Raw genomic sequence first — 72089 nt, 5'->3', positions numbered from 1 at the left:
TTCTAATGATACTTCTTCTTTGATGAAACATAACCATTGTGTAATGATTCATATGAAGAAGCATTAGGAAATTAATGAATGAACAAGTACCATAAAAAGAAGCAAATTAATCAAAATGTTTTTGAATCAAAAATGCCACTCTCAAGCAAATTTAACGAATTTGAGGATTATAGTTGACACTAGTGATGAGATTTTGAGAGATAAAAAAGAAGCAGCTAGCAGAAATGGATTCAACCTTGGTTCAATCATTTGCTATTATAAAAATTAGATCCTGAAACGAGAAGACTTGGGTCTATTAAACTTCGGATGTAGAATTTCCTACGTGAGATTTCTTGGAGTTTTTAAATACCAGATGTACATCTCTCGAATTGATATAATTGTTATAATGAATTCTTCTAAATCTTATTTTTTTTCTTTTTTAAAATATACAAAGAAACAAAACTGATAAAAAATTATTTGAAATATCCAGGAATTCATACATTGTATAAGTGCATTAATTTTAAAATATAGATTTGAATGAGGGGAAGAATTTTGTAAAACGAAACTATATTTGATTTCTGTGTTTCAATTCATATACCAGATCTCCATCGTAACTAAAAGTTCAGAAAATATTATTATAATTCATTTCAGTAGAGGCAATTAATGATGATATAAAATTAAAAATTCCTTAGAATGATCTACCTGATTATTTCGGGGATTCTTAATCTATACTCTGACTAATGAAGAAAACGGTTACATTGTTTTAAATCTGAGATTGCCTGCCATTTTCTTATTTATAAATAAGAACTATCGTTTTTCTTTTAATGTTAAAATAGTTGATATTATTATGGAATCTTTTATGATTAGTAAATGACAGAATTTCAGATTAAGGAATAGATTCATTTTATTATTAAATTTGAATGATATTTTTATCTTGCTTTTTTGACCCATTATTTAATTTTTCTATATATAATCTCTACATATAATTTCTATATATAATTTTTCTCAATTATAAAATTTCATTTTATTACTATATTTTTTTATGAATTTCTTGATTTAATATCCCGTTATTTTTTCATTTTTCACTATGCATACTAACACTTATCTGATTTCCTTTATACTTTGCAGAATCAGTCAATATAGATGCAGTTAAACACAGCCAAATGATGACGATATAGGATTAAAAATTCCTGGGTAAAATTCTAGATGGGCGACTTATTTGAAATCTCGCCAAGTTGACTACTAATTGAATATTTGTTATTATTATTATTTTTCAATTAAAGAAAGATACTTGAAGGCCAGAAATAATAATAAATATAATAAAAAATAAATATAATAAATTAATATAATAAAAAATAAATAAAATAAAAAATTCGTCTAGGTTGATTATTTATTAATAAAATAAAATAATAAATAAATAAAAATTAGAAAAAAAAATAAATAAAATAAATATAATATAAAATTAAAAAAATCCTTCTAGGCTGCTACATTGGCGACGTTATCGCCACTCGTTTGTCCAGAATTCAAAAAGACGCCAATAGGTGGGCTGTGCTAGGATCCACCCAATTCCTGAAATCACATTATTTTTTTAATTAATCCATCGCTGTTTATTCGTCTCATAATTGATGAATTGTCGAGAGTATTTATCTGAGTTTTTATAATCTGAGATATCCTATCATTTTCTTATTAATAATTAAGAAAAAGTGTTATATTTTTTTGAAGAAACATTTGATAAGATTTTTTTTTCCACAAGAATTCCAGATGAAGGAATAGATTCATTTTATTATTTTATTTTTAATGACGGTTTTGTCACACTCTGTTTAACCTATATTTTTTTTTCTTTTATTTTTCACTATGCATATTCACACTTATCTGATTTCCTTCATAACTTAGTGCAAAATTAGTAAGGGTGAATATTAGCGCAGCCCACCTCTTGGCGTCTTTTTGAATTCTCGCCAAACGAGGGGTGATAACGTCGCCAATGTGGCAACCTAGACGGATTTTAATTTATTTTATTTATTATTATATTTATTTATTTATTATATTATTTTATTATTTTTTATTTATTTTATTTATTATTATTTCTGGCCTTCAAGTATCGTTTTTAACTGAAAAATAATAGTAACAAATATTCAATTAGTAGCCAACTTGTCAAGATTTCAAATAAGTCGTCAAGAGGTGGGCCCATCTATTATTTTATCATTAATAAATATGGTTGTAAATATAATCAGTTCTGGCAAGTAATGATGATATAAAATTAAAAATTCCAGATATGGATTTCCAAATAAAGCCGAGATTTTTTATCAGTGCCTAGACTAATGAAGAATACGAGTATTTACTCGATTCTTGATTTACGTGATTTTAGTAAAGAAATATCTTTTATCTTTATACGGTGAAATTATTATTGCCATTATGGAACCATTTATGTTTGGTTAATTACGGATATCCTTATGAAGTAATGGTTTCATTTTATTATTATAATTTTCATAATAGTCTGTATTGTTGTATTAATTCATTATTTTTTTCTTTGTTTTTCACGATGCGTACTCACACTTCTCCGATTTCCTTCGTAGCAAATATGTACTGAAAAATTTAGGTGGTTTAGTTGTCACCAGTGGTGATTCGAAATTCTACTTTCGTTTTGGAATCAGTTTATTTTTGCACAACACAAGACAGAGAATTTTCTGTGGCTATTTGCATAATTATGATAGAAACTGATCAATTATCGATGAAGTAGACTAAAATTGATCAAATGATCCGTACATCAAAAAGATGAATAACGCAACGTACAAAATTCTATCCTTAAAGCAAACACAGCATATTCTACTTGAATCAAAACCGGATTGCCAGATTACAAGCTGGAATAAGATTCAACGCATATTCTTAAATAAAATAACAGGAAATATAAAACAACAACTGGTTCTTATGGCCTGTTATTAAAAACAATCATACTTAAGTTGCCACCCGAAGATTTCTCTTGAATTTTATAGGGAAAGATAATCTAAACAAAATATTGAAATAATAATTCATAGAATTAATCAAGCAAAAATAGACTAATGAAGAGCCATTAAGTTGATTAGTAGTTCTAAGAGTAAGAAATATGGTGAGACAATCGAAAACGAGAATGCAGAGATAATAACGTCTTTAGTAAAAGTAAGCCAACTTCAACATTTAATACTTCCTTTAAGAAATAGTTTACTTTTGTAACACTTAAAAATTATCATGAATCATTGGAGTGCAAAGAAATATACTGGAAAATTAGCACGTAAAAACATTTGATTTATGTTATCGTTGTTTTAAAAGGCACGGGCAGTATTCTGTAGAACAAAAATCGAAGCTAGTGAAATTTGTCTAAATGCATCCCATTATAATTTTTTTTAAAGTAACATCGAAGTAACAAATTCTGTCATTGAAGTTAACGCGAACTCTAAGAAAAACGAAATTTTCATATCTATTACGCAATTGAATAACGAATACGCATTATTGCGAATTTGTTATCGCTCAAATTTTTTTTTAAAAAGTGAGGTTTCTCGTGCCTTGACAGATTCAGGTTCAGATTTGAATTATTTTTCCAAGAATGATTAGCTAGAGACTTAAATTTGTCCGAAAAGAATCGAAAAATAATAAATAACTACGAAGAAAAAGAATTCCCCAGTTGACTCTATGAATCTATAAAGTGCAAGCGATCCGTCAAGAAACATAATTATGGAGGTTTGCATATGGATAAAATATCGCATGATATTACTAGTTTCATTCAAGGTCAAATATCTCTTTTTGTTTGTAGAATTTATGAGAAAAGTAAACCTGATACTTGCAGACTATCCCTTAAATGAATGCAAGATAAGCATATTAATCGAGGTTAATTACTTTTGGAACATTCAATCCGGCTGTGTAACAAAAATACCCGAGGAGTTATATTTAGTTCAGAGGATGTTCAGAGAAAACGATTTGTGAGCAGACATCTTCAAATCAAAACATTTTGGTTATTAAATCATCTTACTTTTTGCTAGCAAAGTAGATGAGTCAGCTGTCTGTTTGATATTCAGTGTTTCTGCCGTTTAGAGGAGTTCTTTATGATAGTGATTCATTATTTCGGGAGGATTGCGCAATCATTAAATCATTCAAAAAAAAGTTGCTGTGGTTTGAAAATGGGAAAATATATCGTTGATATTGACAGAAAACAAATCGTAGCTTAAAGATAATTTTTTAATTGCTAAAAAGATGTTTTTTGAAGTTCGTCCTAACAAGGTGACATCCGCTGTGCGCATCGTTTATGACAGTCTTAAGGCAGTAATGCTGAACCTTTATAAAATTGCTGAATTCCGGGTCCCAACCTATATAGCGAATTATTAGACATCCATTGAAATTCAGGTTGCTGGAAATAGCTTTTGGTGCATATATATAAAAGGCCTGTCATTCTATTTTATTTGAGGAAGATACAAAAAATTATTTAAAAATCATAAAACTCATTTGTTTGGAAATGATAAAAATTCACAATTTTAAATATAGAAAATGCCGCTTGCCTTTTGTAATTTGTCAGTCATCTTTCACGCTTGCGGCAACTATTAAATATGTATTAAAATATAAAGAGGAACATAGTTATTGTGGAAATGTTAGAACCGTACATTCCTGTACGTAGATGATCGTCTCCATGGGGTGGAAAACAACAATAGAGCCTTTTCTTTGCCAGTTGACTGCTGTTGAGATTTTTAAGGATGCAAACATGCATATCCATAAAATGAAGAATAGTTCTATAGTTTAAAAAAATGTGGATTAAAAACGATATACATGTTGAAGAAAATAATTTAAATAAAAACTGCTTAAAAGTTCTAGGTTTGAACTGGGATGCAAGTCAGGAAAAATTCAAGTTTAGATGTTATACAATACGTGGAGTCGATTATTGAATACAAAATGACAAAAAAAAAACTTATTTCACAGACTGTAGCCAAAATTTATGGCACAATTGGATACGTTTCTGTTTATATAATTAGAGCTAAATTTATATTATAAGAATCTGAGTGCAGTTGGAATTGTGAGTATCCTATAAATTAATAAATAAATTTTTAATTTGATATTCTGAAATTGAGGAACATCCATATCTTTAGAACATATTTCTTGACTGGTCCAGCAAGTAAGACAGAAGACATAATTCTAATAGCTTCCGCTGACGTTAGTATCAAAAGATATGGTACTTTACTTTCTTATGGTACATACTTTCAAAATCCTTGACTTTGGAGATACCTTTTACTTTATCCAAAAGCAGAGTTTCTGCTCTAAAAAAATTAAGTCCTCCTCACTTAGAAAGAGTTGCCGCCAGCTAACATTGCTGAAAGAATAGCTGACTATGTGAAAATGCTTTTCAGAATCAAGGAATTGATATTTATTGTTATAGTGGCTCTCAAATAGCGCTACAATGGATAAAGAGCTCTGAAAATTATTAGAAACCTTCCGTGATAAATCGTGTTAGAGAGACACAGAATTTAATAGTTCCTTCTCAGTTGCAATTTTGAAAGGTAACTGAAAATAACCACAGATTTTGTGCCTCATAGTTGAAAACTGAAAGACCTCATGAACAATGAAATTTGGTTTCATTGGCTACCTTGGATAATGCATGGTAATTTGAATAATAATTGTGCTTATTTTAGATCTTAACTTTAGAGAAATCTCTAGAAGAATGAAAAACTGCAGTATGCACCTCATCTAATAATCAAACTGAATTTAACATCCTCGCAAAATTCTCCGCTTATTGACTTTGATCCTTAGACAGCTGGTTCCTTCCTTATTGGGACTGCGCTCACAGCCATTGCTGAACCTAATGCACTCGATGATAAATATCAACCTAGTGCACGTTATAAGCTGATTCAGCAAGTTTTAAAACGTTTTTGGAAACGGTTGTTCAGACTATCTTTCACAGTTAACAAAGGCATGTAAAGTGACAGAGGCAAACCAACTTGATGACCTAAGTTAAGTGAAAGATGATAATTTGCCACATTTAAAGAGGCGCTTAGGTAGAATGAATAAATTCTATCCAGTATATGATTGAATACTGCCTGTTTCAGACACAAAAGCTATGAACGTTGAACTCAAACGTTCCATTTGCAAAATTTCGTTACATTTTGTTAATATGATGATCAATGACTAAAACGTTTACATTATGTATAATATTACTAAACATTTTTGTATTTTGATGTGATTTTAGTTTCTTGAAAGTGTATGCTGTGTCTAGGTCCTTGTAAATCTATTAACAAATTTTATCTTTGAACTTTTTATCATTCTTGAGTACCCCTCGGGGGGGGGGCACCTCGAAATGAGGATGAGATGCTTCCGGCATGGTGGTTGGATCTCGCCACCCTGGAGGGTACACTAATAGGTGGGGGATCTGGCTCCCCCCATCGATGACGGGACGTACTTCCTTCGGGGAGGGTTGTACCGTGGCCGGTGACGGCCCTTAGGACTCAACCACAGTTCCCGCCAATTGCTGTTGCGGCGGTCCGGTCATTCAGTTTTATGGTTTAAATCCGTGTGCCTTAGGGCGGGGCGGAGAGTTAGAAGGTTGACTTATCATTCTTGAGGAATCTGAAATTTACATTTTTAATATTAATTTTGTAATGCATCGTTCAATGTTTGTTAAAAAATTGTTTTTATTAGTATTGATTATTATATAATTTTTTATTGTTAATTTAAAGCTTGTGATGAGCCATTGTTTATCACTGGCCAGTATGTTGCGAGTTACAATCAAATTGGTAGGTGACATAATTGCACAACAAATGTAATCAGAAACAATAGTACTCATGTAGAAGGCTTCTAAGGATATTAGCCTTCGCGCGTCAGATTCTATAAGTTTATCGTAAAATAAACTTTGATTATTTTTAAAAATTGCAAGCTTTCGGGGAAAATAGCAATATTATCAAGGCACCATTCTCTGAGATCATTCTTGATGTCAGTTGCAAAATCAATCAATATAGATGTAATAATTTAAAGTGCAGACAATTAATGAGAACATAAAATTAAAAATTCCAGAAATGTGGTTTTCCAAATTAGTCCGTAACTGTTTATCCATGTATTCATTAAGAACCCAAGTAATTTCTCTACTTTTTTTATATGAGGTTGCCTGTCATTTTCTGATTTATGATTAGGAAATTCTTTTTAGGATAAACTATTTGAAACAATTGTGGAACGTTTTATGACTGGTTAATAAGAAAATTCCAAATAAAGAAATAGTTCCATTTCATTATTATATTTTTATTGACTGTCTGTCTTGTTATTTAAAAAAAAAATTTCAATTTTCTTTGATTAGCTTTGTAGTGCTCACTTATCTGAGTTTTTCGTCATTCTCAGCGCAAAATCAGTCAATGTAGATATAATTATTTTCTGTGTAACCAATAAATGATGATTTAAAATTGAAAATTCCTGATATTGGACTTTCCTGATTAGTTTGACCGTATTGTCCTGAATCATGAAGAATCTGAGTATTTTCTATATTTTTAGTTTTTATCTGATATTGCCTGTCATTTTATTATCAATATCTCCTATACCTTTTATGATAAAATAGTTGATATTATTATGAAACTATTCGTGATCTGCACATTAGAGAATTCCAGATAAAGAAGCAGTTTCATTTTATTATTATATTTTTATTGACGGTCTGCCTTGCTATTTTAACCAAACAATTTTTCAGTTTTCGTTGATTCCCTATGCAGTTTATCACTTATCTCATTTTCTTCATAACTCTCATTGCAAACTCAATCAATATAAATGTAATTATTTTCTGTGCAGGCAATTAATGATGATTTAATATTGAAAATTGGACTATCCTGATTAGATTGACCACAGTTTCATGAAGAATCTGAGCATTTTCTCTGTTTTTAACTTTTATCTGAGATTGCCTGCCACTGTATTATTAATATTTTGTATACCTTTTCAAATAAAATAGTTGATATTATTATGAAACGATTCGTGATCTGCGCATTAGAGAATTCCGGATTAAGAAACAGTTTCATTTTGTTATTATATTTTAATTGACGGTCTGTCTTGCTATTTTAACCAAACAATTTTTCAGTTTTCGTTGATTCCCTATGCAGTTTATCACTTATTTCATTTTCTTCATAACTTTCAGTGCAAACTCAATCAATATAAATGTAATCATTTTCTGCGCCGGCAATTAATGATGATTTAATATTGAAAATTGGACTATCCTGATTAATTTGACCACAGTTTCATGAAGAATCTGAGTATTTTCTCTAATTTTAGTTTTTATCTGAGATTGCCTGTCATTTTATTATTAAAACAATACCTTATATATTTTTATGATAAATTAGTTCTTATTATTATAAAACGATTCTTGATTTACTCAGTAGAGAATTCCAGATTAAGAAATAGCTCCATTTTATTATATTTTTATCGACTGGCAGTCTTGCTATTTTAACCAATTACTTTTTCAATTTTTTTGATTCGCTTTGCATTTTTTCGCATCTAATTTTCTTCGTAATTCTCAGAGCAAAAGTGTGGAATTGAGACAGGTGCAACTGAGAACCTGGATTTAAATACAGTAAAACAGCTACAGGCTACAGGATATGCTTGTTTCTGGCTGTTAGATCAGAACTTACAAACAGCATATATCGCGATTCTGAAGTTTATATTTTTATAAATTTAATTGTTGATATTCATCAGAATATTCATTTCTTTTATTATGCATTAGAATGATATAACTGTATTTGCTATTAAAATTGCCTAGTATTTGTTAAATAGCCCATTATATCTGTTTGATGTTAGGAATGTTCATGAATTTTTACTAACATGCATTTTGGAGTGAAGTTAATCGATGATGATAAGAAGTTTCAAAACTGAACAATTTTTGAAACTTATAAACAGGGTACGATAATTAACGCTCCCTTGTTCAGAGCTGCCTTCAACCGTAACTATTCATCAGAAATATATAAAGCCTTGATGATATTAGTAAAAGAATGGTACATTTCCAATGAATAAAAAATATTTTGTTCCAAATACTGCCATCAAAAGTATATTATCGTAATTACTCAGTACGAGTGAAAAAAAAAAAAAACATTTCATTGTGACGCAGTAATTGTAAAATATAAAAACATTCCTGATTTATTTCAGATACTGGTGCTGGGCTGGAAATTCGGTGTTCCATCTTCCTTTATTTGAACAATAATCTTCCTTTACTCTCTCAGTATAGCTTATTGGTATTACATTGGTGCTGAGACCTCAAAGTTAGAAGTTCTATCCTGCTCTACTTGAATACTAATCTCTACTGTTTCTATGGAAACATGTTTTCGTTTCCTTTTTCAGAAGAACAGACAACAATCCTGTTTCTTCAAGCTTTGTATCATTTTTTTTCTGAAGCTTGTAATAGCGACTACTTACTCGAACTTCTGATTGAAAAGGCGATGTGGAATCGGCGATGAATACTAATGAATACAATTTAACCCATAGGATGTGATACCATAAATTCAAAACTGTTGTACAAGTACACGGAAAACCAGTTCTTCGCGTATGTTTATGGTTATGATACAATTACTACATCACTTTGACAACCATTTTAACATAAATTTCTTAAATTTAAACAATATTTTTTATTAGTTAAGCATTTTCATCCATTTACATAATTTATCATTATAATTAATTATTTAAATATGTGATATAAATTATCACATATTTCCTTCTTTTCAGTTATTGGCAACGCTGAATAGGGGAATCATAATTACGGAACCCTGTAAATCTGAGATTTCTTACAAAGTTTTTATTTGTAATTTAAAAGTGTTTTCTATGATTTTAACTTAGCGAGACTTTGAAAACTAATGGGACATGTTTTAACCCAAAAGAAGCAGAAATTTCATGACTTAAATTGTCATAAGCACCAAATAAGAAGGGTAAACTACATTCTTGTGCTGCATTAACTTAATCATGAAACTGCTGTTTTCGCATTCTTAGAAACTAAGTAGAAGATTTTATAAACTTCGCAATATGAAAAGTTCTAATATTTATATCTACCCATATTCATTAAAATATAAATAAAAATGTTTTTGATGTAACATGATCAGACAATTGGAATTTTTTTATGTACAATGTTAAATGTAATGTTATATATAAAATTTAATTTTAATTTATTTGTAAACTTTTACGTTAAGGCAGTCGATGATAATATAATGAAAAATTTCCTGGTTATAACATTCTAAAAAAACTAATAGATCTGAGGCTGCTTTCTGTGTGTGTCAGTGTGTCATTCTGGCCTCGCGATCTCCTTTGCTTACGTCAAACGTGGTCAGGCTTTTCAATCATTAAAGAAAAGCGACTCCATAATCTGCCTCCATTCTGAAATACTCCAATTTTTGTGCTCCTTGGCCACCTCCAATAAGTTTTTTCCACATTCCTTTCGCCTGTACTAGGTTTTTTATAGGTACTTGTGCCTTGTAACCAGCTTGACAGAGCCTCTTGCGCACTGTTCTGGGACTGTCAATGACAGACGTGGACTCATTCCATTTTCTTGCTAGTGTAGCAGAACTTGCCAATCAAATTTTAAGGCTAATTGTGTCAATGTAGCATCAGCATGTTTAGAAAATAACTTCATACGACCACTTCTAGGCCTTTTTATAGACGGTTCCTTCGGTTTTGAATTTTTTTTGTGAGGTGTGAAACAGTCGATTCATTGCAGTCGCACCGATGAGCAATTCTAACATTTGAAATATTTTCTTGATGCATTAAAATCACAGCCTGGCGCTTCTCACGAGTTAATCCACACATCTTAAAAATAAATAATCAGTTTAAATTGAAAAGCATTGCACAGCGAACACTCTTCGACAGCGCAACAAACGAAATGAAATCCTTCATAGTCGGAGAGATTTTATAATAAACTACCGGGATGACACAATCATAGTAGACGTTTACTTCAAAATGGATGGCACCAATAACTTGAAACTTCACCACCACATTTATACTAGAAAATATCACTTTAAATTAAAAAAAATATTACTTTTAAATTGGCTTATTAAAAAAAAAACGTGAAATTTCTCAAACTTGCAATGCTTTTGACCAGTAGTGTAATATATATATATATATATATATATATATATATATCACATCTAAAAAACCAATTACAATTTTGTCACTCGGTAATTATAAAATAGTCTTCAGATTTAACTATTCCTTATTAACTATAAAGATATTTAAAGTAAGCCATTTTCAAGTGTTCACCATTATTTTACCATACCTCCATACTAACTGTTTAATTTGATATCATTTTTTAAAATTTTAATTACTCTTAAATTTTATAAGGTTTCAGAAATTCAATTCTTTATATAAGAGCTTATATTTATATATATATATATATAATATATATATATATATATATATATATAAAGATTAATTACTTTTATATTTATGCTAAATTCTTACTAGATATTTCATATATATTACTAGTCTTTGCAATTAATATGTTTTCATTGCAGAAACAGCCATATTCATTTTTAAATGTACATAAGCCATTTAGTCTATTACTGTGAATCATATATGTGAAAACGTTATGACAACAAAGAATCATTTGATTTCGTTTTGTCATTTTGTTTGACGGCTTTTACCCTCCCGGATAAATAATAAAAGCCGTGGACGTCACAAATATTAAGAATTTTATCGCAGAATTTCACATGTAAACAATTCGTTCTTCGTAGTATAAAAAAAAACCAGAGTATGTATTTTAACATATTTTTTTATCGACCGTATGCTAAAAATTGAGATAGTTCCATTGTTTTATTTTAAAAAATCATTTGCTAATTTTCATTTATCTAAATTGTTGAGTTTTTGAGCTGTCACACTCACAGCCATGCAAATGAACAGAACACTGACAGCCAATAAATTAATAGATTTAGTTTAAAATTATACAGATCTGCATTTTGGAACTAAAATGATGCACTAGTTTTATTTATCTAGCTAAATAATCTATCTAGCATTTGCAATCGGATAGATCGACGAGTTTCCTGTGAACGAGTTTCATTGAAAATTTGATAGAAATCAATAAATATAATTTAAAAGCTACATAATTATTTTTATTCCTGATGAACGCAATCAATCATCAAGTGGTTTTCAAACTCGAGGAGGTTTAAAATAATGTGGACATCTATTAACATATCGCGGTCAGATTTTCAAATGATTATAACACTTTTCCTTCGGATACTAAAATAAAATGTACATTAATATTTACTGTATGTAACAAGAAAAAAAATTATTTTTAAACTTTTTTTCAATATTCCTTGCGTGCCGTCAAAAGCTTTAAATATACAAAATTAAAGAAATTTTGAATTTTTACTTTTATGGATATATATAAACTTTTATGCATAGATCAAGTAGTAAATATGTGCACATTCATGTGCTCCAATATGGCCAATACTTTTCTTTTATAATTTTTGGACATGGGAACTGTAACATAATTCTTCAACTTTCATGCAAGAAAAAAATTATTTTTGAATTTATGCAATTTGTTTATGTCTGTACCCTTAATCTCCATCTTAATAAAATGATAAGTTTATTGAAATGACAAAAATATGTTGCATTCTTATTTTCTTTCTGGTTCTTGTATCAATCGGACATTAGAATTGAAATAGCATTTTAAAATGTTATATCTAATATTTTCATAAATAAATCATGTTTTTATCAGTGATAAAATTTTTCCAACTGCAGAACACATTTTTGCTATATTGCTTAGTATTAACTTGATTAATCTTAATCTTGTTTTGTTAAAACAACAACAACAAAAAATACGGATTTATTAGTTTTTGTAATAATGATGTCTAATATCATTCCAAGTTTGTACATTAAAGTTCATATTTTAATTTTAATTTATAAGTGTGAGATGCATTTTTGTCACTATTAAAATTAATACTGTTGTATGTATTACAAATTTTGAAATTAAATACTAGAGATATGTATATAATTCCTTAAACATCTGTCTTTAACTTTATTATGACAATGTACGTTTGAGTTTTAGATTTAGAATAAATATAATTTACACTGTTGGAATTTTATTCCTTCTATGTTAGTTATTAGTGAATTATTTGAGAGATATTTGTTTATTATGAGCATTATTTTTTCATACATTACTTGAGAAATAGTTGTTTAAATGAAAATATTTATTTTTCAGTGATTCAGTTGGTCAAAACCGACATTGCTATGAATAAAGAACGGATTGAAAGAAGTTTGTCCGACGAGCTGCTTAGAAATAGCCTGTTTCAACTTCTGTTTAAAGAGGATGAAAAGATAAAAGGAACAAAGCTTGCTAATTCTAAACCGACTACATTCATTAAAATTGTAAATACATCAGATAAAATGCAGTCAGGAAAGAAGACCAGTACCCCAAATCCCATTTCAGAACTAGTAATGAGGGCATTTGCGAGAGAAAGAGATGACATTTGTCTAATTACGGAAGACCAAAAGAAAACCACGAAGAAAATAGAAAACCACCAACAAATGTCTTACAGAGGTTCTGTAAGTTTTATGAATTTTTTTATTCAGGTTTGATTATAATTTTTCAGTTAAGATTCAAAATCAATAAATCATCTTACATTGCATTAACAATAATTTTTTTACCCTGCATATATATTTATATATATATATAAGCAGGTGTATATAGAGTAATTACATTGCTGATACATATGAAAGATTTGAAAACATAAAAAAGGCATATTTTTGAAAGCTGAAAAGGCATATTTTTATTGTTCATTACTAAAACAAAAATGTTCAAATCTCTTAAATTATGCAAGATATCTTTGCATGGATTCATTATTATTAATATTCGATCTATTTAGCTTTTATCAATTTTTAGTTCGATGTTCAATAAAAGTTTCGATTAGTTAGATTTTCTCCGATTCTTATAATTATATTATAACCGATTATATATACGATTATCTCCGATTTTTATCCTACTTTTAATAATTATATTATTTTTATATCTTATTTGACATCAAATCTTCTTTCAATACAGAATTAATCTTATAGATTGGGTTAGTAATTACCAGAATATAGGAGAAAGATTGCTTATGAAAATCTGGTTAATTTTATTTTATAGAAATTAAAAGTATAAATTACAGTGAAAAGAAGCAATTTCAAAGATTTAAGCAAAGAAAATAAAAGAAAACATCATAAGATAGAATATATGGGAAAATATCAAAATGTATTAATTGATATTCAAACTTAGAACCATCATATTTTTAAAGTAGCTTATGCACATATTTCAATATACTGCTTCAAACATACATGTTGCCTGCAATTAAAATAAAAACTTGTACTTTCCTAGGATTAATGAATATGTTTTCTTCTTTCAAATGGAAGCAACCGGAGAAAAGCTCCGGTTGGATTCCATTTTGTACAATAATATACTGAATGATGATCGATGTATTTAGTTAGTTTTGATTGTCATTATATCTGAACTAAGGGATGAATTTCCTTTAGTAATATACGCTCTGTAGATCTTTGTCGTAGAATTCAGAAGGTCTGTCCTAATGTGACGAATTCGATCATATATCGGCAAACATTATTAAAAGAGTTAATATTTGTATAGATGTCTAAGGTGTCCGATTTGAACGTTTCTAACAACGTCAATTATTATTCGCTGATCTTTTATTTAAAAAAAAATTAATGAAAATCATTAAATATATTATTTTTTGATTCAGCCTTTTCAATACTTCTTCCGTGATATCGGCATTTTTGATAAAAATTACAAAGAATGTCTAGCTCAGAAACCGGCCAGAAATATGAAAAAGTATCCAAAAAAAGCCATCTATTTGGGTACCTTATTTGATGAAAAATTTCCTTTAGAAGAGCAGGGGTGTTTGTGCTCCGGGGAAACCCCGGAATTCCGGGGATTTTGAACTTCGATACCCGGAAATTCCGGGGATCGTCGTTCAAAAGGAAGTAGGAATAATAATGAATTATTTATTTTGATCTGGGTAATTTTGTTTGCTTTGAAAGCAGAAAACACAAAGTCAGTGTGTGTGGTGAAAACTTTTCCTTTCTTTCTCCAAAGGCAGTGATAATGCGTGAAAAGGGGGAAAAAACTTCTTTTTTGTTCTTTCCTTATTGCGAGTTATGACTCATTCCCCCGGTTCTCGGACATTCTCTTCTGGATTCTTTTCGGCAAGTAGGCGCGGCAGAAAAAAAAGGGAGAGACTTCGTTCGACCAGATGTGCGATCACGTGACCTGGGTTCAAAGGTCTTAATTTTGCAAAATTAATGGTTATTAATTTTGCAAAAAAAGTAATTCATTGAACTTTTATAATTAGTTCATTCAATACTTCATAATCGTAATTTTTCATTTCTCCCCCCCCCCTTCTTGAAACTCCAAAATGTCGGTAGTAAGTCCGTAAAAGTTTCAGGGGATTTTTTGGGGTCCCACAAACACCCCTGGAAGAGTATTTGATTGCAATTTTCATAGAAATAAACGCTTGTCCTATTTTTTGGTGCGTCCTGACTAGAAATGATTCCTTAGAATAGTTGTTTTATCAAAATCATATCTTTGAGCAATAGAAATACTCACTGAAATAAGTCTAACTCTCTTTTCTGTGTTTTTTTTATTAAATCTAATCTGAATTCATATTTTTAAAAGTCGATTTTATAATTTTAAAATAAATTATTTCAATGATGATAATAAATATTATAGGGTACAAACGGACGAGTAAGTGAAGATAATGAAATGTTCTCTGAAGTCGTTGATACTTTTAAGAGAAACAAAAAAGTCAATGAAACAGTTGATGAATCGAAAGAACGTGAAATGCTTGGTAAGATAAAATTCATCTTTTTACGTATTTTTATCATGTATATTTAATGAGTTATTGCAGATCAAAAGAAAAACCAATAAATAAAGAGAAATTTTTTCAAATAGTAAGTTTATACACCATAGGTTCCTAAAATAGATGTGAGGAATTCTAAATTTGGACTTCTATATATAGTTATGCTATTTCTAAGTAAAAATTAAGCATGTTTTCTTTAAAAAATTCGTTACACGTTCTTCAACAAATAATTGCAAACTACAACAATATTATTTAAATATTAATTCTGTAAAATCATATTCAAAACCGTTAATTACAATATGCAACTTATGTTGAATTTTCTACCTTCTTATGTTAAAAAGAAAGTCTTTGATTATCAACTGAATATGAGGGCGTTCACAGTTATGTTAGTTATATTAGAATATTGTGGTGTATCCGCCTTTCAATTTTAATGCTTCATTTCTGCAAAATCGATGGATATAACTTAAAATGAATGAAAAATAATACTCTAATTGGATTTCCTAAAATTATGCGTCCATATGTCATCAGTGTTTTTAAATTTAAATTAAGAATTGAATGTTATTTATTTAACATGCTTACTTTTAATACTAATGTAAAAAAAACACAGTCCAAATGTAGAATAAAGTGGCAGCAGCTATAAATTTAACTTGTTACACAGTATTATTATTATGTATTTAAATGGTGTGAAATTATTTCCTATACAATACAGGAACATTTGCCAAACATTTAACAAGTTCAGGAAGACTTATAAGGCGCAGAAAACAAGCTCCATTTGCTACAACAACTGGTATGTAATCTTTTATAATTTTATTTGTAATTATTTTTTAATTGTTTATATACTTAGAACGGCGAATATATATTTCATTAAATTTTTATTTTCATAATTTTAGCTTAATGTATCATTAAGTTGTTAAATGATTTTTTTTTTATTTTACTTGTGAATATGGAATCAATGTCATTTCAAATACCTTTAACTATCTTCACTTTTTAGATTTCGTTTCCAGTCATAGAATTAAAATGATCTTTTCCATTATATTTTCACTTTATATTAAAACTTTCACTAATCTTAATAAAGCTTAAAGAAAATGAAAATTATTTTATATTTTTTTTAAAATTTAGGTACAACATCTTCAAACAATTACTCATTAACAATTAATTAGGTTTTGAAATATTATTTTATAAATGAACAGAATCTACAATTAAAGCTGCATTTTTTCCCAAAATATACACTGTTTAAAAAAAACACGTTTAACTTATCTTTTATCATTCAGTTCCTACTATTAGTTCACACTCTCCCTATATATATTTAGATATCTTGTTCAAATTTTCAATCGTTAATAAAATGCTTTTTATTCATTCACTTAAGTTCAAATGCATTTTTTTAAACATGTAGTGGATGACACTTGATGTCAAAACAGTTTTTTCAAATATTAATTTTTAATACTTTAAATAGAGTTTTAGCAGTTTGTAATGAAAATTAAAATCAACAAGCAGTAGCTCAATCGGTGAAATGCAAGGATTTCAGTATATTCCACGTGAAGGTGAAGAATGCGAGTTCAATTCTTGTGAAAATCAATAATTTTTTTATACTTAATAATTTTTTGATAATTATTTAATAAAAAGTAACTATAATAAAAATTTTCTTAGTTGAATTAAGTAGGAATTGAATTAATTTTTTTATATATATTGCTTGTTTTCCTATATCACACCACCATATACAATTTTATCTATTTAAAATAATGTTGAGAATCATTGGTATATTGTTGAAAATTCAGCTGTCTTGTAGTGAAATAAAAAAATGTATATGTTTATAAACAACTTTTATTAATTTATAATATGAAAATATTTTTGACTTCTTAAATAATAACATGTATTTATCAGATTTCATGGCATTTACATTTCTTCAGAAGCTCGTTTTGAAAGCTTTTTTCAAAATGATTTTGACGTTGCTGCAATTCAGAGTGCAATATCGGAACTCTTGAAATACAGTGTTGATGTTTAAAAAGTTATTGCCCTAATTTCTTAATACATTGAAGAGGAATGTATCCATAACCAATTACTGTTCTTCTGTATGCGTTTTTGTACATTTAGACAATCTAGCATTTTTTTTCCTTTCCTCTTTCATCTCCATCTGGATTCCCAGAAGAACATATAGAGTAGCCACGGAGGGAATGGGTGGACCCACATAGATCACAGCAAACATAAGCATTTCCAATTTTTGTATGAAATTTCAGGAAAATTTGTATGTAGAATTTGTCAGAATTCGGTTAAAAGTTTCGGCATGCGAACATTCGGATTAGAAGCTCTTGCATTATTTTATTGCACATAAAATAAATTATTTCTAATTCAAATAGTTCGTCATTTGTTATAAATACTATAATGCAGTGTTTTGAATTCGACAATATGAAACTAAAAATTGCTAAATGATTTCCCCTCTTTATTTTGGTATCTACAAGAAAAGATAGTTTTGTGGAATTGGTATCCCAATGGACAGAACCCGCGACGTTAGGGTCCGTAGCGGCGTAACATAAACACTAGACAAAAGTGATTTGTGTAGAGGCTGTTAACTAACTTATGAAGCTACCACCACAGTTTTAAAGATCGATTATGCGATTTTTTGCAACAATGTAGCTGTACAAAAAAAAATTAAAGTTTTCTAATTGTCTAAATTTTTTATAGGGGGGTTGTATAAAAATTTGAAAAGTATAACTTTTGGAAAATTAACGAGAATTTTTTTTATTGACATGGTTTTATTTCGTACTTTATTTTTAATTATTTTGCAATTTACATGGACCACTTGTCTCTAATAAGTTTAAAGTGATAGGTCTATGGTTTAAAATTCGTTTAAAATTACTGTAATTAATTTGGTTTCATATTTTCACATTTTGAAGATTTTAATGTCTCATTTGGCATATCGTGTTTTTTCATGATTGTTATTTAGATTGAACACAAGCAATATTATTTTTTTTTTTCACTCGCAATTCATATTAATTTTCATTGAAGCTTTATATATTTCATCACGCAGGTTTCAATATCTGTCAAAAAATTATAAAAACTTGTGAATGAATACATTCAGCTCATTTGGACAAACTATAAAATTTGTACCTCTTTTTAATATAGTAATATCTAAAATGCAATCATTTTCTCCTGTTAACAATTACTGTTATATCATCGAGACTTGAAATTTCAATGCTGGATTCTGAATATTTGATTAAACAATAGCGATGATATGAATAAAACGGCTCTTAATGGATTTGGATATACAGTAAACTCCCGATTATCCGCAGAATTGGGTGGCGCGGCCACCGCGGATAACAAAACTCGCGGATAATCCGAAAAAAGCTAAAAACGGGTATAGCAAAAGAGAAAACAGTCATTCCAACTTTGAAAAATCGTTTTATGTACAATAAAACGTAAAATAAACAGCAGGAAATGTTTAACTAACGCTTAGTATATCACTCAAAACTAACCTAAAATGCATTTTGTTAATGAAAATCGAAAAGTGCTTTGTACTTACGAGAGGCGTCAAGGATACACAGAAAAATGAATATACACATGTGCTGTTTTAATACTGTAATGTATTATGTAATTACAAAAGCATAACTGTAAAATTACACCTTTTTGAAGAAATCAGTCATTTGTGTTTGCTTTGGAAGCATTTTCTCTTTGCTTGGAAGCAAAAAAAAAAAAAAAAAACTTAGTGCGGCAGGCGCGGATAATCGGCAGTCTACTATATATAGTTACAAAATTTGTATGAAACCAAAAATATTTCCATAATAAATAAATAATCAGTTGGAGTACTCTCCACATACTCTCTAAGAGTACTTACTATCCTTAATAAAGATTTTAAACATAAGATAGATGTTACAGTATAAAAATCATAAAAGCGTGAGTTTTGGATAAGGAAAGAACTACCCTGACTGACATTGGCTAATATTAACTGGTGTCTGGCGTGAATTTGATATTTTTACTAAATGTGTCGTGTGATCACTGGCGATGTTTTTGCGATTAATATCTGGAATTCGGTTGCTAGTGCTATAAAAACAAATTTATATTTCTGACGTGTTTTTTTTCAACCGACTGAAATCTAAATTTGACTGAGAACTAATATTGTAGTCGCAAAATCACATACCGAATTTCATATATTTAAATCACTGTGTTTTTGAGTTGTCGCTTTTATATGCTTACGAAATGTAAAGCGTCAGATGATCAACTCTCTGAAGAATTTGATTCCAAATTTGATAGGGTCTGTACTTTAAATGTTAAATCTGTGTACCAAATTTTATCTTTATAGGTCTTTTCATTTTGCATGTGCCGTGTTAACTTATATTCAGGTTGATAAATTTCCGCTGGATGGATTTGGTACAAAAGATTGATAGAATTTTACAAATTTGTTGTAAGACCATATACAAAATTTCATCCGTCTAGCTAAAAGCCTTTCTTAGTTATTGTATTTACAGATAGACACAATATAGATATAGTGAAAAAATGTGTGTTTATGAATTCAGAAATTTTTCGATATACTGAGTTTTTTAAATTCAAGTTACATCTTAAAACCGCATTCTGTGTCATTGTTTTTATCAAAATTCTTCTGTTACGAAAAATCAATTATTAATAATTGAAATTATAGGTAAAAGAAACTTTTTAGAAATGTAATTAACTAAATAAATTAATACCAAGTACAGTAGACTCCCGATTATCCGCGCCTGCCGCACTAAGTTTTTTTTTATTTTGCTTCCAAGCAAAGAGAAAATGCTTCCAAAGCAAGAAGCAAACACAAATGACTGATTTCTTCAAAAAGGTGTAGTTTTACAGTTATGCTTTTGTAATTATTAATTTTTCTGTGTATCCTTGACCCCTCTCGTAAGTACAAAGAACTTTTTTGTTTTCATTAACAAAATGCATTTTAGGTTCGTTTTGAGTGATATACTAAGCGTTAGTTAAACATTTCCTGCTGTTTATTTTACGTTTTATTGTACATAAAACGATTTTTCAAAGTTGGAATGACTGTTTTCTCTTTTGCTATACCCGTTTTTAGCACTTTTCAAATTATCCGCGATTTTTGTTATTCGCGGCGGCCGCGCCACCCAATTCCGCGGATAATCGGGAGTGTACTGTATTTATATTTTCTCAGATAGTCATTAACCCTCTCATTTCTGAAAACGTTCGAATTCAAGTATTCCGACAAACTGAGACGTCCTATACAAGATGAGCCAAATTATTTACCTTTTTAAAATCCCCGGTGGTAGTAATGTTCTTAAGGTGTTGATGTACGAAAAAGCTCCATTAGTTAATGATAAAGCAACTGCATGCTCGTACACCTTTTAAGAGACATATGATTTGTCAGAGATAACTAACGTCTGGAAATTCTCAACATAATTCTGAATATTTAACTTAAATTCTGACATCTCTAACGAAAAAAGCACTTGCCACGGATAAAACTCTGACATCTCTAACGAAAAAAGCACTTGCCACGGATAAAATTCTGACATCTCTAACGAAAAAAGCACTTGCCACGGATATTCAAACAATCACACTTAAATAAAGGAGACTTCGCAGTTGTATTCAGGAGTCTTAGATATCCTACATATTTTCGTTGAACAGTACTTGGGCCCTTTCAATATTGATAGAATACATATTCATTGGTCTTTCGCATAAAAATATGTTTGAAAGTTAATTTAATCCAGACTAAAGAATTTTACAGCAGTTATATTGATATTGTTGAAAATATAAATTTTTGGAATTTAAAACGGCTTAATAATCAATTTGTATGGAAATAATTTGTGTATGGAAAAAAATTTCAGAATTTTAGCGAAAAGACATCAAAATCTAGCTTATTTTTAATTAATTAAAATTTCGAAAAAATCGGTCCGAGATGCACAATTCCACTTTCCACGGTATATAAGTGACAAATTTTGTAGTTGTAGATCACAATCCAGCTTGTAGATCGCCAATACTTACACACACACAAATCTTTGTTATTAGTACATATTAACCAAACACTACATGCTAATTTTTAAAGGTTATTAGTGGACCATTCAAATATAACTTTTCCCATTTATTTGCAGGTAAGCAGTGCTACTAACGACATCTAATAAAAATGGGCGGAGTTATATTTAATCACCCAATAGTAACCATTGATTAAGAATTATGAGTAACCAGTCGATTTCTTCATCTTTAAATCTGAATAAATCTTTTGCTTCAAAACAGTTCTAATCCAAAATAATAATTTTAGATAGGATAGATAATTTGCCTTATGGTATCAAATACACTCAGATTTTTTAAAAAAGTACTGCTATGGTAATTTCATTTGCTTTTTAAATATGAAATATTTCTTTCAGTTCCCTCTGTTGTGCACTGGATAAGATACTCAGTGCACTATTTCTCAGCACAAAAATGTGCTAGTAGTTAAAGGCCGATATATTAGAAGCATTTAATAATAATAATAATAATGTATTTCAGTGAACAGACCAAACTTTGTTGTGCAAGTCGCCACAGTTATAAAAAACATCTGCAACAACAATGTTTGTCCGATTGGAATGAGCACATCGACAGGTAAGCGACAGGATTTTCTCTTTTTCTAAGTTGTCAGAAAAGTGTTCGAACCTCGAATTCCATAAGCTTGAATCTTCTAGATGCAAAATTAATTACTTGAAGTAGAATACTTTATGCAGTTCATTTGCAAAATCAAATGGGTCATTTACGAAAAATGTCCCGATTTCTTAGCAAATTAACCTCTAAACTGCTTTGCTTATCCAATTAGATTAGAATATGCTGGTTTGCTAACTGAGTTAGGAATTCATAGACAGCTTGAAGTGTTGCGGAATTGAATTATAGCGTCTTTGATTCATTTCATTTCAGCTTATATGTTTGAAAAAAAATGTAATTCGACCCTAGTGAGAGATACGAGAACAACATTAATTCATTCATGATTAACAGAAGATGTTGCTATTTCTTACAATACAATATAATTATAGTATTATGAATAATTATAATAAGAATAATAATAGTAAAATTTTATTTCTCATACAGTTGGTACTGGATCAACTGAAGCCACAAGTCTGACAGGTAAGTTGCAAAACAAAATAAGTATGGAAAATAATAACAAAGAATATGAAAATATAAACAATACACACATAATATGCTTATATATATGCTTCATTACACATGTTGTAGTGAAGCATAATAAATTTTCTAAAGCTATACTTTTTTTTGTTTGTTTATATATTCTGTTAACATTCTGGGGGGAAATATTTTTCGAATCATGTAGTAAAAATATATCGATTTTGGAGCAATGATCCTTTCAAGTGAATTAGGAAAATTGTATTTTCATACTTTTCTTTCCGCTATGCTCACATAAACTTATATAATTCCCAATTTTAAATTTAAGAAACGATGGTATATTTATAAAATTAAAACAGAATTATAAATTCTTACTGATCTATAATTGGCATATGTAGTCAATCAATAAGGATTAACAATGTTGACGGATTTTTAATTCTTAAGGTATCGGAACGACATAATTGAAAAATGTCTTCCTTACACATGCACTCTTGTTTCTACCCAGTAGAAAATAATATATATTGACACATTGAAACGTCGGAAGTCGATTCTCCATGACCGAATGGTCATAGCACTAGACTCACAATCAAGAGATCGCGAGTTCAAATCTCGCTACCAACAATGCGATGTACAGTTTGAGTAAATATGTTTCCTTTTTATATTATATTTTATGTTTCCTTTTATTTCATGTTCCAGAAGATTCTGGACCTTTCTTTAGTTTACCAGACAAGTGTTCTGGACTTTTCTTACTGTCTCCAGAAAAGTATTCTGGAACTTTCCCTGCTGGTACAAAAGCAGAAGATTTGTCAGTCACTGTATTCTCAGTTCAGTTAATAAATTGGTTTATCTCTACTTCTTGTGTGTGTTATTGAGTTCCCCTACTAAAGTATCTATGTGACAATATATATAATATATATATATATAATATTGTTACGAAATTTCCGGTGTTCGTTTGGATAGTGGAAGTTATATGGTGTGAAGAACGCTCAATCACTTCGGAAGTGGATATTTATTTTGGCAGCTTGTTGAGATTCTTCGAAAGCATTATATAAAACCATATGAATGAAAAATTTTTGAACGAAAGAAGATCGTATTTTCCTGAGAATTATTTTAATAACGTAAACGATTTCTATTGAATAATAACATAATAATATCCACAAGAATCTCATAATCAAAATGAAATTGCCAATTTGTGTTAAAATAACTACGTTGAAATTTAATTATTAAGTTCAAAACGTGACAGTTCAGAAACACACACTAAAATGAAAAGAAAAATTATTTTCTCTAAAATATTTTTATTGAATGATTCAAATACAAAACAATAGTTATATTACAGTATAATTATTTCTCTCATACAGTTGACACAGGATCTACGGAAGTAACAAGTCAGTCAGGTAAGTTGCATCAAATAATAACACGAAGAAAAAGAATAAAAATGTTTGAAAAATAAAAACAAAAATTTTGTTTAATAATAAAGAAAATATCAATAAATACTTTCTACAAAGATAAATTTATTCTTACTTCCCTGATTAGCAGTGCCTTCCAAAGAAACAGGAGGAACTTCCGAAACAGAAGAGACTACAGGTACCACAGGTAATATATAAATAACTTTCTGTATTTGTTAAACATAGTAGAGCCTGTTTTTTTTTCCCAGAATTTGAAACAATGGAACAGCGACTGCAGTGAATTTCTTCATAGGCAAACAGTTCATAATTTTTTCCGAAGTATATTTTATACACCCAAAAGGAACTCTTTTTGAGAGAAAATTTTAAATACAATAAATGTTTATACAAATTATAAGAAATCGCTTCGAAATGAATGACGTTCACAGCAAAATGCAGCTTCTGATTAAGTAGGCAGAATCTCAGAATCTGAATGACAATGAAACCCAACCTTAAGCAAAACCGGAAATTGCAACAGTAGGTTACCAGATAGATGAATCGAGTGTAAAAAAGACCTGCTTTATATTTGTCATTCATTCGTTGAAAAGACATTTTCATTTTTAGTCATTCAATATGAGTTGTTTGTGCATTTTTTTTTTCATGTGATATTTTTGGATGAAGATTTTACCACATTTTTGGCAATTTTGTTAAGTAAAATATACATTTAATATTTTGTCGCGACACACTAAAAATCGAGTCACAATCTACGCTTGTGGAATAGTTACAGTAGAACAGTTTTTTAAGATACAGAATATAATGACAGATAGTTTGAGCTACAATTAATTGAGTCAAACTACAATTAAAGAATCTGTTTTGTAATAAGCATGAGTCACAAATGCAAAGAAGATATTGTGATAGGAAGTCCTTTTTCAACAAAATAAGTAACAGAAAAGGATACATCATGTAAAATATACAAGGGGTGTTCAAAGGAAAAGGGACGAAACGTGGTAACAACGTAACCGTTAACACATTTGCCTCTGCCGCTATGGGAGAACGTAGCGAGACATCTAGGGATGTAATCGGAGTCTCCGGTGCGGAAAGGAGCATGCGCAGAAGAGAGCAGAGGCCCTTATAAAAAGCGCCAGCCAATTGACGTGGCATTTCTTACCACCAAAGATCATCGAAAGTCACTAACATTCATGTAACGCCAAGCTGCTTTCCCCAACTTGTCGCCATCTACAGGAGATAGCTTCCGAGTGAAGCAGGCTCTCCTTTAACCACCACCACTTCGACGTGGCATTTCTTGTGAAGACAGGATGGCGTTCACACTGCAAAATTCGACGATTGAAAAGCCACTCCGAAGACTACGCAGGATTATCAAGAACAAAAATCCGAGGTTACTCACGGAGGGTGTGGTTCTGTGTCATGATAACGTTCGTCCACACGTTTCCAGGGTTACACACGCGAATTGGACAAGTTCAAGTGGAAGCGACCATTCGCCCTACAGCCCAGACATGTTGCCCTGTGATTTTCATGTGTTTGGTCCCCTGACAAAACATCTGAAGGGGAAGCGCTTCAACTCGTACGGCGAACTCAAGAACGCTGTGAAGGACTGGGTCTCGTCACGGCCACAGGAATTCTGAGAACAAGGAATCCTTTGGCTCGTTAATCAATGAGATCTTTATGCTCAGGCCTATGGTGTATACGTTGACTAAAGTCTTCATTTATATCCACAGTGTCGTTTCGTAGCTTTTCATTTGAACATCCTTATGCAACATCTATTTAAAGGGATTCAATTTTAGAATAGTACTGAACTGCATGCATAAGAATATTGTAAATCTATGCAGCAAGGTACATTGGAAAATGACTTGTAGGAAGCATTTGGTGTACTTTTTCCTTTAAAGCGATTTTGTTTGTTGTTAATCATGTAAATAGAGAATCTGCATGAATAGCTATGCGATTGTGAATATACTTTCCATTAAATATATATTTACATTTCATCTGACCTATACTTTTCGTTTACTTAAATCTGAGAAATAGCTTTAGATAATAGAACCTCTTTGCATTTTCGGTCCCTTAGGGTACTGAAATAATGTCTTGGTTCCTTTTGCCTGAACTTATTTTAAAATTTGTAAGCAGTTTTTCGGACATTCTTTATAATATTTTAAAATTTGTAAGCAGTTTTTCGGACATTCTTTATAATATTTTAAAATTTGTAAGCAGTTTTTCGGACATTCTTTATAATATTTTAAAATTTGTAAGCAGTTTTTCGGACATTCTTTATAATATTTTAAAATTTGTAAGCAGTTTTTCGGACATTCTTTATAATATTTTAAAATTTGTAAGCAGTTTTTCGGACATTCTTTATAATATTTTAAAATTTGTAAGCAGTTTTTCGGACATTCTTTATAATAATATGTGTTTGATTTCTGTATTTTATATTTTAGAAATGACAGAAGAATCTGAAGTACCGTATCATATAAGTGAATCGTTAAATTAGAAATGGTTCTATCTAAAATGTCTATGAAAGCGTTTCTTTCATAAATAAATGAAATATGCTGAATATTCCAACAATATACTTGCCTAGAGATACCAACTCAAGCAATAGGAGAGTTGGGTGGTTCAATTGAAAGGTGCTGATGCATAATGCTGAACTTTATTGACATCATTTCATTTATTTAATTCCCAAAATTTTATTTACATAGGAGAGACAGGAAGCACGGGAACAGCAGACCAAACTAGTAAGTTAAATAATAAGTTGTGTTCTTTTACATAAAGTATGTTACATTCTCAAAAGGTTTCAACTGTTTCTTGATGGTTATTATTGAACGAATGAAAGTAAAAAAATTATTTTTGAAGCATTTTTAAAACGACTGAAAAATAATATTTTGAGGATAAGTGGTAATTTCAAATGCCACAAACTTTTGGAATTTCTCTGTGTCTGTAATTGATATTTATATGCACTTCCATTTTCTGTGGAAACATATTACGATTGCATAAAAACCTTTTACCTAATTTGTCAAGAGGGCGGACAATCAGTTGGATATTTTCTCCGGCTGATGCCACTACTAAACAGTTGAATCCCCTTGCGATGGAAGACGTTAGAATAAGTCCCAAGCTGTAAATTATATTTTATTCAAACCAATCTGTTTATTTATAGGTTATGATTATTTCTGTAGATCGTTATTTAGATTTGAAGAAGAAAACTCTCCATGAAATTCCAGGTCAATTTATAGTCATTGGCAAGAAAGTATCTGCAATGATATCGTGCAGAGTTTTTTATAATTAAGATATTTAGGAATATCAGTTGCGTGTGTTCATTTTTGGAGATAACCGAGAAAAATTCGATTATGTTGAACGAAACCAAATGCCTGTAGTTAGAGGGAAGCAGGAGAATGGAGGGTAGGTTTGGTGATTCATGTCAAGTTTGTATCTCGATTGTAAAAATCCTGATAATACCAATATTTGAAGTTGCTGAAAAAGACAGAAGAAAGTGGAATCGGCATACAATTTTTCTCTGAATACACATTGCAAAACTTCAAACATTTCATCAAAGAACTGGTGGTACTAAAATATATCGGAATCACTGATCCTTTCTAACCTCTTTCTGCAATAATGACGTTTCTGACTCGTGCATAAAATCATTGAATTTTTAATATTTAAATTTGAAATTATGTGAAAATAGTATGTCATTTTAAACATAAAAATCACTTGATAAAAGCTCATTATCTGAAGTGTCCTTTCTTATGAAAGCGACTGGAATAACAATAAATGTCTCCAATAGGATATATAATCTGATTAAGAGGTTAAATAAATTCAAAGATTAAGAGGTTTAGGTTGTATGCTTTACTCAAAAGTGGCGATTTCATTTTAATAAGTGGTAATGCCCGACTTTACTGACAGGCATCTATAGGATCAAGGTATAGAATCAATGGTACTGTCACTTTGAATAACGGTTCATAATATCGTGTATTTTCAGGTTTAAGTGGCTGTTATATTTATAAAAATATTTTATATGAGCTAGAAAATCTATTGCCTCGCATACAACGTTTCCTTTTGGACAAAGAAACGCAACGATAAGAATAAAGTTCAAGAGACTTATCCCTTATCGCAACTTATTTATATTATGATATTTTGAATACAATACCTTCTCTTACCCAAAAAAATTAATTTACAAAACAATCGGTTAGCAAACTGCTTAATCATATTATTCATAATAATTTAATTCATATACAATGTGCTCTATTTTGGTCAGACATGCAATATCTATATATGCAGAACATCTGCATATATAGATATTGCATATTTTGCAAACATTCCTTTGCAAACAGAAAACCAAACAAAAAATGAATTACGCCTTAATTTTTGAAATCCACATATTCACTTCCTCCCTAACAATGTACAGTAGTTATGGGATATCTATATTAATTTCGAAGAGATAATTCGATTGCATAATGAAGGAGTTTTCCATGAAACTGTTCAGAAGTGATTCAGGTCAGATGCATTAAAAAATGTTAAGATGTTCCTTTGCTATATTGTTATATGTACTAAATTTCTCAACTCTTCTTCTTTAGACGGGACAGAAGGCACACAAGGAACGACACAATTTGGTAAGCTGTATTAAGTGTGTTTCTTTGTAAAGAAAATTTATTGAATTCCCTTTGCTAGCCAGCAAGCGACTGTTGAATTGTTGTTGATATCTTTATTTAGGTAGTTCCAGAAGACAAGAAAATTAGATGAAATAAGCGAATCAAATCAAAAGCATTACATTTCATAGAATTTTTTTTTATTTAATGTTGCTACAACATAATTTAATTTTCCAATGTTTGTTTGCGTAGGAAAATTTGGACTTACATTTTCCCTATGCGAGTTAGAATGTATATTTATTCTTTTATAAAGTATCGTAGCCAAATCTTTTGCACAAATTCCGATATAATATTGATTAGATCGGAAAATTATTTCATTTTATCTTCTAAAAATAAGTTTATTTTAATGCAATAAGAATTTGAATTTTCACTCATATTTTTCGGAAATGGCAGTTGTTACTGAAAAAAGAATATGCATCAAAATTTAGTTTTCATAATGAATTTCTGTTCCAAAAGTATTTGAAATGGTGAAAAGTAGCTTCTAAAGGCGATTGCTTATCAAAAATAACATTCATTGATTACTATAAAAAGTTGAAAGATGGTTAAAGATTCTGTTGGGATGAAGCGAGCGGACTATTTTTCTCGCGTAGGAATATCTGTGTGACTACGCTACTGGCGCTTAGTTCCGGCACCATTCCTCCCGCGAACAAGATGCTGTTTGCGTAATTATCAATACCTGTGTTCTTTTCTTTTCGTTTTCTATGTCCAATAAATGTGCTGTCTTCAAAAACCATGCTGAGATTATTGAAAAGTAACAACAGATTCCATCCTAAATCATCGGAGAACTATTAATCATCAACTTCTATTAATGATCAAGATGACGAAAAGATAAAGAATTGGGGCTTGATTTTACAAGAACTTGGAATTTATTCCAAAAATGACAACATACTTACATGGTACTAGAGATGCTTTCTGAATGTGATTATTTTCTACGACGTATTATTACTGGCGATGAACTTTGTATATGTTCTATTGATACAAATGCATCTCGCCCATCAATGCTGCTTAAAAGGTGGAGCAATGCAAAGAGAAAAAAAATCACCTCAATTTCGCTTTAAAATAAAGGCGATGCTGGTTGTTTTCGTTAATTATCGCTGCTTTGTATATTATAAATTCCTACTAACTGTTAAGACAGGGAAAGGAGAAAAGTCAACCGCATCTTTTCGAAAGGTAGCATTTTTCTTCCTTGCTCAACACACAATGTTTATCATGGATCTTGACAATGTTTCTTGATCCCTCATTGAATAGATAGAGAGAAAAGGTTAGTGTATATATATATATATATATATATATAATATAATATACAGTAACTGTCAAGAATTGCCTAGTTCAATTTAGTTTAGTTTTTTTAACGTATTTCCTTCAGCATTAGCATAAACTATTTAAAGCTTCTGAATCGAAGTGAAGTGGCAATTCCACGTTTTTGGAAATACCTTAATCCAAATTATAAGTAAAAACAGTAATAATTAACAGTATTTCGAAAAATTCGAAATTTCTTCACCTTTAAAGTGGTGCCATTTTTATCTATCACTTCTATTTTAAGACATTTCTATATAAGCGTTTTGTTTAATTAAGCGCCCTCTATTTTTGCTGATAATCGACGTTTGCCGTGGCATTTTTGATTTGACAGCAAAAGTAATCCATAGTTAATAGAGCACGATCAATATCGGACTCAATTTGAGAAACGATTCAATATATCGAACTTCTTGAAGAGATCCGGGATTATGGCTGAAGACTCCTACGTCCGGACGTTCTCTTTGTATTTTCTACAGGACCTTCATACATCTTTGACCGGTAAATCTACTTGACGGATGTAAGTATTGCGTGGGAGATTTGTGATCCCCCCCACAAAAAAAAAACCTCTATTCCTTCTGCCAGGCGTAGGTTTCAAGCAGCTAGACTGAATAGAAGACACCTCGTCAAGAAACCGGTGATCTCACGAAAGCACCTTATATGCAAGACGCTTGTTGAATAAGCGAAGGTTCTCGTAGACTGCACCAAGAAAGAGTGGTAAGTTGTACTTTAGAGTGATAAAGTAAATATATGATGACTGGGATATAGTGGATTCATAATTTTCAAAACATTTGTTCGACTCTAAGTTCCCGATTCCGACAATAAAGCATGTGGATGGAAATGTCATGTTTGGAAATAGCGTTTCTTGTCTTGGCATGGTAATTCTGAAGCAGATGTAGGAAATCATGAATAAATTTCAATATGAAGACGTCCTTGGGGACTCCATGTGGTCGCATGCACGCAATTCTCTTGCTTTTAGCAGCATTTTACAGCAGGATTACGATCCAGAGCACCTTTCTCCCACCATCATATGATCTTCTTTGATCGACTAGGCCAATCCCCAAACCTTAACATTATCGAAATCGTATGGATCGAGCTGAAGTGACGTCTTATAAGGTAAAAAAAGCAGGGAATGCAGATAAAAAAAAAATTATCCTAACTTCAGAAAGAATGTATGATTTCCTCTCCTCCAGCCAAACATGTTTTGACTCTATGGATCGTAGATGCCATGCTGTTATGGATGCCAAAAAGTTCGCCATTAATAGAGGGTTTTTCTTGTTCATATTTTATCGATTCTGGCAATTTTGTATTCATTCAATAAACTTCAACTTGCTATTAAATTTTGCTTATTTTGAATTGAATATTGAAACTGTTAATTTCATTTAATCCTTTACTGTTTGATATATCATTGCTTTATGCATGAAACGAATTCTAAAAATGCACATTGTGTGATAAGTTTAAAGAAAAAAAAAGTTATTTTGGGGGGGAGTTAAAGGCAAAAAATATGAACTTTTTAACCGGTATTATATATATATATATATATATATATATATATATAATATGTAGTAAATAAATATTTGTAGATTTTAAATTTTGATTGAATTTATCGTAGTTACATTAGTTCTGCAACTATTATAAAAAATAATTGTCTCAAAAGCTTTTATTTTATATTTTATGTAATTATATTTTATATCATATTTTATATTATGTTATAAAATATTACTCCATTCCAAAATTATTTATGAATATATTATCTTCATTATAGTATTGACCTCGACATTTGGAACAACAAGTAAGTACCTTCATTTATAATTATTAATTTTCTTCTCGAAAATTAATATTTTATAAATATATTTAAATTAAGCCCGTAAGATGTATTTTGTGTTTAAAAAATGTAAACTAAATTAATGTAATAAAATAATAACTAATAAATTCTTTCTCAGAAATCTAAAATTATAGTATTTCTATTATAACTTGCTGCTTGTAACTTATGTTGCTGATATATAGATAGTTGGGTAGTAATTCAATCAATTTATACCAATTAAGAAAGTAACAAATTACGTTATCTTTTATTAAATTCTTATTATTTTTTCTTTTCGATTCTTTGTAACTCTTCAAGTTTTTCAATTTAATGGCAGTATTTTAAATTATATTTTGATTAAACAATCAATTCTTTATATCATTTCTTTAATTTTACGAAACGTTAATAAAATACTGAGATAAAAAAAAACTCATCTGATTAAATAAAAATTCCATTTGACCATGAAAAGTACTGTTATGTCTGTTGTACATGATAGCCACAGCATTTGAATATCAACTTGAATTAATTGTCCCTAATTTTTCTGTTTTGTTGACTCTATCATTAAAAAATCATGAAATCTTGAATGATATCTGTTGCATATTATTGTTTAAATAATTATATCTTTACACTGCTAATTAAGAACTTAATTTTGTTCATAACAGGTGTACGCATTCCAACTGTTACTATGACTCTTCCCAAAGGTAAAATGAAACCATATTTATTTAATATTCAAATTGCAATCAATTTTCGATTTCTGAAGAAATTTTCTTTACTTAAAAACTAAGGATTCGAAATCACAAAATAATTTAGACATTTGTTCGGAGGTATTTGCTCAAGTATTTGAAAATTAATTTAAAAATGCAAAATGGAATAATATAAATATTATATATATCGATATAAATTTTCGAAATATCATATATAAATAACAAGATATAAATATATCGAATCGAACTTTCAGTATATGTTGGTCCTTATATTGATCAATGGTTCGTTCTTTTTATATAAATAATGACGTAGCTTTCTGCAAGTTTTTAATTAAAGCCTTATTTTTTTTTCTTTTTGTATAAATATTTTTTAACAAATTGCTCATTTTTAAAAAAATAGATTCAAATGAAATACTGCATATATTGTACTGAAATATTTAAGATAACATACTTATTCTAATTTTCTTTTATTGCGAATTCTTAATCCTTCATTTTCAACATATACAAATAATATTAGGGTTATATAAATTTAAATATTATCTCTTTATGCTAATTTTCATTTTTTTTTTCACTATACTTCAGCATATACTTCAAAATTATTAAAAATGAGCTACCTTTGGCGAACAGAAAGTTCATTAAGAATAACGATTGCGTTCAGTATCAAATCTCTTATGCATAATTTGTTCACTATTTCCTCAATACCGCATTTTAAGCATGAAATTGTGACAGATATTAAGGTATGTTCCTATACAGAAAACCTAATCTTGACTGAAACTCAAATTTTTTTTAATGTTATCTGAAAGGTTTTTTTTAATCTTCTCAAAACCCTTTCTTAAACTTCTTTTCTTACAGCAATTAGAAATGAAATTAAAAATATTTTAATCGAATTTACACAAAATAAAAGTGCAGACAACATTAAGAGTAAGCATTTTTCGTTATTTTTAGTTGATTAATTTTAAAATTGTCTTTTCGTATTTCATTTCTTTTACCATATGCTAAATATCGCTTTGGAGTATTTTCGGAATGAATTTCTTTCATTTTTGACGGCTTTGTTACAAATTGAGATAATTCTGAATCACGAAAGTATTTTGATTCCTCATGAATGCTCTAATTTCTGACAATAAACTCACGGAGAGAATTTAAATCGTACTTCTGACACATTTTAATTAATGACAGAATATTCAGGTTAGTTAACGTATATTTTCAAGTTAAAAAAAAAAAACTGAAGAAAGCTGTAATTTGCTGATACTGGCTGTATAGCAAATGATATATTTACTCACTAGAGTTGATAAAAATATGAATAAATATTTCCAAGCTGAAAATTTAAAAAATAAATTAAACTTAAGAAAAATGGAATAACCTACCAATTCAGGAATGTTTTTTAAAATATTCTCTTCATTTCATTTGAAACTGAAAACAAAACTTCAAAATTCATTATTTTCGTTTTTCAAATAAGATTATTAAAATTTTGACGGATAGATATTTTTAATATCGGTCTGAAATTTAACATACCTTTAGCGTATGTTTCGAATGTGTATGAATTAAGGATTCGTATATTATGAATGAAAGTATTAGTACAATGACGAACCATTGTAAAATTATGCATCTTTGAAAAAATCAAAATGACAAGAAACTATGATTTTACTCTAAAACTCTAGTAATTTGGTAGAATTTTATTCCTTAACTTTTACTTCAGTTCCCAGCCATCACATCAATGATTATACATGTCGAAGAATATAAAATTTATCCCATTTGTTTCTTAACTTATGTTCGTAAAAAGATCAAATCTGAAACAAAAAAAAATCAATTTTTTTTCACGTAATAATTAAATTGTAAAATATTTTGTGTGATGTATTCAGTTTTTGCATAAATGTTATTTTTAAATTGAAAAAATATTGCTTTAAATATCATAATTTCTTGAAAGGCCTCCGTACAAAAAGCTGTGTTATTTTAATCTTTTTCAAATGTTTGGTGTATTGGATATATGAAACTTTTTAATGGAACTCATTTTCATTTAAGAACTTTTAAAAGTTTACCTTTGTAGTTGATAATTTGGTAATTATTAGCGTATATTTTGAACAGAGTATCAAATTAATTGTTAAGTGATCTATTTTCAAATTGCACATTGTCTTTTGCGTTATGTCTTATACTTTCTGATTTCTCATGTAGGCTACATAGTTAATAAATAGTATTTTATTGATGTAGTTTTCAATAATGGAACAAAATAAATAATAAAAAAAGTGGATTTTTTTTTTGAAAATTATTAAAATTTAGAAAAAAAAGTACAACAGTTGATGTCATGAAAAAGATATTTTGTTTAATGTTTTCGGAAGTTATAGAAGAAAAATGCCAAAATATGTTTAATTTTTAAAAACCGTTCCGAATTATACATTTAACTTAATTGGTAAAGGTTATACTAAATACCATTTAAAGTATACTTGTACAAATTTGGTAGTTATAACTCATATGCTCCATCATATAGAGTCCTTTATCATTTACTAATGTTGCTATAATTTTAGTATTGAAATATAATTGCTCTGATAGTTGTTGATCTTTTTTACCTAATCTAATTGTTTCTGAAAATTTAGGACATTCAGAATTATGTCATGTAATATCTATTGTTACGTGATTAGTCCGTTAAATTTGACGGCTGACGAGTGAGTGTATGGTGTCATAGTCAACGAGTCTTGATAATTAATAACGACGTTTTCTAACACGAAGGTACGAATATGCAGGCGACAAACACAGCCAACACATACGCAAGCAATACACAACGGCACTTATAACAAACATCAGAACGCAAGCAGCACAACAATGATGAGCATCTCGGAGCTCTTAAGGAAAGAACTCGTTCAAGCATTAACTAGAGCTGATCTCAAATGGCTGACTCCAGCTCCGTTTCATGACTTTTTAAAGTTCCTAAAACGGCAGAGAAGGTTCTCGAGAGGTCACCTTAAATGGCGTCCTAATGAACCTATCATGAAAATTCCTGAAGATGCTAAAGTCTTTCGTTTTGTCGCCGAGGTTGGGGCTCATTAATCCGGCAAACGATAGAACTATCTGTCAAACTATTTTCCTAGAGGTGAAACTATCCGAGCAAGGTAGGAATATTATAAATTCGTAACAATATTAATTTTAATTAAAATATACTTCCTTTAAATAATTTTAAAGGTCATTTTGTTAACTGATAGAATTGTGGCATTTTCTGTAATAAAAATTAGGTTATTTACAGAGTTCATTTCATTTGCAATGAATTTAAATCACTTTTCTTTTATAGCTGAATATTTGATGGACAAAGCGATAGAAAGAGAAACTATGCAAACAATAGGAGGAACAAAAGAACCCAGTACTTTTAAGATTGATATCGACAGATACACCATTTCTGGTATTTCCTTTGGTGCAGGTGAAAGCAGCATTAGTACAACTAAGAAAAGAACAAAGACAAGTAGGAAGGTATGCAACGATTATCAATTAATGTACGTATATCCAAATAAAACTCATTTTCTAAATAAAATTTCGGAAAGAAACAGAATTTAACCCTTAACTGGGGACGTGCGGTCTGTGAGACCGCTAGCGATGAATTTCCTGTCACCCCTATTCTATTTTTAGCTCAATTGAATGGATTGACCCTGTAGCTTCCTGTTTTGTGACCTTCAATACACGGGCACTTTTTCAACCGATTTCAGCAGATGCTTTTTAAAATAATTCAGTTCTTTCTTCGAGCGCGGTCTCTAAGACCGCATCTCCCTGTTAGTGTCCTAGTGATAAACAAGGCTTAACTGATGGCCCTAAAACTTGAGCCCCGAAATATCATCCAATTTACTGGTCCTATTATGAAGCAGTGCTCCAGACACTTTTAAATGAAGCAGAAATTGATTTTAGTGATAAGGATAATTGTACAGAAGAGTTTTTCGATGAAAGTTCGCATTCAACTGATTTTGATATGTACATTCAAACATAATTAATTTTTCTAGTGATAATGTATTTTGAAAAAATTATAAAATATATTAATATACCAAGAGATATATATACAGAATTTATAGGTTGATTTTTATACTAGTTCTTAACCTGTATGTTTAAAATGCCTTAGAAAACTGTGCTATGAAAATCACTCAAGCCGATAAAAAAGGGCCAATTTTACCCATTGTCATTTTTTTTATTTTTCATATAATTGTTGAATTTTACATTATATTGCCTTCTAAATACCTTCATATACTGTAAAAATGAATATGATTTAGAAAGTAAAAAGTAATATGTTTTTTCAAGAATATTATTCATTGTAACATGTCATTTGAGAAGAAAATGTATGTTCTAACGCATTTACTTTTTTCAATGATAATATATTTAGAAAAATTTCTAAAACATATCTATATATCAAGAAAAATATCTGCAAAATATATTGGCAGTTTTTCATACTAATACATTCATTAGAAAAATTAATTTGAGTGTAAATGAAATGCGGTCTCGTAGACCGCACCTCCCCAGTTAAGTCCTAAAATGTCACCTTCCCAGTTAAGGGTGAATGAACAGTGTTGCCAATACAGTTTTTTTAATCTAAAATACATTTATTAAATGATCTCATTGATATGAAGTTTCTGGTTTACAGGATGACGATGAATACAATGAAGATCAATCTGCATTTCTAGATGCAAGCGGCTCTCCTTTAGTACGTATATTATGAGAACAGTATGGAATGTAATGATAAGTTATTGTTAATATGAATTTTTACCTCAAAGTATTTACTACATTATATCTGTAGTGTTATTTAAAGGGTTTTTTTTTTTTTTTTTCCAGGATGAAATGGAATACGAAGAGGATTCATCTTTAGTTGTAGATCCAGAAACATCTCACTTTGTAAGTACAGTTTCGGTTAAAAGAGGCAACAAATTGCAGGTTATTGTTAATACGTAATTTTAACCCTAATATTCTTTAATTTTTTCTATTGTTTAAGATATTTAATATATTAATTTAATATTATAAGATATTTAATATATTAATTTAATTATATTCTTTTTGCTAATTAGCCTTATTTTTTTTTCTGTATACTGGTAGATCAGTACAATTTCGATTTGAGAGGCCGTTATTCTTTTCCATGAAATTACTATATTGCAACTAATGAGCATGCGCGAGACTGTTATAAATCACATGAGAGAGTAAAATAAATTTTTCTGGCGGAAATAGCAACGAATAATCAATTTACGGAAGCATCACGATGTCACTCACAAGTGAGTTGAATGGTTTGTTTATTATTTGAGAAATTGTGAATTTATTCAGAATGAATTAACGAATTTTTTTAAACAATGAGTTCTCAAAATCCGTATTTAACACAGATTGGATGGATAAAAATGTTAATCTTATCTTTGGGGAATGGGTTAGAGAAGGTCCGCAAAATCTTTTTACTGCATACTGCTGACGACTTTGTAAGCTAATAAGCTTAAGTAATATGGGAAAACAAGCGCTTAATAGTCATGCCGAAAGAGGGAAACATACAAAATTTAATGCAAGTTCAAAAAAGTAATCGTTGATGTTGAACTTTATATCTAAAAGGAATACAGAAAAATATGGCATGCCACACCCAAAAACGTCAAATTTGATGTCCAAAAATGGGACTACTTCGAATTTTTTAGTAAAAGACCAATAATTTAAGTTGTTTTTTGATGTTTAAACTTGTTGCGTCACATTCGTCCTTTAATGCATTTAATGATATATTTAAATATTTTCGCATATCTTCACCAATAGTGAAATAGTCAAAAATGGAATGTTACACATTATTTATAACGAATCAACTCCATTTTTCTCATCTCTTAAAAAAATCTTTAAATATTAAAAAAATGCAATATGTTTTGATGAAGCTTTGAGCCGCAAATGCCAGGTGATTTCAATTTAAGATATTGATGTGAATCAGTCGTCTCCGCAAGATATCGGAATTCAGTCTTTTTAAGGCATACCTGCTCAAAAACTGTTTGAGAATTTTAAAGAAGCTATATCATGTTTGGACATACAGATACGTTTACAAATTAGTATGGATGGACCAAATGCAAATTTAAAATTTGAAAAACATTTCAAACACTTCCGTGCGGAAATAACTAAAATTTTAGATCTAAGTAATTTTTGACTACTCATAATCCATGGAGCGTTTCAGTATGTGCATTTCAGCGTGTATTCAATGTAAAATAGATGTTACTGTAAGAGCAATGCACATTATAAACATTTTTATAGTAAGAAGATTTTAAAATTTTTAATAAAAAAATTTTATCTTTGCGCAGCTTAGAAAAAGTTCAAGAGTTTTGCAGTTTAGAAAAGGCGACGAAGATGACGATGAAGATGGTAAGATATTAAAATATTTCAGTGTATTGAGAAACCATTAATTAGAAATGTTAAAATTTATATCCAGATATTGAATCCAGTTGGGTTTTTACTTCTGTCTAATGATTCACAGTGCATTTTCAACAGGGAGCGACAGCGCTGAGAGTGTATATGACGATGAAGAAGAAAGCGACGAAGTTACATACCGTAAGATGATGAAAGCTTCTGACGAAGATCTTTCAGTAAGTGTCATTTTAGAATACAAACACGAACAAAAGCAAACAAAACTAAATTATGAAACAAAAATACCAATTTTTGTTTCAACGTATCTATTAAATTGTCTCTGTATGATTATTTAAGGCCAATTTTTACTTGTAGGATGGAGAGGCAGTCGACAAAGAATCGTCAGTTATTGAAAAATCAAAAAAATCTCTTTCAGTATGTACAATTTCTGATCAAAGCGGAACCTAACAACAAATTAATATTAATGCGAGTTTTTATACTCAACAGTTTTATTAAATTGTCCCTGTATAGTCATTTAAAGGCTTTTTTTTCATTTTGAAGGATAAAGTGACAGCTGCCGAGGATTCGTCGATAATTGAAGATAAAGGCAAAGCTCGTTCAGTAAGTAAAATTTCTGCACAGAAATTGTTTCTCTGTTTGGTATGATGTAAAATTGCTGTTAACACAATCTTTTATCTCAGCATATTTAATAAATTATATGTATAGAAATTATATGTAATTTAAAATTCATTTTTGTCCTTGAAGGATGAAGTGGCATCTGACGAGAATTCACCTCTGATTTTAGATCCTGGGATTGCTAAGGCAGTAAGTACAAACTCCGAGATATGCTATATTTAATGAATTTTACTGCTGATAGGAATCTTTATCCCAAAACTAATTGTTAAATTTTCTATGTAGAATTAGATCGATTTTGTTTCGAAGTATCTGTATTTTGCTTACATATTGGAGACATAGTGATTGTTTAATATATGTCAGGTAGAAGGCAGATTTTTCATTTCAAAGCATAAGATAGTCCAACAGCTTTTTGATCCTTATTATGTTATTTTATAAATTACGAAAATATTAATAGTTTATAACGATGATTTATTAATCTGATACCCATTACTATCCTAGAGCAATTAAATTTGTTTGCTTTTCAGAATAAAGTAATTGATTATACATAAGATTCAGTAATTTAACTAGATGTGAATATATTATTCAGCAATAAAGAAGTTGGTGTTCTTTAAGCGAATTATTTATAAAGGAACAAAATTCATCCTTGATGTGAAAGAAGATTCCTACATTTTATTTTTCATCTCATAAATTTCGTTATAAGAAAATCGGGAAAGAGTGCAATAATAAATTAAGCTGTAGAAAAAATGAAATATAATGCATGTAGATGCTTTATAATGCACATTAATAAAGTTGTAAATGTGACTTTATTATTATTAGTGAATTAACTAACCTCTAACTGCATCGAAATGACTCATTGTGAATCCCTCATCTCATAACTCTGTGAATTTTGCGTGCAATAATGAAATCATTTTCAGAAATTATTATAATATAAACGGATAAAAAAAGGATCTCATTGGCGCCTTCTCAGCTATTGAATCTTCATGAAATCTAGTATCGTAACTCTTACACTATTCAAGTCCATTTTTTCATCTATAAGCTGAGAGTTAATAAATATGAATTTTACGAAGTTATAAGGCTGCAATATACGTCTCCATTTAATTATTAAAATCATCATAAAATAAATCAAGGTATAATTAATAAATGATAATATATTGATTATCTATGGCTAGTTATAGTTACATTCTATTTTACAAGCCTTTAAAATAATTATTAACATTATGTTTGAACTCAATTATTTCCCTATAATCTGTCTTTATAATTAAATAGTTTTATTTGTAAGTTAGGAAATATTAAATAGTAATTATTTTTCAAGAAGTTTTAGTACTTTAGTAATTTTTCGGATTGGAATGAATGCTTGCATATTAAAAATTGTTAAATTACATTTGTTATTATTTATTTAAGTTTATAAAATAGAAAATTAAACTGAAATGAATCTTAAGTTAAATTTTTTTTAAAAATTAATGCAATTGAAAAAAAAGTAGTATTTAAAACAAGGACATCATAAAGTGCAGTTTCTAGGACAATTCATTGGCATTTCAATTCAATTTGGAAATTTTAGAATTTTTAAAATCCAAATTTTATTCTTTCCGTTTGTTCGTTATAAATATAAAATGACACATGAAAAAGAATCCTCAATGACGTCTTGGAAAAATATTTTACATGGCTTCTTTAGATATGACATATTGTTTAAATGGAAGTAAATATGGTAAAAATATATTTTTTCCAGATGACAAAGAAAATTCCCTTAGAAACTGTAGGTGTAGTTTGAGCTGCTAGAACATATGAAGAAATTAATTTCACAGAAAACTAGATAAATTTATGTAAGGAGAAATATGTAACGATATGCGTGCTTATTTCATAAACTAGTATATAGGTACTATATTTCTAAACAATCAACTAAACTTAGAGCGTGATGAATTCGATATTCTTATCTATAATAATCTATGTACATAAAATCTAATTTGCATCTATTTGTTTGAGCATTATACAATTTGTAATCTATTGATATAATCAAAACACATAATTTGGCACACATGCTCCTAGAAAAATTAACTGCCCTATTTAAAACTGCTATGACCCATAAAGAGCGTAGAATAATTTTATGTTTTTCTCCATCATGATTTCGGAACATATCATTTCTTCATCTTAAATTTTTAAAATTAGCTTTTCAATGGTTCGAATTTAATGCCTGTACGATTATTTTTTTAAAGTTTAATCAACTTTTTAAATATATTCTATAAAAATAACTTTTTCTTGTTGAAACATTAACATTATTTAAATGTTTAATCACATATCTCACTTGAGCGATTTTGCCATTTTTAAATTTTTTCACTTCATTTTTACATTTATTTTGCAATACATTTTAATATACGAACGCCGCAATTAATCTTAAAAAATTGTCGATTGAATCTGTTGCAATTACTCGGTTTTGCCTTAATTTGGCCTCATGATTTAGCACTTTCAAATTTTAATGTCTCATACGTCATATTATATATCTCATTTGTCATATTACGTGCCTTTTTTAAGACTGTTTTTCAGTTTCAGCTCAATTAATAATATTTTATTTCAAAATTGTATCTGTAATAATATCTTCTTTCTAAATAAATGTATCAGTTTTTAGTGAAATATTGTATATTTTATTGGGCAAGATTTTAAGCCCTTTTGTTAACATATTAAAGGGTACTTTCTTCTGGTTTCGACAAACTACTACAGTTTATTTTTGTCCTCTTTTTAACTTCGTATATCTAAAATTCAGATATATTTTCTTGTTAAATATTATTCAAATATATATATTTGCTAAATATTATTCAGAATACATTCTTGCTAAATATATTCTGAATATTTTACCAAATATTTTTTTTAAATTAATATCACTGCTTCTAAGATGGTATGGCGGTGAATTAAAGTTACAATGGATTCATGGAATGGATCCATGTAACTCATTCAATGATTCTTTTTATGGGGAAAAAAAATTACTTCGCTCAACGAGCATTTCGCATTACGATTAAGATTCGGGATTAAAGTATACTCATTAAATGAGGTACCATTTAAATAAAATGTGCGCACTCATATACGAATTGCCTTCTGATTTTTTTATTATTCGTTTTCTGATTTGGAAGCCATTCCTGCTTGTATAAAGGGTTTGTCTCGTCAAAAATGGGGTGAGAAAGAACATGAAAGGGGGATATGATGGCATTTCAGAGTACAAAGAATTCAGATTATTCCCAGAATTACAAGTCATAATAACTGCTTCTCTTTCTGCACACTACTCCGTAGAAAAAGTACAGTCCACGAAAAATGCTAGTCACGGGATTCAGAAACGAACATCATAACAGAATGACACTGCATTTCTGAGACTGTAAGAAATGTTACATAAGAATATATATGCGAGTTTATTCAATACGGTAAGTAAATATATTTTTATTCTAGCAGTTTCCATATCCTTCTGAAATATAATGCTACCACAGAGTGTTTTAAACGGTATTGTGTTACTGAACCTGTGTAACATTTTGCAGAATGTACTTTAATCATTCAACTTTTCTCTGTCTCGGTATCTACAAACATGAAAAGACTATTTCCATGTTGCATGTCGCTTGTCTTAGTATTATAAAAAATATAATTATATTTGTAGATTTCAAAAGATAATGTATATTTCCTCTTTCAAATAAATTATCCATTTAATTTCATAATACTCCTGAAAATGGACATTTTAGTAGTAAGGAGGTTTTTGAATTTATATTTAAAGATTGTTTTCTTTTCAGATCAGAGTGCAGGAGGGAATAGATTTACGTTACAGAAAACCTGAAGGTAAGAGACCAAAATGGACCTTTTAAACCCCTTTATTTCTGTGAAAAAAATGTATTATTTCTAAAAGAATTTTTATAAATATAGTCGTTTTTAACCTTCCATTGACATCTACATTGAACGCATTTAATAACATTATTTAACAACGTATTTAACATTTCCCTGGCAATGCAATACGATAGGGTGAGAAACTTCGTATTTAATAGTGCTTTATATATTATAAAATTTTATATAAAAGTACATTCAACAATGTTATTTCAAGCAAAACATCACAATAATTTTCACTTCTCAAACCAAATAATGATTAAAGTGATATAAATTTTTCCATCAATGAAATATTAAATGATTTAATATGTATTACACACTTTATTTCGACATTTAAATTCCGCTTACTAAAAAACTGTAACTTACGCTTTACCAACTAACATTGTATTTATGGAATAAGAAGTATAGCAAAGTAGAATAAATGAGAGCATAATTTTGAAAATGTTGAAAAAATGTTTTCAATTTGAAATTTTTTAATAAAAAATAAATTAAAAATGAGTTTTAGATTTTTAACGTCTTTTTTAATCATAAAACATTTCTTTTTTTAATTGTTAATTAACCATTTACAAGAGCATCCCCAATGGAGCAAATGCTTTCTGAATTATCCCAAATATTTTGGGGTAGTTACATACATATTTCAGACTCTGATCATGATAATAAATTTATTTGAAAAAAAAATTACGGTTAAAACGATAAATATTGTGTATTTCTTCAAACTTTGTTGTATTGCTAGGTCCCAATTACTGTTTTATAAATTGAGTGTTACTGTTTTTTACCCTGTTTTTATAAATTGTTTTTGAACAAAAATATCTTCCGTTTTATACAATTTCACTTATAAATTATCATAACTCGTTATTTTCTTCATTTTAGTGTACCTTACTCCTGTCTCCAATTTTTGCCTTAAAAAAATTGGAAAATAATTTTTTTATAAAAACGGTAAAATGATTATTCTGCGTGAAAAAAAATATTTAATACTTAATTCACCATGATCGCTATTATCAATTCTACACATACACAAATTATGAGTCTTAATTCCTGTATCTTCACCGGTATCAAATAGAATCTACATGAAAGTCAACCCTGGATAAGGAATAAATTACCCCAAAATGCCTTTCGAGATTCCGTCATTTGCATCTCATTTTTGTTTTTCTCATTAGTTTGCTTTCCCCCATACTTGATGCCAGATGTCTTGATATTATTAACGACTACCAACTTTTTTAAGCGAAAAATAATAAGTACCTAGATTACATAGCAGATTTTTTTATATATCAGTTATCAATTTAACTTTTAAAAACATATTTGAAGGCAAGAGGTTTATATTATTTAAATATTTTGTCTGGGTTACTATATTTAAACTTAGTATAAAATTATTTCAAAGAGATAAAAAAATTATGCTTCTATTATTGTAAAATCTATTCCCAATTACCCTGTGGTAAGAATTTTCAGTAGTAATTAGCACCACTAATCTTTTTCAGGAAAAAATTCATAAACAAAAACTGTAGGTTCCTGGTAACAAATAGATCTGAAAATCTCGTAGACGTAACCGAAGTAGAGAATGAACGATAAAATCCACGAAGTTTTGGTTTATCTTTTTCTGAACACATTTACAACTAAAATAAGCAGATTTCGTCAGATTATACTACAAAATTGTTTTTCTACATTTTCGAGAGAATGACAATGAAAATGCAAGTTTTTCCATTAGTTCTTAACCACTGAGTTCTTTAGTCACATTTCTTGATTACCATTCCTGATCCTGTTCCCTTATGATTTTAAAGAAGATAGTTAATATGTAATTTTCATTTTGGTGTCATTCTATATATTTCTATATTGCATGCACTTTGTTTTTGAAATGTGCTCATAAAAATATTGCATTGTTTTAACCTTGTTTTCGTTTTAAAATTTTTCATTTGCAGTCGGTGATTCAACCTTAAAACGTAAGTCAGTTTTGTTTATTTTAAGGTATGCAATTTTAATACTTTTATAGTTAAAAGATTTTTTAATATAATTACATTTCATTAAGCTGTTAATAAATGAACAGTTATAAAACAAAATATAATAAAATTTTGGATTTCACGTAAGAAAGCAAATAAAAATTTGTATTCTAATATAAAAGTAAATAAATTATATTTCATCTCTAAGTAATTTATCTGCGAATTAAGAACAGATAGTAAGTTCTGGTTGACAAAAATTGTTCATTTTGTTTCATATAAAACATATTCATTTATTGAAGCCTCAATAGTTATATAACATATGGACAATCAGAATAAAAAAGCAAATTATTAATTTGCATATATACTGTATAACAAAATGTGATACAATAAAAAATTTTAAATGAATGAATAAAAAAAAGCATCAACATGAAAATGTAAATAAAAAAGCTAAACTTAAATGCTTGGAGATACTAAAATGATGAGAATAATATTGTTCAGAATAATATTTTTAAATTGTGCTTTATAAAATCTAAGTGCATTTCAATAGACGTAGAATAGAGGTGATAATTTTAAACTATATTATTCTCAGAAAAAGGGTGTGATAAATTTTGTAAGTTTTGCATTATTTTAAAGATGAGGAAATAGAGAATACAATAGAATAAAATTAGGGCCATTTATATACATAATTGTAGGAATAAGTCAAATCAATTTAAACCATGTACCTAAACAGCTTAATTTGTTAGTAAAATTTATTTATCGGGCTTTATGTTTTATTCTAAATTTCTTTGGTAGCATTTAACTCTAGTGCTTTATATTTGATGCCGAATTTTATTGGTACTATTTATTTATTGTTCTTTGTATTTGGCACTGAATTTTCTGACTTAGATTTTAAGCGAATATTTTATCCCATCAGTTGATTTTAAGCGAATATTTTATCCCATCAGTTGGAAATAATGATAATGTAAATCGAAATGAATTTTTCAATAATAATTTTCATGATAATTCCATTATTTTTTATGCAAGTACATTAAGTACATATTTATTTTAGTTGTTTCGTAGTATAAATTTCAGACGATGATAAAATGTATGGCTAAAAATGTGCACTGCAGAAATATTCGAGAATTTAGATAATTGTTTTTTTTTCTTCTTTAAATGTTTTTAATTATTTGTTAAAGTCTCTCTTTATTTTTTTCATTTATTCATTATTCAATTATGAATGTTTCCTCAATATTCGTTTAACCCTTTATTCACTCTTAAGAGCATGAATGGAAGAATTATATAGTATATCTAAATATAATATACTAGTTTTTTTTTTTTTAGAAAATGTGTAATCGTTGATTATTGACTTCAGAACACGTTGAAAATCAATTTTTGCTCCGAAACCAGTTATCTTCTAAACATCTCATTTCATCACGTTCTTTTTTATACCAGTCTCTTTTTGTGAGCAGCGGGTCCACCGAGGTTAATAGTTGCTAATAATTTTAATTAATTATTTTATGCGACTGGCTCTTAAGTTTACCTAAGTAGAGTATACTTAAACTGCAAATGAGCTTTTTCTTCAAAATCTTTACACTTCAATGAATTTGATAATCATGAACTCTTACCATTTAAAAACTCTTTCCCTTATTTTTTTATTATACTGTACACTTCTTTAATTTTTTGCTGTCTTCTGTAAAATAACAAGCTTCATTTATTTAAAACGGCGAAGATTAAGTTTCATAAAACGGAAAACTTTATTGCTGAAATTAAACATATAGTAAAAATATAATAATTAAAAGTAATACCTTGTGCCATAACGTTTTATGGATATTATCGTGAATTTTGTGTATTTTATGTTGTATCTCAAAGGATATTTTGCGAAAATTTCTCCGATACAACAAAAGATGTAATTTACTGCAGTACGAGAGTAATTTTGAGGCTATAAGAAAGACAACAAACATACCATTATTAAAAATCCATTCATTTCCATAGTGCTATGTATGAAAATAAACTAATCGTGCAAATATAAGTTATACATGAAATTAATCGCAAATTCACCATCTTGTTCGTCTTTTCTACATTCTCTACAAATATTTTGTTCTTTATCATTGGGTCACGTGTCCAGGTTGCAGCTGAAGTGATACCGCACATTTTGTATCTATGTCACACCTATGTCAACAATCATTATTTCAACTCTGATCTTTTTTCGAAGTTCTTCTAATGTTTTTTTGAAGTGAGCTTTGAGAAACAAGATGTTCCTTGTCGAAACGAAGAAGTCACACGGCATTAAATAGGATACCTTGTTGTTAGGGAGAAACAATGGTTGAAAACAAGATCATCCTTACCAAAAGCCCAATCTAGCAATGCTTAAAAAATTCGTCTTTCAGATATCAACGAGCTTGAATATTCCAAATTCTCATAATCATCAGCCAGATACTAGGCAGCTATAACTACCAAAATTTCATCAGTCACAGTTTTCTAACAGAGGGCAAACCGGCCCTTCCTACACCTTTGACTGTGAAACTGTGCAAATGACATTCAGCTTTGTGAATGTCAAAGTGTGTCAATTTCAAATGTCTCAATTGTACGCGGATTTTCAGAGCCCTAGAGTGGCACATTGTGACGATTCATTTCCCGGATAAATGAAATGCAAATTCATCGCTGAAATGTAAACTTGGTGAGGTTACGATTATTTTCATACATCTCTCACATTTGTACATACGATGTTTTTGAATATATAGAATCTTAAAAGTAAAGGAATCTTATATATTAACCCTGTTTATAGGAGCTTTCAATTCTAAAACAGGAAAGAGCAGCGGAATTTAAAAATCGACGCATTAATTAATTTTTTTTCATTAGTTCTCGCTTATGAAATTATAAATATACCAAAATTTCAAAAAATTAATGAATGCATATTTTATATAGACCATATTAAAAGTGAGAAAATATACTAAATTTTTATATTTTTTTTCCAACTATGTAAGATATCCATATTCAAATGCTTATAGCAGAAATAAAAATTATGTGAATTTCATTGCAAAATGTATTGTTATAAAATATACTTTAAACAACTTTAAAGATTCATTAAAAATAGACAAAACTTGTGCAGCAATTAAGTCTTTCATTGAACGCATAATTTTTAAATTTTAAAATGATGCAAAATTACTTTGTTAAGCAATAATATTATCAACTGTTATGAAAATTTCGTTCCGTTTTTAATTAATTTAAAATTAAGATTAAAAGTTTTTAAATGTCATCCTATATGTGACAGTCTATTCTGTAGAACACAAAAAAAACTCTTTTCCCTCTTAATCACAAACACATTTTCCATTATTATTATTAGAAATTTGTTTATATAAAAGGTATTTAAATATTAATTATTTTATCAGATCTGGAATATTATAAGTAAGCAATTAAATAATCGAAATGGATTTATAAAGAGGCGCATTTGTACTCAATATTATTGAAGCAAATATCTTCTGTTTATAAATATTCTAATAACTAAGTCAAAGTAATAAAACAAACAGGAATCTGATCAATTAAACTTGAAACAGTGTTAGTATTATTTTAATAACTTATAATTCATTTAAATCGTATTTTAAAAAATTATTTATTTAGCATTTAAGGAAATAAAGTTTTAGTAATCCATCTGCATAGGCCTCTTCTCAGTCCAGTGGATCTATCCTAATAGCACACATATATACTGTACAACATTAAACAATATTCAAAATATTGTATAATACCGTTTAATATTGAATAATTTCCCACACTATTGAGAAACATGTTATGGTACTTGGGTAGGCAGCTACCCTGATGGCACAGCTTGTTGCACAATATGGTGCGATATTTGGTATTTAAACAATAATCCACAATATTAAACAATATGGCGAATATTGTTCATTGTCATAATATATTGTACAATATTTATGTGCTGCTAGGGTACCTACTCCGAAATCCCCTTTTCGAATAACTTAAGTGAAAATGTCTCAAATTAATACTATTCTGAAATATAAATTATAATATTACAACTATACCATTGTGAATACTATTATTTTACATTTATGAAATTAAATTATACTATTCTGAAATATAAATTATATTACAATTATACTATTCTGAATACTATTATTTTACTTTTATGAAATTAAATTATATTATTCTGAAATATAAATTATATTACAATCATACTATTGTGAATACTATTATTTTACTTTTATGAAACTAAATTGTATTATTCTGAAATATAAATTATATTACAATTATACTATTCTGAATACTATTATTTTACTTTTATGAAATTATTATATTATTCTGAAATATAAATTATATTACAATCATACTATTGTGAATACTATTATTTTACTTTTATGAAATTAAATTGTATTATTCTGAAATATAAATTATATTACAATTATACTATTGTGAATACTATTATTTTACTTTTATGAAATTAAATTGTATTATTCTGAAATATAAATTATATTACAATTATACTATTCTGAATACTATTATTTTACTTTTATGAAATTAAATTATATTATTCTGAAATATAAATTATATTACAATCATACTATTGTGAATATTATTATTTTACTTTTATGAAATTAAATTATACTGCTATGAAATATAAACTTAGCTTACAGAATAGACTGTGTTTTATAGTTGTTCCTTATAGACCTAGAAGACCATCTATAGAGCACTTAAGCAAAAGGAACATATTATTGGTGTGGTCCGCACCCAGTAGTGAAATGGGCCCTCCTCCTGACTCTTTCATTGTTGAACAGAAAAAGGAAGGAGCGGTATATGAAGTTATAGGAAATCCTTCTGAAAAATCATTAAAAGTAACCAATCTCGAGCCAGGGGACATTTATTTCTTCAGAATCAAATCAAAGAACAGGAACGGAACCTCAACACCCTTGATTGTAAAATATTTCATGGATGATGAAATCGAAGGTTAGTGAAATTTTTAGAATGTCTTTTCTGCATGTTCTTTAAAATTTGAATTAAAATTAAGCATTTTCATTATAAATTCATCAAAGTAAATACTTCGGCAATAAGGTACCATCTAATTCATACCACGATTTTTTTATGAAACTATTAGTTAAACCCAACTTGTATCATTTATAATGAATGAGTGTGTGATTAACTGGCTCTATGTATAAAATATTTATTATTCGATGAGCCGGAAATTTGAACTGAATGAAATTTCGTGGATAAAATAAGATTTTGCTTAGACATTATGCTGTAGGTATTTTGAAATTTTATTTTCAATTTGTGTTAAAAATTAAAGAATATTTCTGAGGTCCTAACAAAATAAAGTTGATTGTAAAATGGTTTCATGTATTTAAATGTAAGTATTTAATTTATTCTTTTGTAAAGGCTGTAGAAAAGGTTTTTAACTCAATACGTGACAGAAGATTTAAAAGAAGTATTTTGATAAAGTTGGATTGAAGTCTATTATTATTATTATGAAGTTTATCAACCGATTATATACATTTGGTGAAATTGACAATTTAGCAGAACTTAGAAACATATAAAAGATTTTAGCCAATTGCTATAATGAATTCACACTAGTTGAATAAACAGTTAAATTCTGTTATAATGTACCCCTTGAGTTTATTGCCAATATGGCAATCCATACAAACAAAAAAAATGAAACAATTACTCTAGTAAGTTTAATGCTGATTAGTTTACTAACGGTTTACTCCGTTGGATTGAATATCTGTGACTTTGACGATTTAGAATTATTTGCATTCTTGACGATGTAAAAGACACATTAAAATAGATTTTCATTCATTAAAATTCACTTTTAAATTTCAAATTTTTATGGACTTCACTCATATTATTTTAGAAGTCTTGTTCTGTACATTTCTCTAATTTTCTCTGTCTTTATATGTAGATATCTAAATATATTATAGGAAAGAGCAGCAATATTTAATAACGGGCGGAAAATAAAAACTTTTCAAAATTTTTACTGTAATCATAAAAAGAATTTAATATCAAAATTTTTACTGTAATCATAAAAAGAATTTAATATCAAAATTTTTACTGTAATCATAAAAAGAATTTAATAAACTTTGTTGAAAATATATTGACATCGAATCATGGAAAAATATGCTTCATATCAATGATCGGGGAAAAGGCATGAAGAAATATTAATAATTAAATGCAATGAGGTATGAGGTATATTGTTTAAAATATGCTGAAAATATGTTTTAATTTAATTAAAATTAGAGGCGAAAAGTGGCATTATTGATAATACTTTTTTTTGTTGAGTTTTTAGATAATGTAAATTTCTGTAATATTTTCGGTAATATTGTAATATTTATGCTGTAATATTTTCAGAAGTTATAAAGAAAATGCTTCAAAATTTCGGTTAATTTTTAACTCATTAAAAACTGTTATTAAAAATTGAAAAAAAATTGTACAAGTGAATAAAATTATATATAGAAAAAAAAGTACAAAAAATCGATTATTATATGAAAAAATAATTTTTTTTATTATACAAATTATTTACTATACATATAAGTTACATAAAAATAAACGATTTTATTTGCATGATTTGAATTTCCAACCAAATTTTTACTCTATATAATTTTCATATTTTTTTCTGTAGTTTGTTTCGACATAAATTATGGATATTTTATTTAAAAGTAACTAAAGATTATTTTATAATTATAAATTTTATTTTATAAATAGTTATAAATTCAGATTGGCAACAGTGGTATCTTTGGAACTTTTGAATTTGTTGTTTAAAAACGATGCTAGATTTTGAATGAAAATAAGTTGATGTAAATTTGATAATAAAATTGCTACAAGTTCATTGAAGTTCTTAATATATTTGATAATCTAAAATGTTTTTTTTCTTATCTTAGAAAGTTCTGAAGGTAAGTAAAATCATTGATTTGTTATAAAAAATTAAAAATATTTTTTTTTCTTTATTTAAATAAAATCTATCAAATAGAGCCAAAGAAGTAATTCATTACCAAAATGTTATGTAAAGAAGCGCGTGTAGTACGAATATAATAAATGTATAAAGAAATACAAAAACCCACTTAATTCGATGCTTTACTACAAAGGATCGAACAGGATTTAATATTGATCGACAAAAAATTCTGAATTGGTTCTCGGACATTCTACAAAAGTTTATAATGCATAGAAAAGTTCCTTTTTTTTAAATGAAAATTATTGCACATTTTTTAGTGCTAATATTTATTCTCCGGGTGGATAATGTTTTCGCGCCATGCAGAGTTGATGCCAAGAAAGGTATTAGGGATGCGAAACCTCACTGCGCTATCTTTGCAAATTACGACTCTGCAAAAAATGCAATACAATATTATATTGTACAGCATTCAAAATAACAAATAACAGCGCAGGGATATCTTGCAATATTGCTACGGAAACCATCCGGTAGGTACATGGCGAATTTAATACAAGAAACTCAGTCGACATGAACATAAAAAACTACACTAGAAGAAATTAACAATAAACATGTAGATAGGCTATTGTGCTGTTTCAACAGTACGATAGCGCTAGGAGTACTAGTTCGCTAAACCATTTATAAGCTATTGGCTTTTATATAGGCTCCCTAACATATGAAATTATCCAGAAGGCGCTTCAAAAATCGTGTCCTATAGATTGATATAGATATAGAAACTAAAATATTTCCATAGCCTACATTTTTTTACCAAAATTAGCCAAAGTCGAAGTTTATTCATTTGCATCCATTAAGAATTGTTGTAAATGCTTCTTTTCTATTATGATGCTAATTTGGCCAGAAGAGTATATTACAAAAAAAATTTAGTATTAAAAGTGGACAAATTATTAAAAAAAAAAGAAATGTATTCAACATGTTACTATCTAGGAAACCAAAATTCTATTTTGCATTTATATTTATTTCAAACATGATTTCAGATTTAAGTACTCTTATCTTGTTTTCTAGAGACAAATAAAATACTCATTACTTATATTTTTACTACAAACAATACATATGCCAAATATCAAATGCTTCAAATTGTTCAGTTTTGGTCCCTTTCTTTAACAAGATGAAGTAATGAAAAGCATAAATTCCTTTTGAGAAAGCTGAGAAAATATTTCATTCATTTCTCAACAACAACAACAATTTCGAGAAATTATGCCCAAAAGTTTTAAATTCCTTGAGGCGAAACTAATATGAGATCGTTCTTAAGATAATTCAGTATGGATGACTAGCATTATGAATATATAATCTTGTTAAATCTTGAAAAGTAGGGGGTATCATTCTTATGCTTAAAATATAATTATTAAAAAAAATACAAACATCACCTTTCTTTGTTTATTTGTTGTGTTTTAAATTATTATTGTATTTAAAAATGTTGACAAAATTTTGGCTGAATAAATGATAAATAAGAATTTAAGCAGCTTTTAAAAAGTTCGTTGAGGCGACATTTTTTAAAATTATATTTAGAGTAAAATAATATTTTTAAATAAAAGCAAAATTATTTCAATTTAGACAAAAAGTAGTGCAAACAGTAAAAGAAATGTAATTTTCAAGTTTTTATAAATTATATATATATGTAGTATGTACTAAAATACATAATATATACATCTATATTGACAGAGAGATATACATAATATATACATAATATATTATTTATATGAGCACTTAAAGAGAAATTCTGTAACTGAAAGTCTATATTATTATTTTTGAAAAAGTTTGATTTATATATTATTATTTACTTTTCACAATAAAGGAATATCTGTTTTTTCTAGAATTGGCGGGTGAAGAAGGTGCGAGTGATGAAGGTAAGCAATTTTTCTATTATTAAAAAAATAATGTTTCATCAAATATTCAGTTTTCATATTATGAACTGCTCGAAATAAACTCATTAAAAGATGCTTTCAATTTTACAAAGATAAAAGTATTGTAATCGTTAAAAAATGTATACGCAAGATTTTGAGGACTTTCCACGTCCCAGATTTCAATATCATCCGATTTAATGTCGTCAGAGTCCGAAAAGCAAGTTTTTGAAATTTTATTTATGTCTGCTAGTGAACACGATAACTCGAAAACGCGCAGAGAAAGACGGACGAAAGATTTCATTCCATATTTGTAGATTTATATAAAATATTGAATGAAATCAATTCAAAGGAAATCTGGCTATCCGAATACAAACGAACATAACTATAATCGTAAATATTAATATAAATGAAATTTTACTCATAGATTTAGCATTTTAAATATAAATTCTGCCAACTCAGGTGCCGTCCTCTTCATCTAACCGGAGTTCAAAATGATGAGGCCCGTTTAAATATAGCCCTAGTGTTGCTTTAAAACGGTACGTTAATATGACTAAACTAAAGGTCTACAATTTTATGCAGGTGGATATATTACTACAATTTTATAATTACAATTGTTGTTATAGAATTCCCATATATTATTATAAACATTTATTTTTAAAAATTCCGGCGGATTTCAGTCTGATTCATTTTCCTAATCCACCTATAACAGCTTAATGCAGATTCAAGTTGGAACTTTATTCTATAAACTTGTTTGGTTTTTAAATACAACCTGAGTTTATCTTTCACCCTGATTTAAAATTGTAATCTACTAACTTCACTGACCACAGTCTGTTTCACTTCTTTAACCTAATCTCTCCGTGTTACCTGGAAACATTCAATCTCGAAAACTAGAAGTAAATATCTATAGTAAGATATCTCATTGCAACGATTACCTTTTCATACAATTATGTGTATACATCACAGAAATATAATGACATTCTCAGGATTTTCAAACTGCGCTACGTTAACCGTTAATGTTGCATGTCTTCGATTATGTCTCATATCAATGCCATAAAGGCGAGCCGTCTTTTTTTTTTTTTTTTTTTTTTTTTTTGAACCCTCAATTGGCATCAAGATGTCATTTGCAACCATATTTTATAGGTAGAATACTGTTCAATTCGGCTTTTGTTCTACCGAATCCTAAAGAAACAATATAAATTTCATGACACCCAATGTATTTTCTGAAGATACAAAGAAAATAAATAAAGCTTTCAGACGGATGTTTTTTAAATGTAGGCATTCTCTAGTGAATGCAGCATTCACACATTAGCTATGCGTCTTTCAATGGACGATAAAGTCGATATTCATCGGAGAGTGTTGATTTTTTTTTCTAATTATTATATATAATATAATAAAGAATATGAAATGATTTATAATTACTTTAGAGAACCATAACATGTTAGTGTGATTCCTCTTGATCCTAATTATGTAGTTTATCTGAGAGATAATTTATATCTAATTTGTCTTAAATTTTATATCTCATTTGACTTTGAATTTCTTAAAGCTTTAACATCTTTATTTAAATATCTGCAAGGTGTGATAATGTATCAGTTTTATCTAAATGGTTTTTCATTGCAATGCTCTTCACTCTCATGAACAAAATTCGTCTCTTTTCAAAGAGATTATTATTTCTTATTTATATAATTACAATTATTACAAATTTTTTTATAATATTTATGTTTGTGTTTACAGAACCAGCTGCCTATATCGTTGGAGAAAAAGGTAAATTCATGCAATTAAACTGTGTAGTACTGCTAAATTTTTATTGATTTTTCTTGAATTAGAAATTTGTTTTTTAAAAATCAAAAGTCTAATTTTATTTTTAAATTTTTTTCTTATATTTTTTTTTTGTACTGTTGCAGAAGACTTAGATGTGAAAGGTAAGTGCAATATTTCAAATATTATGAATTCAGTATATTTTTTTCGAGGAACACAAAACGAAGTGTGGAATCATCTTTTAAAATAAATTATATTTCTTTACAATAAATATCATACAAAAATGTCTTCGTTAAATTTTTAAAATTAAAATTCCACTTAGCAGTAAAATATTTCCTGTTGAGTGTGCAACCATATATTAACTATAGAACTGATTCATACTAACATTCTAATTAATGCGTAGAAACAAATAATAATTAATATATTTGTTTAGGTCATACGAATCACAGAGGAATCTAGGGAAATTCTTTTAATTCTTTATCTACAGTTCAATGACGATTCGACTGGCCATATTAATTCATAATAACTGTTAATGTGTGACCTACAGAAGAAACTAAGGTGATTAGCCTTACTTTTCTGGCATTACTTTACATTCTTTTTTAAAAAAAATATCAGCTTATTGTTACCTTCTGAATTATTTGATGACGAATCACTGAATTTGAGCTCGTATTCATCCTTGGAAATCTGGAAATAATTGCTCGTTTCACCAGATTATACCCATTAATTTCTTAGAACATTATGGTCCTTTTTAGTAACTATATATATATATATATATATATATATATATAATAAACTGCGTAAAATATACATTGAGAGAAAATCTGTGGCAGAAGCCATTTCATACTATTTTAATTTATTCTTTACTGTGATGCTAATAGAATGTAACAGCAAATAAACAACAGATATGCTTGTTTATAATCGCATATTCTTCCTATTTGCTAGGAGGCCATTTAGAATACGCTTGCTTCGCGTTCAAAAACATAATTTTTGACATATTTTATCAAAAATAATTTTGTTAATTTTTTATGATTTTGCATGCGTTAATTAATTAATTAATTCTAATGACCCTGCAGGTCTAGAAACTATTTTGTGTCACAGCAATGAACGTGTTAAGAAATTTTCCTTTTCCGGTCAATCCTGAACTTAAAATTTAAAAAAGGAAAATATGAATAACTTATTGCAATCTTAAGAAATGTCTTTTTATATATTTTGTTTCATTCGATGTATTTATAAATTATTCTAAGTGATACCTATGAATTTTCTTTTCAGTTGTTGACGAAAAAGTAAAAGGTAAGGTGTTCGATTGTTTTTCGAAATGTATCAACCGTAGTTAACAAGATACTCTTAATAGAACATAAAGTAGACTCTTAAACTCCTTTCACATTCCACACATTTTTGTAAAACAAGATTCATAAAATGGAGGATGTCCACTTTTATAGTAACCTAACAGCTAATTTCTGAATCATTAGAAGTAAGCCTATGGTTGTAATTAGAAAATCCTTGAACGCCAAAAAAAAAAAAAAAAAAATGTTGTTCGAGTCAATAAATATTTTTCACAAAAATCTATAAATTCTAATTTTTTATATGGTTTCCTAACCCTATCAGTCACATTTAAGAAAAAAAATTGTCGATAACCTGAAACATACGATAAAAAAACCCCTTCTTTTATGACAAAAATTGATCGAATGTTTAAGTCTGTTTAAAACCTAAATGGGGATAGTACACAAATATGTTCCAAGAAGTGCTTTGAAAAATTAACTCCCAATCTCCAAATTACGTAGGTGTCAAGTTGCTTGATATCAGCGGTAAAACACCAGAAACATATAAACATGTATCTTTATTATTAATAGATTATTAGCATTTAATAGTAATTGAATTGTTATAACATTTCAAAATTAAGAAGTTATATTGAAATAAAATAACGCACACTTTTAATGTTAAAATGGTCATGTATTTAATGTTGAAAACTGTTTATTTCATTTGTATATATTTTGAATTGCATTTAACTTTAAAAATTTCTTTTCATAATTGTAGGTAGTAAGCGCAGGAGTCGTTAAAGGTAATTTCAGTTTTTATTTTCTTTATATAACTTACTATTAAATTATCAATTAAATATTTTATGTAATTATTTCTTAATAGTTTCCTTACTAAAATATTTTAAAATTTTGTTAGACATGTAATTCTTACTATTTTAGAAATCTTACACCATTTCTTTCCATTATACCATTCAATTACCCAATGTTTTGTCTGTATCTTGAAATTAATATGATATCGGAAAAAAAGAGCATCAGTAATTATAGAGATCCTTTTAAACTTTTTCACTATTTCTTAATTCGGAATTTGAACCTTATTTAAACTGCATTAAAAACATATTTTACACTTGAAACTACTCTATATGGAAAAATAAACCGAATCTTCATATCTTGGGTATTAACTATAGGAAAAAAAGCAGGATGAAATATTAATAGTAACAATGAAAAGGATTTGAGTTTCAGATCAATAATAAACATATTGTTGCAAAATACGCTTTAAATATTTTTTTAATGAATTAAAATAGAAAAGCAAAAAACTGATATAATTGTAAAGGTAATGTTTTAAATTATAAATTAAAAATCATTCTCCAAGATTTCATTTAATTTTTAATTAATTAAAATGTCGAAAATTGCTCCGAGATGCACATTCTCGCCTTCCAAATTAAACCGGCACTATGCAGAAAATCTCATATTTATTTGTTGTAAAGGTGAATTAATGATTTCAGTTTAATCGTAGTGGTATTTGTAATATAAAATAATTTTATTCGTGGAACAGAACAATTCTATAAGGCATGAAATCAATCACGAGAAGCAGTTTTTATCTTCGATTATTGTGGCACAGTAATGCTCATAAATCCCCATACATTATAGATTAACATTCGGATAATATCTTTAATAATAAACATTTTTCAAGTCAAATCACCGGTATTTCTTTATTCCTTTGAAATTTTTAGCTACAATATTAACATAAATGTTCAAATTAATTTTTTATTACTTCTTAAAGCCACATAAGTTTTATTTCACACAGTTATTCGTTTATTTTGAAATTGTTAGAAAACTGACTAGCAGAAAAATAAAACAAAAGAAAAGAAGTTGCCACCACATTACATACAAAATGATCAAATTATTATAACCACCCTCTCAATACAATCCTCAAAGGTTCTTCAGTGTTGGATATTTTTTGTCCTATACTTCATTGATATACTGCCTATACTGCATTGATTTTTCTTGACATGAACTCTACGAGATCTTAGAGGTGGTATGAGGAATCTGAGACTTTATCCAATGAACTGCACTTTCAAGTTCGTTAAGATGGTACTAGATCTTGAATGCTTGATGTCTCATTTGATCGCATCTCATAAATTCTTAATTGGATTGTGATCTGGTGATTATGCAGGTCATCTAAGAAAGGTGAAGTCGCTTTCATCCTCGTCGAAACACCTCAACAACCTCTTCGAACATTGAAGCTTTCTGACAAGGGACATTGTCCTTCTGGAAGTATCCATCCACAGCAGGGTTTACTATTAACATAACAGGATGTATTTGATCTGCGATAACAGTTGGGAATACCCTTGAGATGAAGATGATAATACCTTTGAGATTTCAGATGTTCTTTCACAGTAATCAAAGGATCCATTCATTGCCAAGAAAACAAACACAAAACCATAATATAATCTCCACCAACTAGAAATTTTAAAGCAATTCAGTTGAAAACACGCTTTCGTGCTGTTTCCTCCATATCTGCACCCTGTCACCTGCATAGCGTAATTGACAACTCGATTATCGAACCACATGAACCTTTTTCCAGTCGTCTACTGTTCAATTCTCCTGCTCCTTCTTGAACTGGAGACGTTCAAAGCAGATATAGAGGCTTTCGAATAGGCCCTCGGCTCCCATCAACTATATGGTGTGAAGTGCGGCAAGTAATTCGTTCAGCGATCTTTGAAATTACTCCTTCCCGTAATTTGACGTAATATAGGCTCTTATGTTGGTTGGACCTGGCAACTCGTTAAGTCTCCATTGAGATCGAGCATTTAGTACCCTGTGATATGATATTGAAGTTCTGTTTTCTGCTCAGTAGTCCCCTCTCTATAAGTATTAATAACTCCTGTTCTCCAATCAAATGCAGCTCTTTTGCTGATACTGGTTCCGACGCTTTGAGGGTTACAATTATCCCATATTCAAACTCGGTTAAATTATTTTTCCTCACTTCTTCGCAATAAATACAGTGCAGTTGATGCTTCACTTGTCTTGAATTTCCTTTTCATAGCTATATCGTCCTATAGCGGCAACAAAATGAAGTTATGGCTAATCTGAGTCTTTAAGTGTCAAGTTCTCATAATAATTTGGCCACTCAGTGTAGATTGGTCTATTTTCTATTATTTTTTTGGTTGTACATCTGCTTTTTATAAAGTGCTCGCTTCAGAAATTATTCAGAAATTATTATATTGGAATGTCAGTCAATAGGAAACCAATCTTAATAAATACAATATATGCTTTCTAATCCAATTCATATGGATCTTGTCAGATTATTGAAAATGCCCCAACTGTAGAGAATCATACAGAAATTATTCATTTTTATACGCATCGGGAACGAGCTTGCAGTATGTTAAGAAGAAAAAATATGTGAAAATGTAGAATAGGAAGGAGCACGTTAAAGAAGCAAATTATGCACTGAAAAGAGGAAAATTTCAAATTTTAACAGGAAAAAATAATTCATCAATAGTTTAACGCACCTTTTAGAACATGTTACTTAATGAGAGTATCGGATTATGAAATGTCTACTGCATTCATTAAATATATGGTTAGCAACTTTTAAAGTGTTGATAAGTCTAATGAAAATGCATCATCTTAAATTTCTGCTTCTTATACAGATTAAAAATGAGGCGAGCGGGGCTTCTTATTGCAAACCGACAAAAAGTCCTTCCTTCTTTTTAACACTAATATTTTCCTTTTATATTTTTACTGTTCATATTCCGCAAAAAAGAGAATTCTTGAGATTATTTTCACATTAAATATATAAAAATATTCTACGGAAATATTCGCTTTTTGACAATCGCATATACTTTAGTATTTTAAGAATTTCTTTCCACGTGTGTGGTGGCTGGCGCACGTATAAATCTGTCGTAGTCACAAAGTCCTACCATTGGGGATACTGGTTCAGGGGTGATCGTTCTCTGATTCAGATCTAAATTACGATCTGTGGATGAGTGAATGAAATGCATGAATGAAGTCCGCCCCGTAAAAAGGGTTGTGACGTGGCCCTAGATGTATCGTACGTCGATGTAGATGACGTACCCTAGTCGTACTCTTGGCCCTAGATGGCGCAACTGAAAAAAACAAGCGACGCACTCTTGGCTTAAAATCACTGACTTCTAAAGTCAGTGGACAAGAATTTCTTTTAAGCTGTCTTAATAAAAGTTTTTTTTCATTCCGTGAAAGCATCAGGAGAATGGGAAGAGGCAGATCAAAATCTCCAAAGTGATGATGGTAAATTCGCTAGAGTGTGATTTTGGAAGTTTGATTCGTCTCTGCAGAAGTTGGTGGGACTCGCCCCACCAAATTTCCGTGCGCTTCGACACAATAAGGGGCATTATTTTTTATACTGAAAATACTTTATACTAAAGTATAAGCAAAGCTATAATAAAGTTTTTGTGACAATTAATAAAACTATTGATTTTTTTCATTGACAAAAAAAAAAAAAAACTGTGAAACTTTCACCGTTATATTTTAAATAAATATATGAGAATATTTCAAAATATATTCATTATCATATAATAAAATGCACTTCTAGTTTAGGTATCTGTTATATAAGACTTTATTTGCTTCTTGTTTGAATTATGTCAGTGGCTAATTTCAGAATTTTGTTGCCCTTTGCAATGAAATTATAAGGCCTATCTTTTAATTAAATAATCAATTTAATTTTACTTTTAAACACAATTTTTTTGTTATTTTAATTTAATTGTTTTTTATTTTGTTAAATTTATGAGACTCAATAGTTTTTATTTATCTGTTATCTCTCCCAAGCCACCCGCCATGTTTCTATGCAATATTGTTGAAGAGACTTGTCAATGCTCTTTACAAATAAGTAAATATAATGAGATATATATGGACATGACCAACTATACTTGATAAAGTGTTAATATTATCCTAATAGTGTTATATTTTGTAATTTAATTTATTAAGAAATTTGTATTTTCTTATAAATTTATATATTTGACAACTAGAAAATAATATATTTTCTTGCGGCGGAAATAAAATTTTTCTTGCGATCAAATATTTTTCTCTATCAACTTACTTGCAGCCCCCTATCCGCCTAGAGGGTTTGGGCAACTGTTTAGTCTCCCTAGTCTGATTGATGTTCATTATTAAAAGGAGAATATTAATAAGCAGCAATTTGAAAGTGTTTTATCTGTTGTTTTAAGATTTTATTTGCAATTTTTTTAGAATGTTCATTATATATATATATATATTTCTTTATTACTTTATAGTTTCTGGTGGTTTAAAAGGAGTGGAATAGAAACTTACGAAATTAAAAGTACCTGTTTTAATTTCATTGAAGAACTGGAATTCCCATGCGATACAGATCCTTGGAGCACAGCTGAAGCGAAAATTGGATTTTGAAAAATTTGTTTTGTTGGACATGTATTGATTATAGATATGTGTACTTCTGGGGATTGAAAATTCTTTAAAATATCATTAAAATTCGAATATCTAATTTATTATTTTAACTTTGACGTGCCTTAATAAATTATCAATTCAGTACATATAATTGTCCATCACCGTCTGTAATCTGATCAGAGTTAAAAACATTCCACCCCTTTGATCTGCGTCATTATTAGACGCACAAATCCTAACTTCTATTTTGCCATCTAGCAACTGAAACAGGTCCTTTTATTCTGTTTATATGAAGAGTGCGAATAAACATAAGCATGATTAAATAAATAGCAAAAGTAATTTTAAGTCTGTAATTTTATTATTTTATATTCTTCCTTCTCGAGCCAAATTAAAGGTTATAGTTAATCATTTTTTTCTTTCCGGTTTCATTTTATATTTTTTTTATTTCGGAATACACTTTTTTGTTGATGGACAAAGTTTGAATTCGGTGATTGTTTTGATTTATGTATTTATAAGCATTATGCATATAGAAGATCCTATGATTAGGAAATTAAGATTAGGGCGATGATTTAACGATGGGCGGGAGAGGCAAGACAAAAAACAAATAACATTTAATCAGATCTGAGATATTGGGAACAGGATGAAGCCCTTCTAGGTCTGCATATTTTCTAATTTAGTGAGAATTGTTTGAATGACGAACAGTTGATTCATAATTGTGTAAATTCTGATTAAACTCGTCAGGGTTTTTACCTTTGAAGTTAGACCAAATAAACGGCATGATGTTTATATTGCAGATTAACATTTCTAACTGAACTAGAAAGTATGCCATTCTAAATGGGCTGCTGTCCTGTTAACAATATCTCATACTAGATATTAGCAATGATCAAAATATTAGCAATGAACTTCAATTCGGTCTGTGCAAAAAGATTATAATGAATTGGAGAAAATATAGAATTTTAAAAAATGCAGAATATAGCTCAATGAATATTGCTATTTATTTAAATTTAGGTTTATTTTCACACCAATTAATCAGTCAGTTTAAACATTAAAAAAATTATCTCAGTTGCCTAACACTAAAATAGATACAGAGATTTGCGCAATTCATATAACGCTAATAAAAGAGATGTAGTAATTTTTAATTCCACTCAGCTTTGCAGACATTTAGTATAAAACTTACTAGAACCTTATTAAAAGCAATAATAATCGAAATATTTTTTGTAATGGAAAAAGATTAATTGTGAAAAATCACGAAACTTATTTCCATCTGGAAGAAAATTTAATGAGATTTTACACTTAGGTAAAGGAAATTCCAAAACTTTTTGGAAAATTTCAAGAAACAATGCTCGATAATTCGTTTCTTATTATTACTTAAAGTATTATAATTTATAATATTTTTATAATTAATTCCAATACAAATAAAAATAGGGGAGAATAATCTTCCCTCAACTTTTTCGTTTATTTCTTTTCTGTACTTCTATCCAGCTCTGCTTCTTTTGGACGTACATTACCGATAACTGCGAACCAATCCTGGAATTGGAAATACCAAAATGCCGAATAACACAAAGACAGATCTGAATTTCCCAAAATGAGTGAAAGTAGTGATGACAGAATATGATCTGAAGATAGCTCGCCATCCACTACAGTACAGTCTTTTTTTTTCACTAATCATCAAGTTATATATCCCTCTAACTTTTCTGGAGATGCACTCCCAGGCCCGGGAAATTGGTTAAAAGAATTGGCCGAGTCGCTAAGTGCAATCATTGGGATGACACGAGGTATCTTAAAAATGCCTATTTCTTTTTAATGTGCACAGCAAAGCAATGATAGAAAAACTGGAAATGTGGTCACTTCATGGGAAACTTCCAAAACTCACCTTAAAGCCACTTTTCTTGATAATTAATAGTCATAGAATCGAAGAGGAATTGAATACCCGAGCTCAACTGCCGAGTGGAGACATAAAATTGACCATGATCATGAGGTCGCTGAAAATATCTATCAAGTTGTATAAAATTAGAGAAAGTGCTTTCAAAAGAAATTATGTAAGAATCTATGCATCTATGGGCCTCAGTTATTGTACTCGTGATGATACGAAAATGTAAGTTGGAGTTTTGAGATCGATTGTCACTGATTAAACAAAGTGACTAAGGATACGATAACGATAGATACCTCCATCCACCTTCGCAGAGTTGACAATGTATTGGACTGTTTAAATAGCATCAATTATTTTTAGACCACAGATTTTTTTTAATTATTGGCAAATAGAAGTTGAGGAAGAATATAGAGAAAAAACTGTATTTGAGTATGACTTTAGAATCGCCTTTTGGAACAATGTACTTCTGCAATTGAAGTGGGAAGTTCATCTGTGCTATTTTGATTATATCATCGCATTATCAGCTGCATTTGATTAATATTTGAGCAGCCTAAAATCTGATCTAGAATATCTTCATACAACAGAATTGAAGCTTAATGCAAAATAAATTCTTGTTTAGATCAAGACAATTGCGATGTTTGAGGTCATCTTGTTAGTAAATATGGAATACAACCTGATCCTGATAATGAGCCTGTGTTAAGGGTTCTTTGTAAGAATACTCCAACAGAACTACATGCAGATTCCAGTGGTTACGGAATAGGTGCAAATTCAACATGGTAAAGAAACTATTAATCCATACACGCCTATAGTGCCCAACAAAGCAGAAAAGAGCTATTATTGACTAAATCATGGCGCGAATGTCTTGCCACGATTTATGCAATCAGTAAATTTCTTCCTTGCCTGTTCGGACGTTCCTTTACAGTTATTACCTACTACTATTCCTTGTGCTGGCTATCCAGACCTAGATATCTAACTGGAAGGCTAGCGTGCTAGGCACGGAAATTGCAAGAATAGTTTATAAACCCGGACGCAAATACAAGGATGCCGACTCTCTATCATGATATTCGCTGCCAAGTACTAATTATGAAGAAAAGAATATTTTAGTCTTAATTACCTCTCGAGATAATTTAAATAAAAAGGAGCCTTGATCAAGATAATACAAACAATGAATTAGTACTAGATGGCTTTCATAAATGTAATTATGTCACAGCAGAATGACAGTGGTTACCAGTTGTTCATAACAATTTACACAAAGAAATTCTCCAGCACTTTCATAATGTTCCTACAGCGGACCATTTAGGGTTTTCTAAAACTTAAGGTAAAATGAAACGACGATTTTATTGGCCTCGCATGTATTGGACTGATTATTTACAATTGCATTATGATTTATTTGTTATTGTAAAAAATGCTAGAGGCGGAAGTGTATTTCATAGTTGCAACCGGGTGGCCTGATATCCATTCCACCTGCAAAGACGTCCTATCATTCAATTAGAAACCATTTTGTAGATCGTTTTCCACAATCATCGCATGGAAATAAGTAAATAGTAGTTTGCACCGATTACTTGATTCAAAATGGAATCAAGAAAGCACTTCCTTACGTAGGCGCTCTGAAGTTGCAAGATTCCTTCTGGAGGAAATCCTATTAAAAAATGAAGTCCGAAGAGTTATGATATCAGATCAAGGAGCTACATTTTTTTAAAAGATAGTGGCCGAACTTTTAAAGCACTAGAATGTAGATAATCGAATCGCAACATTATATCCTCAAATAAATGGCCTAGTTGAGAGATTCAATAAAACACTCCTGATATGTTATTGGTATGTGTTGACGTTGTACATAGATATTAGGATGCCATTTTACCCATTTGCATATAATACTGCAATGCAAGAAACGACGAGATTCACACAGTTTGATCTCTTTCATAGAAAGGAAGCAGAAAAGACACCTTATAAAGACTTCTCCTTGAACGATCATGTGAAAACTGACTATGCAGCTTGTCTTTGCAAAATGGAAATTGCTAATCTTCGAATTATTGATGGAAGAGAAAAAGAGCGAGATATGATGCAAAATATCGTCTAGTTTCTTCTGCACCAGGTGCCTTTGGGTGGGTTTTCAAGCCGATTAAAAAAATAAGTTTGAAATATTGTTGAGAAAATATTTTGAACCATATATACCCGAGAATTGCCATAAGTCACCTACGAAATTGAAGACTTGCCACGACCCTTCAAGTTAACTAGAAGAGAGAGAAATTGAAGATGCTAATGATATTGAAATGTTGGTAAATAAATAAACTAGAAAGTGATTTTCTCATTCTGGAAACCAACTGCTTTCGACATTCATCCTTAAAAGGAGAATTTCGTATATAAGAGTCTTATCATAAAATATAACAACACATCCAAAAAATCATACCAGCAATATGCTGTTTATTTTGTAAGATAATAATGCCACATTGAAAAAATAGAGTAAATAATGAAACTTCTATGAAATATATTTTTTTAAGTTCAAAAATGACTAAACACACGTGGACTGAGATTTAATAATTGGAAGCTGAAAGGATGGATAACTGAAAATAAAGAAACAGTAACAATCGTTGACAACATCGGAAGTTTTTTGAAGCTGCAGGTGTATTTATTCTTTTCGGTTTTTATATTTAATATTGATAAAAAAAAGACATTGTGACCGTTTCTAACTTCTCTTTTATCTTTGAAAATAAACAGAATTATTTTACAAAATTACATTTTCTTAAATATTATTCAGGACAATATTATGATGAAAGCAGAGTTTCTTTTATTCTGATGAGATCCAAAATTTGGCACAGATCTGCAATTTTGACAATCGAAATCCGTCGCGTTTTGGAATTATCTCATTCATATATATGCCAATATAGAGAACAATAAATACTCGGGTATTTCAGTTATTTGGTCAGAATATAATAACTATTTAGAGTTTATGATAGAAAGTATAAAAATTTTTTTTCCATGTAGATCCTTTAGTTTTTGAGATATTAATTTCACAGATAGATAGGCTATTCTTCAATTTGTTTCATGCAAATTTTAGAGGAAATCTGGAAAATTTGTATAGATATCTATAAGAAACGATACCTCAATCATTCCTTGATGCTTGCAGTATGATTTCATGTATGAACATTAAGTTAATTTGTTCTCAAAAGATTTTTTTTCACTTACACGAAGTATGCATACAAAACCCCTTGAAATCATCCAAAATTCTGACTCAAGATTTTGACGAATTTTCACGTTTCAAATTCAAACCTCTTTGAATTCGAAAAATATATTTTGGAAAATGATACCTATCTGTCTGTCAAAACGGTAACTCTAAAATGATTTGAGCTAGATGGTTGGATTTGGGTATGTGGTCTTAAGAATAAATTTGTATACTTCTATACACTTTTTGAAAATAATCCACTCGAAGAACACTTATCTCTTTACTGTCCGAGTGCAGTTGTCTCTATGACGTAAAAATTGAGAGTTCGAGATCAAAAGTATTAAATATATCAAGATGTATCAAATATCCATATCAACATCCGTTCGATTCAATGCTGGATTCAAATTCTTCAAGGAGCTGACCGTCTGTCGGTCTTAACATTCGCATCCATGTAAACGCGGTACTTAAAATCGCTGCAACTTAGTTAAATGAAATTTGGTATAACATCCTTTCACCAACAACCTTTCCTATGTCACAGTTTGGTTCCAATTGGTCTATAATAAAGACATGCAAAATGCATATTCTTATTTCTTTACTACATTACGAAGCTTAAATTAATTTCGGAGTCAGGAAATAGAAATCTGAAGAAAAAAAAAGAGAGGTTCACGGCCTTGACCAAGATCCAAAATTTTGATGTTTCAGGGAAAGGGAAATCCTTTATCATTACGGATATGACAGAAAATTTCTGAAAGACTTCTCTTGCTGGCCTTCACTTTTTAATTGTTGCAACTGGTGATTTTTCTTCCAATTGTGGCAGTGCTAAATGAATAAGGGAGAAGATAGTCCAGGTAAGAAAGAAAATTTGTTCCTCTGGTGGATTATATGACAGCGGAGGTATTGTCGTGTTTGTCACATCGCAATGATGGATCAAACTCCTTATTGGAGTAATTGATGCCATTGTAAAGTCATGGCTACCCTCGTTATTTCTCGCGTTGACTACTTTTCAAATGTAATGGACAGCATAGCATCAGTACGGAGCGATTTCGTTTAAATTTCGTTATAACCTTTTTAATAATCAGTTTAAAGCTAATTGATTGCAGAATTGTTGATTTGGATTAAGTCACTAATAAAAGAAATTTGAATTAAATGCATATTAATTTTTTTAATTTTGATTACAAACCGAATTTAAATTTAAATGTTTGACTATTTTCCATGCTTTGAATATTTGCAAAACTGAACATTATACAAAAAAATAAATAAATAAACATGTGAGTAAATTTCATTTAAATTATTTAGTTTAAATTCCCATGTATGTTTTTAGATTTATATGCGAGAAAAATATAAAGTAATAGTAAAACATAAAACCTTTGAAAACCAGTTGTTTTGTAGGAAATACTGGTAGCAAATATTTGCCTTATACATAACTTGTTCATGATTCTCCCAATAACGCATTCTGTAGTGTAGTGTAGTGTAGTAGACAAGAAGCTTTGTTATTTTAATAATCTTATACCTTTTCTGTTTATTGGATTCATGACCCTTCTTAGTGTAATCAAGTCACATGATACATGCTTCCACTAAAATCACAACCCTCGTTTAATTACGCATTGTCTCAAAATGTACTATAGATTTACTTTTCTTATTCCTCATGTAAATTGGACAAATGGAATCTTTCTTTCCTAGCTTTCAACGAAGAAAAAAAAAGTCATGCAATAAAATGTTTGACGAAGTAATGAAAACGGTTTGAAGCGAAGCATTGTGAGGATATTTCCTCGGCATGTTGTAACAATTCAATTATTTCTTTATTTTAAATGAAATTCTTAAAAAATTTTTACGGACATCATTTTATGGTATTTTTTTATTCGGCGCATCATTTTTGCTGATATATTCTTATACAAAAAAAAGTTTACAACATTAAGTTGTGCCATTTCTTAAACTTATTCCATGCTTTTAGATTCATTTATAAATTCTCTGTAATATATCCAATTTTTTTTTCATTTTATTGACTCGCAGGGTACTCTCAAAATAAGCCCTTTTTCGTTTGGTATCCTACATACGATAGTAAAAGATTTTCTTCCCAAAACTGCCCAAAATGGTGAGTTTTCTTTCATTACTAAATGTAGCTTTCTTCCAAAGGTTATTGGTCTTCAACTGATGAGTTTTTGTAAACTTCAAATGCTTTTTCTGCATTTGCAAGTTGAACGGTTTCTCTCTAACAATGCGACTTTTATATCCAGCTTGTCTAATGGCATCTAGCACAGTTTCAGCACTTACACTTCTGCCTATGATTTGAAAAGATTCTGCAACAAGTTGGATGAACCATATGGTCGCAGCAATCTAAAGGAAATTGTTAAAATTTTGGGTTTAGATGGATATTCCATTTTCCAGCAGGACAACGATCCCAAACAGAATGCAGTTAACGTCAAAATATGGTGTCTTTTTCATTGTAAACAGCAGTTGCACACACCACCACAGTACACCGACATTAATTCCATTGAATATTCGTGGGCCATACTCGAAAAAGTGGTTCAAAAATACAAAATTAGAAACAAAACCCATTTAAAACAAGTGGTACAAGAAGAATGGGGTAAAATATCTTCAGATACCACCAAAAATGGGTCAAATCGGTAAATGACGTTTAGAGGCCATTATAAGAGCCAAAAGACATGCAATTTAATAATGACACTTTGTTTCTATGCGTGATATTGCAAAAATTTCATTGGTGTATTCTCAATTTTTTGAGGCAAAATTCTGCGTACGTTTATTTAAAATGCTTCTGAAACTTTTCAATTTAGAAATTTTTCATTGATCTTTATTTTTACTCTAAATTAAACCATTTGTTATGTGTAAAAATAAAAACATGTTTGCACTTCCCGGTAATGTGTTATTTACATTGAAAGTCACATTTATCAAGTAAAAGTAAGGTGTACTCTCAATTTTTTTGAGACACTGTAGATTAGTCAGAAAATTTTTTCTTGTAAATTGATAAAATAAATTTGATTCTGACATCAATATCGTTTTTGTATGTTCGTAATTGTGTGAATCTTCATTAAAAAAAAGGACTAGAAAGTGAATTTGGAACTTAAACTTTTTATTAAAATTAATTAATTAAAATACTAAAGCTAAATATGATATTAATTAATATTAATATATTGAAAATGATCTGTAAAACATGTAAATCCTATAAATATCCATCTATATGCAGTGAAATATTAATAATTTTAGTACTTTCTCACCTTTGTATTATAACTTATGCTACAAGGAAATTTATGTACAATTAAATTATCTTTGAAATTTCAATAAAAAAGAAATAAATTTTAAACAACTCCGAACATTTTCTGATAACTTGAATGCATAACTATTTCGTATGTGGAATGTAATAGAATGTTTTCGCAAAAAGCTTTCTCGAGTATATTGTCGTGATTTCCATATGTAGTTTAATTATGGTAATTTATCATCAATTTTGCTTTTTTTTTCTTGTCATGAACTGTATAAAAATGTTGCTTTTTAAATTTCAAAATTAATTGTATTAAAAAATATCTGAATTAAAAAGAATGAAGAACGACCATGAAAAGATTTATCCATTTATTGTGTAATAATGTTTTGTCCAATTTTTTAAAAAATCTATAAATTAATTTTTTTATCGGAGATAAATTTTTCTGTATAAAGTGATTTGAATTTAATGATGGTTAATAGAATCCAATAAATTTTTTTCCTTTTACAAGGGAGAAATTAATATTTATATTTACCATTAACTGTACCTGCTCACGCATCGCTGTGGCTCAGTCTACTTAAATGAAAAAGAAAGAAAAGAGAAAGAACATGTTTAAGATATGATTAGTTTTACAATGCTTGTGAGTATAGAATAACCTTGTTGTTTTATTGTTCTGCACATTGAGATTGTTTGGTTTCTTGACTCTAGAACATTCATCCAAGTCTAATCTTAACCGCACAATTAGCCCAGAGTTTTGCTGATGGCAACTGCAAACGCCATTCGAATTGGGAATTACAATCTCTTAAATTAAAATGGCCTATTTGTTGGAATCGCAGGAATGAGAATATCTTCATCAACGGAAGGTCTCGTCAAAATTGTTGTTTCTACGGCGTTGCTCATAATTATTATTATTTTACTTTAAGCCACGGGCATTGCAAAGCGATGGTTGATCGATATTTCGGAACATGGTAATTAGAACGCCAATTTTCAATTGCAGTATGTGAGATAACATCCCTTGCAAATAAAGTCAATTCGAAAATTCTGTTGAATAATTAACTGCTAAAGAAAATAACTTGAAGTGAAATTCAACCCATGACACAACTTATATAAATTTTTGAACATTGAATATCATGTTATAAGGCTAAAAGAAGAATGAATTAAATGAAATCTTATTGCCACTCGTCATTGCAGGTTTCGAATATTATACGTAACTTTGTATTAAATCATTCTAATATATATAACGATATACAAGCATTATCTTACATTTATAGTATTACGCTCAATAAAAACGGTTGAA

General features: G+C 29.1%; 1 protein-coding gene across 1 annotated transcript; it reads left to right on the top strand.

Annotated features, from left to right (window-relative positions):
• Positions 1-13158: 13158 nt before the first annotated feature.
• LOC129975503 (uncharacterized) lies at positions 13159-62601 on the top strand. The gene is made up of 28 exons (XM_056088565.1): positions 13159-13473; positions 15644-15761; positions 16483-16560; positions 22236-22328; positions 22806-22841; positions 24194-24229; positions 24372-24428; positions 26923-26958; positions 28792-28827; positions 31922-31948; positions 32620-32658; positions 35939-36114; positions 37268-37327; positions 37456-37515; positions 38928-38988; positions 39115-39209; positions 39346-39405; positions 39532-39591; positions 39736-39795; positions 43368-43413; positions 45369-45389; positions 50028-50318; positions 54117-54149; positions 55878-55907; positions 56048-56065; positions 57171-57191; positions 57936-57960; positions 62425-62601. Exons 1-27 carry the CDS (start codon positions 13159-13161, stop codon positions 57956-57958), a joined length of 1986 nt encoding a protein of 661 aa, XP_055944540.1. The 3' UTR covers positions 57959-57960; positions 62425-62601.
• The last annotated feature ends 9488 nt before the right edge of the window (positions 62602-72089 follow it).

The sequence above is a fragment of the Argiope bruennichi genome, chromosome 7 (genome assembly GCF_947563725.1).
Source record: "Argiope bruennichi chromosome 7, qqArgBrue1.1, whole genome shotgun sequence".
NCBI lineage: Eukaryota > Metazoa > Arthropoda > Arachnida > Araneae > Araneidae > Argiope > Argiope bruennichi.
This window is presented reverse-complemented; position numbering and strand designations above follow the sequence as displayed.

What these genes read in the sequence shown, in the direction of transcription:
- LOC129975503 (XM_056088565.1), top strand. Translation starts at nt 13,159, where the DNA reads ATGAATAAAGAACGGATTGAAAGAAGTTTGTCCGACGAGCTGCTTAGA. An exon ending in GGGAACAGCAGACCAAACTA is followed by an intron (nt 26,959 to 28,791) that starts GTAAGTTAAATA and finishes CTTCTTCTTTAG; the next exon opens with ACGGGACAGAAGGCACACAA. An exon ending in TGTTGACGAAAAAGTAAAAG is followed by an intron (nt 57,192 to 57,935) that starts GTAAGGTGTTCG and finishes TCATAATTGTAG; the next exon opens with GTAGTAAGCGCAGGAGTCGT.